A 72,089-nucleotide genomic window follows, 5' to 3' on the forward strand; every position below is an offset into this window, starting at 1 on the left:
TTTGAGATCTTCTATTTCTCTCGAGTCAATGTTGTCTAGTTTATTAGAATATTGTTGTTCATAATGTCTCCTCATTAGTTCTTTTATTTCTGTGGGGTCAGTAGTTACATTTCGTGTCACATTTGTGATTTTATTTATTTGCATACTCTCTCTTTGTCAGCCAACCTAAGGGCCCATCAATTTTACTGATTTTCTCAGTGAACTAACTTCTGGTGTTGTTGATTCTCTCTATTGTTTTCATGTTCTCAATTTCATTTATTTCTAACTCTAATCTTCCTTATTTCTTTCCTTCTGTTGCTTTGTGGGTAGTTTGCTGCCATTTCTCTTATTCCTCCAGGTGAGAAATGAAGTCCTTGATTTTTGCTCTTTCTTCTTTTTCAATATAGGCATTTAGGGCAATGCATTTCTCCCTTAGCACTGCTCTTGCTGCATCCAAAAATTTTGGATTATATTGTATCCTCATCTTCATTTGCCTGGAGATATTTACTGATTTCTCTTGTAATTTCTTCCTTGACCCACTGGTTGTTTATGATATGTTGCTTTGCCTCCATATATTTGTGAATTTCCCAGTCTTCCATCTATTATTAATTTCCAATTTCATTCTATCATGATCCAAGAAGGTGTTTTGTAAAATTTCAGTCTTTTAAAATTTATTGAGACTTACACTGTAACCCAATATTTGGTCTATCCTGAAGAATGAACCACTAGCACTTGAGAAAAATGTGTATCCTGTTAGTCTGTGGGTATAAGGCTCTATAACTGTCTTTTAAGTCTATTTCATTTATCATACAATTCAAAATCTGTTTCCTTATTGATCCTCTATGTAGATGTTCTATCCACTGATGAGTGTTCTGTATCAAAGTCTCCAAATATTATTGTAGAGGTGTTTACATCTCCTGATCTCCTCCCTAATGCAGTTTGGAGCAGGTCTGCCACACCATCGTGAGTCTGTGGACTTATTCTGGCTTGGAAAACATGTCTCAAGCATGCTGACACTCCAGAATTTGCCATCCCGATGAAAACACCTTGAGACAAGGAAATAAGAAAATGCAGAGGCAGACAGACTGAGGCAAAGGTGATGCTTGCTTTAAACACCTGCTAGAAGGAAGTCTGTCTGCTGGGAAATAGAAGGGGCATCCAAACTCCTGTAAATAGGGGAATTTCAAAACAACTGACAAGGACAAGCCAAGGAAAAAAACACATGACCAGGGAAGACAGGGAGTACCCTGCACACTGCATTTGCCATGGGCAGACCTTTCTTATAAAAGGACAGAAAGTAAAGAAAATTCATGTCTTATCACCAGCTGGTTTCAAAATCAAGAAACATACATCTCAGGTAATAAATCCCAGAAATTTACATTTTAAAATATTAAAATTTACAGTGTGAAACAAAACTTTACAAGTCAAAAGAAACAGGAAATGATGGCCCTTTCAAAGGAAAAGGATAGAAATCCAGAAATCATCAACAAAGAATACCATACTGTGGACATACCAAACAGACTTTAAAAAATGATCTTAAAAATGCTCATGAAGATGAAAAAAAAACACAGAGAAAAAACTAAAGGATAGCATGAAAATAATGAATAAGCAATATGAGAATCTTAGTAAAAAGGTATACATTTTTAAAAGGAACCATTAAAAAACTACTGGAGTTGAAGACCACAGCTACTGAAATGAAAAATTTCTAGAGGGTTCTAAAAGCATAATGGGGCTGTCAGAAGAAATAATCAGCAAACACTTGAAGACACTTGAACTGAGTCAGACTGAGAAGCAGAAAGTGAAATGAATTATAAAAAGTGAAATAGCCTAAGAGACCTCTGGGACATGGAGAGGTGTGCACACACACACACACACACACACACACACACACACACACACACACACACACATATATATATATTATAGGAGCCCCAAAGTAGAAGAAAGAAACAAAAGGGAAGAAGATATATTCAAAAAAATATTGACAGAGAACTTCCCTAACTTAGGAAACGATGTGAATATGCACATCCAAGAAGTCTGGAGAACAGCAAACAGGATAGACATGGAGAAAAGTACATTCCATCACATATTAAGCAAACTGTCAAATTAAATGGACAAGGAGAGAGTTATGAAAGCTGTAAGAGAAAGGCAATGTGGTATGTGCAAAAGAGCCCCAGTTAGATCGAAACTGATTTTGCATCAGAAACCACAGAAGCAAGAATGTAGTGGATTGAAATACTTAACATGCTGAAAGAAAACAACTATCAGTCTTTCTGTCAAAAATGAGGGAGAATTTAAGATATTCCCTAATAAACAAAACTTGAGGGAGATCATCACCACTAGACCTGATCTACAAGCAATGCTAAAGAGAGCTCCTCAGACTGAAAGAAAAAGAAAGGAGAGGAAATTAGAAAGTAGGTATTAATGGAAACATTAAGGGACAAAAAAAGAAATAAGACTTATAGAAGCCAAATAGCAAAATAGCAGAAGAAATTATTGCATTATCAGTTGTTACTTTAAGTATTAATTTAAAAGTGAAAGATTGGCAGAATGGATTAACAAGCATGCACAAACTACATACTGTTTACAAAAGACTCAAATTCAGAAACAAGGATGAAAGAATGGAAAAATATGCATACCATGACAACTGTAACCAAAAGAGAGCTGTGTACCTCTACTAATATCAGATTAAATAACAACAATCAAAACTGTTACAAAGAATGAAGAAGGTCACTGTATACTGATAAGGGGTCATTTCAACAAGAAGACATAATTATAAGCATATATGTAATTGACATTGGTTGAACCCCAAAATATATGAAAGAAATATTTACAGATTTGAAGGGAGAAACAGAAGGTTCTACCTTAATTGTAGGAGACATTCATAAACGATTTTCAATAATTGATAGAACATCTAGGCAGAAGATCAATGAGGAAATGATACTCAAATGATACTCTAAATCAACTTGCCCAGACAGACATATATAGAACACTTCACCCAATAGCAGCAAAATATAAATTTTCCTCTAGTACACATGGGTCATTCTCCCAGTTAGACCATAGGTTAGGTTACAAACAAAGCCACAATAAACTGAAAAATATGAAAATCAAGAAATATCTTTTCCAACCACATGGAATGAAGCTAGAAATCAATAAAAGTGGGAGAACTGGAAAATTCACAAATATGTGGAAGTTAAATAATGTCTCTTGAAACAACTAATTTGTCAACAAAAAATCGCAAAGGAAATTAGAACATATCTTGAGGGATATGAAAGTGGTAAAAATGACACACCGAAACTTAGGCAGTGCTGAGAGGAAAATTTGTAGCTCTAATACTTATATTTAAAAAGAAGAAAGATCCCAAATTAGAAACTTTACCTCACAATTGGAGGGCATATAAAAATAAGAGCAAACTAAACCCAAAGTGAGTATAAGGAAGGAAATAAAGATTAGAGTGGAAATAAATGAAATAGAGAATTTAAAAAATACACAATAGATTCAACAAAACCAAAATTTGTTCTTTGATAAGAACAGTAAAATTGACAAATCTTTAACTAGACTGCCAAAGAAAAAAAGAGATTCAAATAACTAAAATCATAAATGATAGAGGAGATGTGACTACTGACCTCTCAGAAACAGTTTTAAGTGGATACTGTGAACAACTGTACACCAACAAAGTGCAACAACCTGGATGAAATAGACAAATTACCAGAAACACAAAAAATACCTATTCCAACTCAAAAATAAATAAGAAATCTCAACAGATGAAAAACAAGTAAAGAGATTGAATAAGTAATCAGAAGCTTCCAATGAAAAGCCTAGGGCCAGATAGCTTAATTATTGAATTTTACCAAACATTCCAAAAAAAATTAAAATCAACCCTGCTCAACTCTTCCAAAAAGAATTGAAGAGAAGGAAGCATTCCCTAATCCAACCTATAAGACAATCTTCACCCTACTGTCAAAGCAAAGTAAAGATACCATGAGGAAAGAAAATTTAAAATATTTGATAAATATAGATGCAAAAATCCTCAACACAATACCATCACACTAAATCCAACAGCACAAATAAAGGAATAATACATGACAATTAAGTGAGATTTATCACAAGTATACAAACGTTGTTCAACAAGCTCTAAATAAATTAAGGCATTACACCACAGTAATAGAACAAAGGGAAAAAATGTGTAAAAGTCTCAATTGATGCAGTACAGGCATTTGACAAAATCCAGCACACCTTCTTAATAAAAACTCTTAGAAAACTAAGAATGGAAGGAAAATTTCTCAGTATCATAAAGGCCTTTGTGAAAAACCCACCACTAACATCATATTCAAAGGTGAAAGACTGAACACTTTCCCTCTAATATCAAGAATGAGACAAGGATGCCCACTGTTTCCACTGTTATTCAACGCTGTATATATAGCTTTCAAATTTTTGGCATGTTATCACAGCATCCACTTACCTTCGGCTAAGCAATTTGCTTAACACTAATCTTTGGCTTAGTTAATAAGTCACTTCCAGCTTTGGGCATTAACTCCCTCAGAGCCCAAACACACACCTGTAGCCACCATCTGCACTACTATACATATCATCCAAATCCTACAGCTGGTCTCAAGTGATTAGCCACTTTTCTGGGAGCCTCAGTCTCTTTCCCTTTCCACACATATTTGCTTTAAAATTAACAAATCCTCTACTCCCAAAGGAAATTTACTGAACTCCATCACTGGGCCACAATAAAGTCATAAGCCCATGGGTCCCTCTTTCTCTCTGCTTGTGTGCTCCCCACTCACTGGATGAGCCACCCAAACTGTTTGTGCTTCTCATCAATCCTGCATGGCTCCTGTTTTTGTTTGATAAGGTTTCTGAAATGCACTATCGCAGAAATGGGCTGGGTTTTAAACAATGGAGAATTATTAGTCCACAAACTTACAGTTCTAAGGCTGTGAAAATGTCAAAACCAAGGCATCAACAGGTGGTCCAATGGTCCTGGACTCTTCACTCACATGGCAAGGAATATGAACATGGCAGTATCTGCTATTCCATGTCTCCTGGGTTTTGTTGCTTTGAGTTTCTGACTGCTCTGTGTGTGCTTTCTTTCTGAGATTCCATTCATATCCTTTTCTCTCAGCTTCTGTGCTTTCTCTCTATTTTGTGCTCTTATAAAGGGCCTCAACTGAAATAACCTAATCAAAGTTCCCACCAACAATAGATTTACAACAATTGGAATGGATTAGCTTTAAGAACATGATCTTCTCTGAGATCTACACAGCTTCCAAACCATCACAGCACCCTCCCATCTCTCTGTGACCTGTGAGGAAAAACTATCTTTTCTCCTGCATTATAGTCTGTTTCCCATTGTTGCACCTGACCTCCACCTGGACCCAAATTTAAATCCAACTTAATTAATGTGAAACAAATGGTGTGGTTGGCAGGGTATGTTGGTCACAACCACAGAAAATGAAGTACAAGGCATTTTGGCTGCTGTTAGCTTACTAACTGGCTCTCTCTGATACCTAATACTACTCAAATTGGTGGTTGTTTTAGTTTGCTAAAGCTACTGGAATATAAGACACCAGAAATGGATCTTCTCATAAAGGGGATTTATTAAGTTACATGTTTACAGTTCTAAGGCTTAAAAATGTCCAAACTAGGACATACAGAGAAATATAACTTGACATCAAAGAAAGGCTGATGTCTGCCATGTGAGAAGACACATGTCTAGCATCTGCTGGTTCTTGTTCCCAGTTCTGTTGCTTCCAGCTTCTGATTCCAATGTCTTCCTTTCTAAGCATTTGTGGGTCCTGGCTTAACTGCTCTGGGGAAAAACACTGGGTTTCATCTATTAGCTTAGCATCTCATGGAAAGGCACATGGCAAATGTCTCACCCATGCCCCTGGCAGGGAAAGGCTGCTGAAATTAAAGGCACCATTATCACTTTACACTGGTGGGAAGCTGCAGGCAGAAAAGCACCTACATGTTCGACAGAATAAGAAAAGCACAGAATCTAGTGGCTTCAAAGGAAAAGGTGAAAACCTGATGTGTCTCACCCTCAAGGAAACTTGATACTGGCTACCCTCTCCTCCTGAGATGTGGGTCTGTCTGGTCTGGGAAAATCTGACTGGGGTCAATCATATCTAGGAGACCCTCATCAAAAAAAATGCTCCATATAGGCAAGGTAAGGAACAGAAAAACAAGAACTGAAAAATTCTGTCAAAAAGAAACTATGCTAGAGGTCTGAATAACCAAAGAACAGATTGAGAACCAAGTCACCCAACAAGAAAACCTTAGATAAAAGAGTGAAAACCTCCAGAATAAACTAATTAAAGAAATCAAATGCCTAGATGCCATCAAAAAATAATGAGTCATACTAGGAAAATCAAAGGTATGGTCCAAAGAACAGACCAACAGTTCAAATGAGATACAGGAGTTGAAACAACTAATTCAGGGTGTTTGAACAGACATGCAAAGTCTCATCAAAAATCAAATCAAAGAGTTGAGAGAGGATAGAGGGAAGACATTGGGTAAACATGAAGAACTCAAAAGTTTGAAATAAAAATTGCAAACTTATGGGAATGAAAGGCACAAGTGAAGAGATGGAAAAAAAACAACGGAGACCTACAAAAGATTTGAGGGGACAGATGAAAGGATTACTGAATTAAGGACAGGACATCTGAAATCCAATACAAAATATATATAGGGAAAAGAATTGAAAAATATGTTCAAGGTCTCAAGGAATTGGATGACAACATGAGGCATATGAATATTCATGGTATGGGTGTCCCAGAAGGAGAAGAGAAGAGAAATAGAGGAGAAAGACTAATGGAGGAAATAATCACTGAAAATTTCCCATCTCATATGAAAGACATAAAATTACACATCCAAGAAGTGCAGCACACCCAAAACAGAATAGATCTAAATATAACTACTCCAAGAAACTTACTAATCAGATTGCCAGAAAGACAATTGACAGAGAGAAATGTGAAAGCAGCAAGAAAAAAGCAACTTATCACATAAAAGGGAAGCTCAATAAGATCATGTGTGGATTTCCTGGCAGAAACCATGGGAATGAGAAGGCAGTGGTATGAGATATGTAAGATTCTGAAAGAGGAAAACTTCCAGACAAGAATTCTATAATCAGCAAAGCAGTTCTTCAAAAATGAAGGGGAGATCAAAATATTTTCAGGCAGTCACTGAGAGAATTTGTGTTGAAGAGACTGGCTCTACAAGAAATACTAAAGGGAACACTATGGTCAGATTGAAAAAGACAGGAGAGAGAAGTCTGAAGAAGAGTGTAGAAATTAAGACTCTCAGTAAAGGTAAAAAGATACAAAAAATTAGACATGACATATAAAATCCAAAAGACAAAATGGTAGAAGAAAGTACTACTTTTACAGTAATAACATTAAATGTTAATGGATTAAACTTGCCAATCAAAAGACAGACTGGCAGAATGGATTTAAAAACATGAACCATCTATATGCTGTATACAAGAGACTCACTTTAGACCCAAGGACAAGAATATGTTGAAAGTGAAAGGTTGGGAAAAGATATTTCATGCAAACAACAAGCAGAAATATCAGGGGTAGCTCTACTAATATATGTCAAATCACACAGTGAATGCAAAACAATTAAAAGAGACAAAGTTGGACACTATGTATTATATAAAAGGAACAATTCAACAGGACATAACAATAATAAATATTTATGCACCAAGGCAAAGTCTTCCAAAATATATGAAGCAAACACTGACAACACTGAACATAGAAGTAGACACCTGTACCATGATAGTTGGAGACTTCAATTCCTTGCTTTCATCAATGGATAGAACATCTAGATAGAGGATCAATAAGGAAATAGAGATTTTGAATAATACAATAAATGAACTAGACTTAACAGACATTTACAGAACATTACATTCCACAACAGGAAGATAGACATATTTCTAAAGTGCTCATAGATCATTCTTAAGACTAGACCATATGCTGGGTCACAAAGCAATTCTCAATAAATAAAGACTGAAATTATACAAAATATTCCCTCAGATCATAAGGAAATGAAGTTGGAAATCAATAACAGGCAGAAGGCCAGAAAATTCACAAATATGTGGATGCTAAACAACACAGTCTTAAAGAACCAATAAAGCAAGGAAGAAATTACAAAAGAAATTGGTAAATATCTCAAAGCAATGAGAATGAAAGCAACATATCGAAATTTTTGAGATGCAGCAAAGGCGGTGCTGAGAAGGATATTTATTGCCTTAAATGTCTATATTAAAAAAGAAGAAACAGCAAAAATCAAGAAATTAACTCTTCACTTGTAAGAACTAAAGAAAGAACAGCAAACTAACCACAAAGCACATGAATCAAAAGAAATAACAAAGATTAGAGAAGAGATAAATAAAATTGAGAATATTAAAGAATAGAGAAAATCAACAAAATCAGAAGTTGGTTCTTTGAAAAAATCAATAAAATTGATGGACCCTCAAATAACCTGACAGAGAGAGAGAGAGAGAGAGAGAGAGAGAGAGAGAGAGGATGCAAATAAATAAAATCAGGAATGGAAGAGGGGACATAATCATAGACCCCACAGAAATAAAAGAGGTAATGAGAGCATACTATGAGCAACCATATGCAAATAAACTAGACAATGTGGACGAAATGGACAATTTCCTAGAAAGGCATGGACAACCAACATTGACTTGAAAAGATAAAGACAACCTCAACAAACCCATCACAAGTAAAGAAATTGAAACAGTCATCAAGAAGTGCCCAAAAGAAAGTCCAGGAGCAGATGGCTTCACATGTGAATTCCACTAGGAATTTAAGAAAGAATTGTTGCCAATCTTAGTCAAAATTTTCAAAAAAATTGGAGAAGAGAGAAAGCTACCTAACTCATTCTATGAAGCAAACAACACCCTCATACCAAAGCCAGAAAAAGAGAATACAGGAAAAGAAAATTACAGATCAATCTCTTTAACAAAGATAGATGCAAAAATCCTGAACAAAATATTTGCAAATCTAATCCAGCAGCCCATTAAAATAATTATACACCATGATGAAGTGGCATATATTCCAGTTTGCAAGGCTGGTACAACACAAGAAAATAAATTAACGTAACACAGCATATCGATGAGTCAAAGCAGAAAAACTACATGATCATCTTGATTCAGGCAGAATAGGCATTTGACAAAATTTAACATATTTTGGGATGAAAACACTTCAAAGGACAGGAATAGAAGGGAACATCCTCAACACGATAAAGGAAATATATGAAAAAACCCACAGCTAACATCACCTCAATGGGGAAAAGAGTGAAAGCTTTCTCTCTAAGATAAGGAAGAAGACAAGGATCTCCATTGTCACCATTGTTATTAGACATGGTGCTGCAGGTTCTAACCAGAGCAACTGTACAAGGAAAAGAAATAAATGCAACCAACTAGGGAAAGAAGATGTAAAACTCTCACTGTTTGCAGGTGATACGATACTATATGTTGAAAATCCCAAAAAAATCTACAGCAAAGCTACTGGAGCTAATAAGTGAATATAGCGAAGTTGTAGGGTAGAAGATTAACACCCAAAAATCAGTAGTAATTCTCTACACTAGTAATGAGAAATCTGAGTAGGAAATCAAGAAATACATTCCATTTATAATAGCAACCAAAAGAATAAAATATTTAAGAATAAATTTAACTAATGATATAAAAGACCTATACACAGAAAACTATAAGAAATTCCTAAAAGTAATCACAGAAGCCCTAAATAAATGCAAGGCCATATCATGTTCATGGACTGGAAGACTAAATATAGTTAATATGTCAATTATACCCAAATTTATTTATAGATACAATGTAATACCAATTAAAACCACAACTTACCCTGCAGAAATAGAAAAGCTAATAAGCAAATTTATTTGGAAAGGCAGGGAGCCCCGAATGACTAAAAATATCTTGAGAAAGAAAAATGAAATTGGAGGTCTCACATTACCTTACTTTAAAGCATATTACAAAATTACAGTGGTCAAAACAGCATGGTACTAGCATAAAGATAGATATAATGACCAATGGAATTGAATTGAGAGTTCAGAAATAGACCCTCTCATCTATGAACAATTGATCTTTGATAAGGTTGTGAACATCAGCTTCTTCAGTAATTGGTGTTTGGAGAGCTGGATATCCCAATGCACTAATATGAACTAAGATTGATGAGGAACTTTGAGAGCTAAAGTTAAGGATATAGGTTATTAGGAGATAGAAAGAGAGTAGAGATTGGGTATTTTGTGTGGAAGGAGTGCAGAATGTGCAACAAGACTGATTATAAAAATTCAGAAATAGATACCACAATGCTATCTGTTGTTATTACATTAATACAAGTACACCAAATGAAGCTGAATGTAAGCATGTTTGAGTGAGAAGGGTTGGGGACACATATGACACCAGAATGAAAGAGAGGATAAAGACTGAGCCAGTATAACTTAAGAATACCTAGAGTGGGCAATGATGGGCACTAAATATACAAATATGAAGACATTTTTACATGGGACAGAACAAATGCCAACATTGCAAGGTTTTGAAAATGGGATGGTATACAGGAAAAAAATGCAATCAATGCACACTGGGGTCTACAGTCAACAGTAAAATTGTAATATGCTTCCACTGAATGTAACAAAGGAATTATGCCAAAACTAAATGTCAACAAGTTCAGGCTATCATGGAAGGGTATGGACTCTGGAAGAAAAGGAGATGTTTTCATATAGATTATGGTGGTGAAGCCATGACTGTTTACTTAGATTGGATTGTATGCTGTGCAAATAGAACTCTTTAAAAATTAACAGAGAGAAACAGGTGCTAGAGAAAATGTGGAGAAAGAGTTGTACCTATTCACTGTTTGTAAGAAAGCTGAGAGTGACAGCCCCTCTGCAGAACAATGTGGTGGTTCCATAGAAGGCTGGGGTAGGGTTGCCGTATGATCCTGTAACCCCACTGCTAGGTATAGAACTGGAGGAACTGAGAGTGGAGACAATAATGTACACTTGTACACTGGTGTTTAGTGCGGCAGTGTTTGTGATTTGCAATGGATCAAGGTGGCCTAAGGGTACAATAACTAAGGAATGGAAGGGAGAACAGTGGTGTATATATACAATAGACCAGTGAGCAGCTGCAAGAAGGAATGAAGTTGTCAAGCATGCAACTATAAAATGAAACTTGAGGACAGTGTTCTGAATAAAATGTCATAAACAAAAATATAAACATTATCATGCCTCACTTATATAGATAATTATAATATACAAACTCAGAAAATTGAAATTGAGAGCATGGGGTATCAGGCTGGGCCTGTTTTAGTTTGTAAACTGCCAGAATGAAATATACCAGAAACAGAATGACTTTTTAAAAAGGGAAATTTAATAAGTTGCAAGTTTACAGTTCTAAGGCCATGAAAATGTCCAAAGTAAGGCATCCAGGGAAAGATACCTTGATTCAAGGAAATCCAATGATGTTCAGGGCTTCTCATTCAGTTGGAAGGGCATGTGGTGATGTGTGCTAGATTCCTCTCCAGGCTTCTTTATCAGCTTTCTCAGAGGCATTTTCATTATGCATCTCCAAAGGTCTCTGGCTGTGTGGGCAATGTAAGTTCTGGTGGCTCTGTAGCTTTTCCCAAAATGGTTCCTTCTTAATGGGCTGTGGTAAGCAAAGCAACCTCACTTTGAATGGGTCAAGACACATCTCCATGGAAACCATCTAAGCAAAAGTTACCACCCACAATTGGATAGGTCACATCTCCATGGAAACAGAAATATCCCACCCAGCAATACTGAATGATTATTAAAGGATGTGGCTTTTCTGGGGTACATAATAGCTTCAAACCAGCACATTCTGCCCTCTGAACCCCCAAAAGACATGTTCCGTCCAAATTCACTCATTCCATAAAAATGTAAGGACATCTTAAACCATTTCTGTAACAATACATGTACAATTCAAAGTCAGAAACAGTACAAAATCTCATCAAAGTCAGCTACAGGCATGGTCTGTCCTAAAACAAAATTCTCCTCTGGCTTGGGACATGTAAAACACAAAACATGTCATCTGTTGGAAATATACAAGGGAGGAACAGTTATAGGATAGATGTTCCCATTTCTATAGGGAGAAACTGGAAAGAACACAGTGGTCACCTGACCCAAAGAGTTCCAAAAACCTGCAGGGCAAACTCCATCAGATTTCAAAGTCTAAGAGTCATTTTTACACAGAGCTCTAGAAAGCAGCAGTCCCACCCTTTCCAAGGGCCTGGCTAACTCCAAATACAACCTTGGGATACCCTGGGGAGACCACTTTTTTCTTGGCTCCACCCTCTCCAAACCACAGGGCTGCACCTGTGCTCTCTGCCATCTCTGGGGCAAATACTCAACCCATGCAAAACAATGTCATGGCAGCCATGCTCCTCCAAAACTCCAAGGAATGTGCTTCACCTTCTCCAAGGCCTGAGGTGGCAGAACTCTTCCTAAGCAATGTGGTGGAAGGCCCATCCTCTGCCTTCGGGGCAAACTCACCCTCACCAAGTGCTTGAGTGAGTCCACTCACCTGGCCAAGTTTTCTTGACTTCAGACTTTAGATCCCATGATTCTGTCTCTGAAGTTATTTTTCCCCCAATGTGTTCATTTTCTGTCCCTTTTAGTCCACACTGGCAGTGGTTCTGTTTATACAGATTCCACAACACTCTTGTTGGTTTTCTATACAATATGCTGGGATTGTGCCCATCGGACAAAAGGACTTTCCACATATCTTTTCTGAATAAGTCCATCTCATCACATGGGACACTATTCTCTGGGGTCTCACTTTCTGGAAGTCCAGAATTTTCCAGACCACAAATTTATGGTTTCTTTTGTACCCAAGATTTCAGTTCTTATATTTCTTTCCTGTCACATTTTGCTGTAAGCTGCAAGGAGAAACCAGGCTTCATTTTTCCCACATTTAATTTGGAAATCTGCAAAATATCAAAGTTCATGGCTTTTCAAATCTATCTTCCATCTAAAACAGGCAATCAATTTTGCCAGATTCTTTGCCACTTTAATACAAGGATTATCTTCCTTCCAGTTTGCAATAACACATGCATCATTTCTGTCTAAGGCATTATCTGCAGTATCTTTAGATTCCACATTTCTACCAACAGTGTCTTCAAAGTTTTCTAAGCCTTCTCTATCAAGCTGCTCACAACTCTGCCAAAATCTTCCCCTTATCCATTTAAAAAGCCATTGCAATATGTTTGGTATTTGCAAACCACAGCAGCACCCCACTCTCAGTATCAAAATCTGTTTTCATTTAAAAGTTTGTAAACTGCCAAAATGCAACATACCAGAAATGGAATGGTATTTAAAAAGGGAAATTTATTACTTTGCAAGTTTACAGTTCTAAGGTCATGAAAATGTGCAAACTAAAGCATTCAGGGAAATATACTTTGATTCAAGAAAGGCCAATAATGTTTGGGGGTTTTCTCTTAGCTGGAAAGGCACATGGTGATGTGTGCTTGCTTCTTCTCCAGGCTTCTTCATCAGTGTCCCCAGGGCCATTTTCTTCATGCATCTCCAACATCTCTGGCTTGTGGGCTCTGTGGGTGCTGGTTGTTGGCCACAGCTATGACCCTAAGGAATGTTAAAGTAAAACGAGAGAGAGACTGGGATCAGGGGATCTGGAGACATCTGTCTTCAGACAAGTTTATTTTCAGCCAAGTACAAAATTATATACTAGCAAGAAAGGTGATAAAGTTTGTTTGCACGCAAAAGCTAAACAATGCAAAAACAAGTTCCAGGAAGTAAATACTTCTAAGGCTAGGATGTTAATTTCCCTTAAGCAAGTCTCTTCTACACCTCATGGTGCTTTATCTGCATATCTCAGTTTCTATTGAAGTTCCAGATCCTGAAAACTCAAGTCTGCATTTCCTCATAGACTTGTAATTTGCAAGCTTTAGGTTAAACAACAACCTTTTAATGCCTACATTTCCCCCTTTTTTGTAAAGCTATGGTGACTGTGCCTGTCTTAGGTTGCCCTTATTCTCTGAAGTAAGGTTCTTACCCATCATTGACTACCAGCCAAGTGCTATAGCTTATTTAGTGGAGGAGTTCAAAGCTTTTACAAACATTACGTTGAGAGCTTGTGTTTGTTTATGATTAGAAGATATGACAGATAGCAAACGGTGCTTCAGGACACTTAAGAGGAAAAGAAGTAGTATAAAAAATAAAATTCCTATTCCCAATGTTGTCAGAAAATGAGAAGATATCCACCAATAAATAGGATTAAGAGTTTTTTAGCTCTTGAGTAATTGATTGTATAACATCACCTCCATAGACTACATGTAAGTTATTCTGAAATAATTCTAATATGCTTTTTTGTAATTCTAAGATATCAAGATTTAAACTATCTGAAAGCCCCAAAAGATGCCTCTTTTATCTTTTCCCATTCTATTTCAGAAAGGGGTAATACAAAAATTGCTCTTATTCCAGTCGCATTTCAAACTTCCTAAGAAATTTAAATTATACATTTGATCTCCAATATGACCCAATGTCATCTCTATATCATATATTCTATTATTAATTTGCTCATTAATATGAGATTATCTATGCCAAAGTTCACTGGTGTCTTTCTAACTATGCTGTGTCTGTACAGTTTGATGCAATGCAGTTCCAGCGACCACAGCCACTGTGATAATTCCAATGATTTCAATAACAGCTGCAATAATGAGTCCAATTAGTCTCTTAGTCCTTTTCAGATATTCTTTTGTCAAATGGATCAGGATTTGTGTTTCTGGAGAGGATTACCAGGATCTTGACATCTGCACCAGCAGCATACCTCTTCTTCTCCTTGCTGCTACAACCGTCTCACTTTTCTGCAACATAAATGCTTGGATACAAGTGAAAAGAGAACAATTCTCACAATTAAAAGTTTGATTCCTTATATGCATATGACTTTTAACAAATACATATGGATCTTTAGTACATATTTGCATATAGTGTTTATGGTTGTTATTTAAAGAGAAGTTATAGTTACTAGAATTCACTATAAAAATTGATCCCAGTCCTAGGAAAATTTTCTATAGATTTCTCTGAATAATGTATTTATCATCCCAAAATTTCGGTACAAATCATCCTCTATGTAATAAACTCTGATTTAGCTTGCCTGTCCATATAGTCTCAGTTATCTTTAAGTTAGAGATGGGAGAACCCACAGAGGCCGCATCTCTTACAATTCCATAGTAATCATTAATTATGATAACTGCTCAATCCATATGACATAACTGCCATCATCCCAACTTTCTTTCCCATCTAACAGGCAAATATCATTTGTTTCCATAGAGTTATGCATATGGGTCTTCCTAAAAATAGAAGAGTTAAATTTGATACCATTTTTCTTCTTCTTTAAGTAGTTTTGGAAGTCTTGAATCTACTGGACCTGTGAATCCTAAACTTGTATTCAGATATTTTGGTAAAGTTTGATCTGCCCATGTTAGGGCCCACAGCAGAGGTGGGTTAGGAATATAAACCCAATAAGTATAATTATGTCCCTGTCCTTCAGCAATTAAAGTTATATGTCCTATAATATACATTACCCATTTAGTTATTATTTTCATCTGGGTTTTATTCTCTTAGAAGGAATCCAAACCAAGTTTCTGTCATCTGCAATGACAAGAGCAAAACCCCTACCCCATACCTTTATCATGCCTGGTTTCCATAACTCATCTTTAACATCTTTCCAATAGATTGGCTACCGCTGTAGTTCTGTTTGGGTTGTATCATTTTTCTTTTCCCAATTACTAAAATGTTGTTCTGCAGGAGTCTGTGATGAATTATAATAAATGTTTTTTAAAAAATTTAAAGTAAACAGTGTTTTTGCTAATTGATCTTTTGGTGTACTTATTTTCACAACATCATCCTCCTGATCTCCCCCTTTTTGTTTTATGAGCATAGACTTTAGCGTCTGGTTTGTTCATTCAATAATTTATTGCCCAGAGGGATTATGTGGAATTCCTGATATGAATATTATGGAAAGTAGTATAAAATTTATGAAATTGCTTTCCTGTATAAGCAGGACCATTCTCCATTTTAATAGATTGAGGGCATCCCATAACAACAAAAGCATTAAATAAATGTAATCAAACATGACAGAAACGTTCTCCAGATTGTGCGGTAGCCCAGATGAAATGAGAACAAGTGTCTATGATAACATGTACATACTGCATTTTACCAAAATGTGAAATATGAGTAACATCTTTTTGCCATAATTCATCTGCTTTTTGCCTTCGAGGATTAACCCCTGATGCAAATGGGAGTGCATTTAAAGGTCCACAGGTTTGACAAATCCTAACAATGACCTGAGCTTGCTGTTTAGATAAAGATGGAAATTTCTTTTGAAGCCCTTTGCTATTGATATGAGTCAATTTGTGAAATGCTGTGGGATCTTGAATTACCCTCACAAGAGTATCTGCTTGCTGATTTTTTAAGATTTTTTAAGATTAAGACCTTTAAGATTAGTATGAGCTCTTATATGCATGATAAAAAGAGGATTAATTCAACTTCTGACTAATGTTTGTAAATGTAAAAACATTTGGGACAGTTCATCTCCTTCAAATAAAGAAGCTTTCTCAATGTAACTGTTTGGCAGACATACATAGAATTAGAAACAATATTAAGAGATTGTGGGAAATTTTGCAATATTTGTATTACAGCTGCTAATTTAGTGCACTGGGCTGAGGTATAAGGTGTTTTCTAACTTGTTTTTCCCTGGGGTGACATATGCAGCCTGCCCATTACTATTATCATTAGTAAAGATGATAATAGCTAGTGGGGAAGCCCGATTTATTTTAGGCAAAATCCATTATGTTCTTTTTAGAAATTGTAAAAGTTTGTTTATTTATTTTTTAAAAATTTAACAACAAATGAACAAAAACATTTTCAACATATTGTTATTTCATTTTATATATCTAATCAGTAATTTATGATATTATTACATAGTTGCATATTTATTATCATGATTAAGAAATAGTAAAAGTTTTGGTATAGGCAAATGATTATTGATTTGGCCTTTAAAATTACTTAATGCTATTTGTTAAGAGGTATTAAAGATAGATTTCACACACTATGCGATTAGGATCATGACCTCTTAATTGATAATATTTTTGGCGACCTTTGACTATAAAAGAAACAATTTTTTGCAAATATGTATTTAAATATTTTTGTCAATTGTTTGGTAAAAGAATCCATTTTAAAACATTATTTTGCCAAAATAGGCCTGTGGGAGATAAAAATAGGCCTGTTGCAAGGTAAAGAAAATAATAAAATCAACAGGCTTTTCTAGATCTATTTGAACAAACTGTCCTTGAATGCATTGTTCAATTGTAACTCTTGTTCAGCCACAGCTGTTAATTGTCTTTTGCTTAATAAATCAGAGTCTCCTTGTAAAATATCAAACAGGTTTTGTAACATGAAGTGTCAATAGTGACATGTACCCATAGTGAATGACCAGATTTTGTAAAATGAATTCATTGGATTGATTGAAAAAGAATGCAGGGATGAGGATTCTTTATAATTGGTTGTGCATTTTTGCTAATTTTAAATTTATTGCATGCAGTTTTTATGATATTTTCTCACAATAGTGGCCAAATTCCAATTTGCTTACATGACCGGGCCCAGTTGGGTCCTCTGGGAACTGGCTAGGGACCAAGAAGAGCTTCCTGGGACTTAGATATCTTTATCAAAGTACACCTCCTTCTGGGAGGATAGCCAGTCCTCCCAGCTAGAGTGCACATTTTAACTATTTCTTACCAAGGTCATGTGATAGCAACAGCAGTTGCATGTAATGGCAACATCAGGTGAATAGAATAGATTTCACAAGTATATTTTTTCCTTGCATTCAGCCCTCAACTGCAAGGAAAAAATATACTTGTGAAATTGATCTTGATCAATTGATCAATTGATCTAGAATTTGATCTGCTCCCAATATAAGCCATGGTTATTTTGGGATAAATTTCATTTATATATATGTAGTTTATATAAACACTAGACAAAGCATTAAATATTTTGGCTTAAAGGAATTTAGGCATTTATATGATTTGAATATTATTTAGCCAGTAACAGAGTCATTTACAGCAATATTATTTAGATTAATAGATTAAGCTACCTGGTTTAGGGCAAGAAAAGAAACAATTTTTTGCTAGTATCATGATACTTAGGAGAAAATCAGTATTTCTTATACAGATAATGACATGATAAAAGTTAACATAAGTTATTTTGATAAAACACAGACTCTTTACTTTTTACGCTGATTATTTAGAAAAAGTTCAGAGTCCAAGAACATGTTGTCATTTTAGACTCATTAAATCTTTCTTGATTTTGACTATAATTTTCATTTTTACAAACTCTTAGTAGTTATTATATTAGTTTAGGCTTTGTCCTGCATTTTTCTCATTTTGTAACAGTTATTCATTTCATTTTAGGATAAACTATTCTGTTTTTCCTATTAATAAAAATACATCTTTCATATTTTTCATGCTTAAGTCATTATTTTAAACAAATATTTTACCACACACAATTACCATCAAAATTAGATTTGTTAGAATAATCTTAAATACTTAAAATACTTTAGTTAATGCATATTTGAAACATCAATATATAGTTTTTAAGAAGAATTTTCAGTTTCAAAATTCTTGAAATATATTTCCTTTTCAAATATGAATAGGAGCTAAACTCATGGCCAGTTTCCAAACTGCTATTTGTCGAGGATCTAAACTAACAAAAGGAGATGGGGCTGCCATTCCCATTTCTTGTCACAAGATTTTATTTGTAGCATTGGTATAGATTTCAGTAGAATAATTATTTAGATTAAACCAAGGTAACTTAACAGAACACTTTGAGTCAGAACTACAATCCTGAATTGCATACCCCTTAGGGGACCAATCTGTTACAATTCCATAGGAAACATTAATGAGTACTGACTCTTGTTCTGCATTGTTCCTATTGAATATTTTTTGATTCAGGTGTATATGAATTTTTATATAAAGGCAGCTCATTAAGAACAAGCTCAGAAATTAATTTTTTTCTTGCTCTGCTAAAGGTATGGTAAAGAAGCAATCTTTTAAATCTATCATAATAATAGAAAACATTACAGCCTGAAGCTGAAACCAATAACAATACTTCTATACTAAATAAAAGAGCTCTAGTGACCCTGAAGTCTTCATTGAGACCCCTGTAGTTTCTAGCAATGTTTTCAACACACAAATAGACTCATCCATTCGCCCGCTATGATTTGCCATTACCCTGATGCTACAAGGAAATTAAAATTACTTTAAACTTCAAAAGACTTACAACAATGACCTAGGTCTGTTCTTATGGTGAATCCTCAGCATCCAGAGACACTCAATTTCCTTGGATACTTTAACATGAAAGAGGAGTAATCCCTTCTTAGAGTCCCTTCGTGGTCGCCATCTGTTGGCTGCATCTATGACCCTAAGGAATATTAAAGTAAAAATGAGAGAGAGACTGGGATCAGGGAATCCAGAGATATCAGTCTTCAGACAAGTTTATTTTCAGCCAAGTACAAAATTATATACTAGCAAGAAAGGTGATAAAGGTTGTTTGCATGCAAAAGCTAAACAATGCAAAAACAAGTTCCAGGAAGTAAATACTTCTAAGGCTAGGATGTTAATTTCCCTCAAGCAAGTCTCTTCCACCCCTCATTGTGCTTTATCTGCATATCTCAACTTCTATTGAAGTTCCAGATCCTGAAAACTCAAGTCTGCATTTCCTCATAGACTTGTAGTTTGCAAGCTTTAGGTTAAACAATAACCTTTTAACTCCTACAGCTGGTGGCTCAGTAGTTTTTTCTAAAATGTTTCCCTATTAATGGGCTCCAGTAAGCAACCCACCTTGAATGGGTGGAGACACATCTTCACAGAAATCATCTCACCAAAAGTTATAACCCACAATCGGGTCATCACATCTCCATGGAAATAATAAAAAAGATCCCACCCAGCAATACTGAATGAGGATTAAAGGACATGGTTTTTCTGGGGTACATAATTCCTTCAAACCAGCACAGGGTCTATAGTAAAGCATCCTAGATTGTAAGATCTCAGAGCATTCACATATATTCAGGAGTTGTAATTTTTATTTCTAAATTCTGAAGTGCTGAGCTCTGCATATAACAAGGTAATTCCCTGAAACTTCGGTTATGTATGTACCATCTGAGATTCAGAGTTAGAGCCCTGAAGCTATGAATGTCAGCATGACCGCATGCAGCAACTGTCAAATAAGTTGAAAAAGTAATTAGACTTTGACTAGAGATATGAATGAAGCTCATGTGACCTTAGGATGAAGGTAAATCAGAATACAGGGTAAAAGATGATATGGTCCATATTTTAAAACTAACTTCTGTGTGACACCAAAAGAAGAGACATTTATTTGCTGCAAAATTTTATTTTGGGTGGCACATTATCTAATTTAACTTGTATGGTCAGTTTATTTGAACACCATAATTATATGGAACTGTGAATAAGGCATGAGATCTTTTTGGTTTGTATAGGTTAATGTGATGCCCCAATATATCCCAGAGTGATCTGGACAGAGAATAAATAAGTATTTGCAAAGTTCCCTTGGAGAGAAAGGAGGAAATATTAAACTTCCCTGTCTGAGGAATTCCTGATACACTCGCAAGCAGTGGGAACATCCAATTCAATAGGCTGAGCACTAGATCATGGGATTTGAGCCTATGAAACTTATTCTTAAACAAGAGAAGCTAAGTCTATTTATAATTATGCCTAAGAGTCACCCCCAAAGAACCTCCTATGTTGCTTAGATGTAGCTTCTCTCTCTCAGCCAACTCAGCAGGTGAATTCACTGCCTTCCCCACTATGTGGGACATGACTCCTAGGGGTATAAATCTCCCTGGCAATATGCAACAGGACTCCTGGGATGAGCCAGAACCTGATGAAATGGGACTGAGAAAGACTTCTTGAACAAGAAGGGGAAGAGAAAAATGAGACGAAATAAAATTTCAGTGGCTGAGAGATTTCAAACAGTTGACAGATTACCCTGGAGGTTATTTTTATGCATTATATAGATATTCCTTTTTAGCTTATGGTGCATTGGAGTGGCTAAAGGGAAGTATCGGAAATTGTTGAACTATGTTCCAGTAGCCTTGATTTTTGAAGATTATTGTATAACTATACAGCTTTTAATAATGTGATTGTGAAAACTTTGTGTCTGATGCTCCTTTTATTCAAGGTATGAAGAGATAAATACAAAAAATAAGGAAAAAGAAACAAATAAATAATAGGGGGATAAGCAGTAAAAAAAATGGGGTAGATTGAACTACTAGTGGTCAATGAAAGGGATGGGTAAGGGATATGGGATGTATGAGATTGTTATTTTTATTTTTTTTTCTGCAGTGATGCAAATGTTCTAAAAATTGATCATAGTGATGAGTACACAACTATCTGATGATATTGTGAGCCACTGATTGTATAGTATTGATGAACTGTATGTGCTTGGAGATTTCTCAATAAAAGCATTTTAAAAAAAGAAATTAAAAAAATTATTAAGACCTGTTATGTGCCCCAGCTGCGGTCTACCCTGGAGAATTTTCCATGCATACCTGAGAAGAATATATATCCTACTGTTTTGAGGCAAAATGTTATATATATATATATATATATATATATATATATATATATATATATGTATGTATATGTTAATTCTAGTTTATTTATCACATTATTTATGTTTTCTGTTTCCTTATTGATTCTGTATTTAGATGTTCTACCGACTAAAGAATCTGATGTGTTGAAGTCTCCTGCTATTATAGAGATGTTTATCACTCCCTTCAGTTTTGACTGTTTGTCTCGTGTACTTTGGGGCACCTTAATTAGGTGCATAAATATTTATGATTGTTATTTCTTCTTGGTGAATTGCTCTTTTATGAATATATAGTGTCCTTCTTTGTCTCATATCATTTTTGTATTTAAATTTTATATTGTCTCATATTAGTGTAGCTACCCCAGCATTTCTTGTTTTTTGGTTTGTTTTTGGTTACTGCTTGTATGTAAAATCTTTTTCCATCCTTTCACTTTCAACCTATTTGTATCTTTGGGTCTAAAATGAGTGTTTTATAAACATAATATAGATAGATCATTTTTATGCATTTTGAAAATCTGTGTCTTTTGATTGGCAAATTTAATCTGTTAGCATTCAATGTTATTACTGTAAATGCAGTACTTACTTCAACAGTTTTATCCTTTGACATTTATTTGTCAGATCTGTTTTCTCCTATATTTTTATCCTTTTAGTTACCCTTACTAATACTCTTCATTTATGTACCCTCTCCCAGGCCTCTCTCTCCTGTCTTTACTTTTCAGCTGGCAGAACTTCCTTCAGTAGTTCTCATAGGAAAAGTCTCTTGTCAATGATCTCTCTCAGCTTCTGTTTATTTGTGAATATTTTAAACTCTCGCTCATATTTGAAGGACAGCTTTGCTAGATGGAGAATTCTTGCTGGTAATTTTTCTCTTTCAGTACCTTCAACATATCCTACCATTGTCTTCTTACCTCCATGATGTCTGATGAGAAATAGCACTTAGTCCTATTTGGATTCCATTATGTATGGTGAATCACTTGTCTCTTGCTCTTTTTAAAATTTTCTCCTTTTCTTTGGTATTTGACAGTCTGATTAGTACTTTTCTTGGAGTGGGTCTATTAGAATTTATTCTGTTTGCAGTATGTTGGGATTCTTGGATTTGCATATTCATGTCTTTTATAAGAGTTAGAAATTTTTCAGACATTATTTCCTCAGATAGTCTTCCTGGCCCTTTTCCCTTCTCTTCTCATTCTGGGATACATATGAGACAAATGCTTTTGTGATCATGTTGTCAATCATTTTTCAGAGACTCTGTTCAATTATTTTCCATTTGTTATTTTGTTTGTTTGATTTTGGTTGCTGTGTCTACTAGTTCACTGATCCTCCTGCCTTTCCAAATCTGCTCTTGTGTGTCTCTAGTATATTTTTAATTTTATATACAGTGCCTTTCATTTCCATAAGTTGTTATTTTTCTGTGTGTTCTTTCAAATTCTTCTTTAGCATTTCCTAGTATCTTCTTAATATATTTTATCTCCTTATAAATTGTACTTCATCTCCTTGAATTGATGTAGGAGATTCGTTTTGAACATCTTAAATTAGTTGCTCCAAATTCTGTCTCCTCTAGCTTTTTGTTTCTTTGATTAGGCCATATCTTCCTTTATTTTAGTATGCCTTGTGATTATTTGCTGATATCTGGCCAACTGATTATCTAATTGGGTCTATTCTGAATTTCAATTTCTCTCTCTTGCTTAGGATTTAGATGTTGCTTGGGTTTGTATTTAGGCACTGCTTTGACAGTTTGATCATTAGTATTTCCCAGCTCAGCCAAAATAGGGCCAGGTATCTAAGCAGGGGGCATAGACAAACTCCAATCATCCTGGAACAGTGTCTGGAGAGACTCCAAAAGACCCTGCTTTTTTCCCCTGCATTTTCTAGCCTGCCCAGCAGATGGTACTCTTTGGGTACTTATTCATTCTCAGAAGCTGTAACACATGGAGCCCAGCAGTTTTTGACCAGGCAGGGCTGAAACTGTAGAGTTCCTGTGCTCTCACTCTGCAAGCTAATATCTGATTCAGGGTTGGGCTTTGTTCCTCTCATTACTTGGGCCAGAGAACTCCTGCAGCCACCCCAATCAACAGTCATTCCCCAAGCAAGGATTGGGCTACCTAATGCTGCTAACCTCAACATTGGGTAAAGGCACCTGGAGCTGCAGCTAGAATTACAGTTTTTACCCATATTTTCTAAGTCTATTTGACCCACACTGACCTGGGCATTGAAATGTCCTCCACTGTCTCCCACATCCCCAGTTGATTTGGATAGTTTCTTCCTGATTACTTGCTGTTTTGGGGAAAGAAGTAAATTTTTACCATTCTCTCTCAAATTCTCCATTTTGGAAGTTCCTCCTTGGTGCCTTTTTGTACTCTGTGCTCCTCAGTGGCTTATGTACTGCCGTGGGTCTCTAGGCACTTGGGTCTCTGTGTGTGGATATGCCTGGGAATCTGTCTCACTGCTGTGAGAGATTCTATAGTCTGTGTGGGAGGTGGGAGGGATCCTGGTTGCTGCCTCTGGGCACTTCTCAAGCTGTGTGGGCCTGAGTGATGTGGAGGGATGTGGATTAATCAGTCTTGGGTAGACATTTCATACTTGAAATTTTCCTCTTTGATTCAGTGATTGTGGGATAGTTCTACAGTCTTTACCTTCCTCTGGAGTTCTGAGCAAGTGAGATTTGTCCTATTTTTTGCTGAATCTCTGGGGAAAAGTTTTCAGTAGATGTCTTACATCATCACATTGATGACATCTTGCCCATTTTAATATTTTAAAGTGTTAGCCCTAGGGATAAGTCTCTGAGGTTTCTCTTCCTTATGCTTGTATCTAGCTAGTGATATGATAGGAATTTATTTGAGTGCCAAGAGCTACGAAAGACAAACCATTGCAAAATAATACCTTTCACAGCCTGCAAATTGACTCTGCATGGGTTGGTGCTCTCCTTCAGAATTTAGACTTCTATGAAGATCAGTCCAAGGCAAATGTGAAGTGCAGGTCTTCTTAATTGTGGTAGTTAGATTCAGTTGTCAACTAGGCCAGGTGAAGGTACCTAGTTCTATTGCTGTAGACATGAACCAATGATACGTGAATCTCATCTGTTGCTCATTTTATCTGCAGTAAGCAAAGAGGCATGCCTGCTGTAATGAATGATGTTTGATTTACTTGGCTGGTGCTTAAATGAGAGAGTTCAATGTAGCATAGCCCAGGCAGCTCAGTATACCTCATCTCAGCACTCGCAGCTCAGCCCAGGCCTTTGAAGATGCAGAAAGGAATTACCCCAGGGAAAGTTGTTGGAACCCAGAGACCTAGAGAGAAGGCCAGCAGAGATTGTCCTGTGCCTTCCCACATAAGAAAGAACCTCAGTTGAAAGCTGCCTTTCCTCTGAAGAACTAATGAAATAAATCATTTTATTGAAAGCCAATCTGTCTGTGGTGTGTTGCATTCTGGCAGCTAGCAAACTAGAACAGATTTTGGTACCAGGAGTGGGGTGTTGCTGGGGTTTGCAAATACCAGATATGTTGGAATGGTTTTTTGGATGGCTAAGGGGAAGATTTTTGAGGAACTTTGAAGAGAATAACGGAGAAGTCCTGGAGTGCTTGAAGAGACTGTTGGTGTAAACGAAATCACTGCCAATCTGGACAAAGGGGGACACAAAAGGGACAACTTGGACTTTGCAGAGTGAGAAACATGGAATCTTGGGTCTGAAGCCCAGAAACTTCATCCAGGAGAGTGGAACCACCCATATACATGGAGAGGATAAGCCTCCCACCTTGTTGCATGGAAGAGTTGTGCCATCTCAGGTCTTGGAAAAGGTACAGCATGCTCCCTGGGGACTGGGGAGAGCCTGGTTGCTACTACATGGAGGGGTTGAGCGTGTGTCCTGGAAATGGCAGAGAGCCCAGGTGTGGTCCCGATGCCTGGAGAGAGTAGAGCCGAGAGAAAGGTAGTCTCCTCAATGTTCTCTGAGGTTGATTTGGAAAGAGGCAGGCCACTGCATAGGCCCTTGGAAAGGGTAGAACTGACACTTTCATAAGTTGAAGGATAAATGACTCCCAGACTTTGAAATCCAATAGTGTTTGACCTGCATATTTTCCTTCCAATTTCTCCCTATGGATCCTGTGACTCCTCCTTTGCATATTGACTCCAGATAACTTGTTTTGAGATTCATAGGCCCACAGCCAGAAGAGAATTTTGTTTTGTACCTTAATATTGTTTAAGGTGATGTGTGTAGTTGCCAAGTTGACAAGGGGTGGGCATGTGGTAGTTAGATTCAGTTGTCAACTTGGCCAGGTGAAGGTACTTAGTTGTATTGCTGTATACATGAACCAATGATTCGTGACCCTCTGCTGTATACATGAACCAATGATTGGTGACCCTCATCTGTTGCTCATTACATCTGCAGTCAGAAAAGTGGTTGCCTGCTGTAATGAATCATGTTTGATTTACTTGGCTAGTGCTTAAATGAGAGAGTTTACCGTAGCACAGCCCAAGTATCTCAGTATACCTCATCTCAGCACTCACAGCTCAGCCCAGGCCTTTGGAGATGCAGAAAGGAATCACCCCAGGGAAAGTTGTTGGAACCCAGGGGCCTGGAGAGAAGGCCAGCAGAGATCATCCTGGGCCTTCCCACATAAGAAAGAAAATTAGCTGCCTTTCCTCTGAAGAACTAATGAAATAAATCCCCTTTTATTAAAAGCCAGTCCATCTCTGATGTGTTGCATTTTGGCAGCTAGCAAATTAGAACATTCATCTATTCTGAGACTGAGTTTCTCTTGGGCTTATGCTTGCGCATGGCCTTGGGACTTCCCATGTGTTCTAGTTTACTAGCTGCTGGAATGCAATGTACCAGAAATAGAATTGCTTTTAAAAAGGGAAATTTAATAAGTTGCTAGTTTACAGTTCTAAGACTGAGAAAATGTCCCAATTAAAGCAAGTCTAAAGCAATGTCCAATCTAAGGCATCCAGGGAAAGACACCTTGGTTCAAAAGGCCAATGAAGTTCAGGGTTTCTTTCTCAAGTGGAAGGGCACACGGTGAACACAGAGTTTCTCTCTTATCTGGAAGGACACATGGTGAACACGGTCAGGGTTGCTCTCTCAACTGGAAGGGCACATGGCAAGCATAGCATCATCTGCTAGCTTTTTCTCCTGGCTTCCTGTTTCATGAAGGTCCCCAGGAGGCACTTTCCTTCTTCATCTCCAAAGGTTGCTGGCTGGTGGACTCTGCTTCTTGCAGCTATATTGTTCTGTTATGCTATCTCTAAATTGTCTCATTCTCCAAAATGTTTCCTCTTTTATAGTACTTCAGAAACTAATCAAGACCCTCCCAAATGGGTGGAGACATGTCATCATCTAACCCAGCTTAACAACCACTCTTGATTAAATCTCATCTCCAGGAACATGATCTAATTACAATTTCAAATATACAGTATTGAATTAGAAGAAATGGCTGCCTTTTCTTTAATTTGCATGGTTTATCTAGGGTACATACATCATTTCAAACCAGCACACCATGTTTATAGGAATTCAAATGCCCCGTCTAGTCCTTGTGAATTAGACTTCCTCCCTCTCCTGAGTACTCTATTGGATGTCAATGTATATTATCCTTTGCTCCAGGATTCTTTGACTTAATTGTTTCTTGTACTATTTTTGCTCTTCCCAAGCTGCTTCTGCCTATAAAACAAGGTTTGGGAAGGTGAGCCAGAGATGAGTTTCCTGTTTCAGCCTTTCAGGCTGCCATCTGATAGGTTGTCATATATATTACTGGTACCCCAGAATATACAGAAGTGTTACTCAACTCCCTCACAAATGGGAGCACAGGCTGTTTCTACAGCAAGCCAGTGGGAGCATGGGGTAGCAGCCAGCAAGGGCTCCATGAGCTTCTTCTACCATGTTTAAAGCTGCATTTTCTTGATTCAGCACTTGCTCAGTTACTGCCATCTTTTAACTATTTTCTGGAGTTTTGAATAGGATGACTCTGCAAGCTTTTGCTATTTTTTCAAAGATTCTGTTGAGGGAAAGCACCCTGGAACATCTAATCCCACCATCTCGGTCAACCAGAAGCTTCTCTTCTACTTTTGAAAGATAATTTCATCGGACACAGAAATCTAGGTTGGTGTTTTTTGTTTTCCTTTGGACACTTTAAAGATTTTATTCCACTTTGTGCTTGCTTGTATACTTTCTAAGGAGAAAACTTATGCAATTTTTGTCCTGGTGCCTCCATGAGTTTTATTTTTCCCCTCTGGCTTCTTCCAAATTTTCTCTTTGAATCTGATTTTCTGCAATTTGCATATGATAGGCTTATGTGTAAAATTTTTAGTATTTATCCTGATTGGTGATCTGTGAGATTGCTGGATCTTCAGTTTTGTGTGTGTCAATAGTTTTGGAAAATTCTCAGGCATTATTACTTCAAACATGTCTTCTGTTCCTGTTCCCATTTCTTCTCTGGTGCTCTGAGTAAGCATTTACACCTTTTTAATTTACCCCACAGTTCTGGAGTGTTCTGAAGATTAATGGTTGCCAGAGGGTAGGAGGAAGCAATGGGAATGACAGTTTAATGGTCACAGAGTTTCCTTTTGGGGTGACAAAAATTTTCTGGAACTAGATGGAAATGATGGTTGCAAAACATTGTGAATGTACTAAACGCTGCTGAAGTGTACACATTAAGCTGGTCAAAATTCTGAATTTCATATCAATTTTTGAAAAAAATTAATTTAAATGTTGTGGTAGACTGATTTTTAAGATAGACACACACACACTAATACACATACGAGACACCCTGGTTATTCAAACATGAATCTAAGGCACTGCTGTGAAGTGATCATGCAGATGAATTAAAGTCCCAAATCAACTGATCTTAAGAAAGAGAGATTATCTGGGTGGATTTGACCTTATCATATGCCCTGTAAAGCAGACAGTTTTCTACAGATGTTAGCAGGAGGAAAAGCCAGAGAAATTGAAAATGTGAGAGTAATTTAAAGTGAGGAAGTTTCTCTGCTGTTGAAATTGAGAGAGCCATGTGACAAGCATCTAAGAAAGACCTTTAGGATTTGTATGACAGTTAGCAATAAAATGAGGACCAGAGTCCTACAGTTGAATTCTGCCAATAATAACGTGCAACTTTTCCCTAGTTGAGCCGTTAAATGAGTACACAACCAACCCACATCATGATTTCAGCCTGGGGATACAGTGAACAAAGAATACAGCAATGCTGTGCCTGACTTCTAACCCACAGAAATTATGAAATAATTAAATTTGTGCTGTTTATACCTTCAAGTTTGTGGTAATTTGTTACACAGAAATAGAAAACTAACACTGGTCTTACTATATTTATGACATGGAAAAATGTCCAATGTACTGTTAGGTAAAAAAAAAAGTTTCAGAATAGAATATATTGCTCAAATAAAATATGTTCATATATATCATGTGTAATTTCAGTAATTTTTAACAAACCAAATGAGTTTTTGTGATGTGTTTAATATTTAAGAAAGCCATTACTATCACCTTTGTATTATGGCAGAAGGGAGATTGATCTTAAGCCATTCTTAACATTTTCAAGAAAAATTGTGATTTTATATAATTTGAATACAATGATTTCTTTAAGAAAATTTTAGTAATTATAAAAAGGTGGTAGTGTACAGTACTTGATAGAATTTTTTAAACAGCAATAACTTTTCCACTGGTCATTGTTATATGACTCATGTTATATTATGTTGTATTAAAGCATTTGTAATAACTAAAGGACACTATCTTTTATTACTATGAAATGTTTACAACCATTGGCATTAAAAATAAGTTATCCAATTAAAAAAAGATTTGAGAGGTAAACAATAAGTTCTTCTACAGAAGAAATGGAAAATATTATGACAGAAGTTTATTTTCCTTCACACTTTAATCTTGCTGCTAAGCAATATGCAGTAAAACCCTTACAGGAGAATACATTTATGATATAATTCTTCCTGGAGTTAATAAAGTTATCCTTTACATAATACATGCATGGAAATCAATTTCTAATTATATACACCAAACTTGATAAGTACATTGTGTGATTTTTGGAAAACAATCATTAAAATAATAAGGTATTTTAAAAGAATAGACTCTAATAAAAACTGAAGAAGGCTAAATTACAGATCAATGAGATGTGTATTAGCGTGTGTCTTTTAACCATTTGTAATTTACAAAAATAGATTATTTGCTTATACAGAGGACTTGGGAAAATGTATATACTTTGAAACTGTTCCTTTCAAACTCCATTTTTTTCTTGACTGTTATTCTGTCTAGAAGCTATTTGCAATCTTAAATATTAAAGAAAAATTATAAGTATTGATTTATCTTTGCTCAAGCAAAAGTATTCCTTTACATAAAGTGTACGAAAAATAAAATTTCTGTAAGAACATACAATAAACTCATTTACAGTCTATATTATACATATCTGTATTCATTTAATTTTAAAATGATCATTAAAGATAATAAAGATACCTAAAAGTAGAAAATTGAACTATGCTAAGAATTAAAGGCAATAAAAATCCAACAATCTATTGAGGTGATAATTTTTTAATCCATCAAAGTGTTTTCCAAACTTACCAGGTCTTACTAATTACCTGGGGTACTTCTTAAAAGTACAAACTCCCTTGTTCTATCCCAAAACTACAGAGGATGAACTTGTGAACCTATGTGTTATTTATATACCTAGGATGTCAACCAAGAAAGTGCAGATTTGGGAAGTCCTGTTAGGTCAGGCTTACAAACAAACAAACAAACAAAAAAAAACTAAAGTCAAACAAAATGAAACAAAGTTTTGTATTCAAGTGAAGGAAATGCAAAAGTGTCATGTTCAAGGATGTTCACTCAACTATACTAACAATATTAAAAATAGAGGAAACATATACAAATGATCAAATGTTGTGCTGCTACAAAAAGGAACAAAGTCGTGAGGCATGCAATGATGCAAATGAACATGTGGGACATTTGATGAGGAAAAATAAGCCAGAATGAAAGAACAATTATGGTATGGTCTCTTTTATAAAATGCTTGTAAGAAAACAGGGGCCTAGATTGTACGTTTTTATAGCAGACATACTTAGTCCAGAGTGGCAATTATTATTTCTGGATTTTGAGAGGCTGTATATATATAAAACCTGATATTTAGAAATAAGAATGAAGCCAATCATGTCGGGGTTAAAGTAATTCAGAACATAGGGGTAAGGAAGACAATGTCTATATTTTAGAACCACACATATTCTTTGAGACCAAAGGAAGAAAGGCTTATCTGATATGGAACCTAAATTTTCTATAGCACATACTCTAACTCAATCTATTTGTATAGCTCATTTGAACAATTGAAACACAGGGAGCCCAGAATAAGAGGTCCTTTAATCCTTTATAGACTAATGTAATGCCTGGATACATCCTAGAGTATGTTAAGCAGATAATCAAAAAGTATTGGCAAAGTCCCTTGATGGATGAAAGAAAAAGTATGGAACTATTAAATTTTTACATCTGGAAATCCCTGATACTGTGTCAAACTTTAGGGACACCCAAATCAATAAGCCAATCCCTTGATGTTGAAGCTTTCTCTTGTAAAGTTTATGTAGGTAGCGAAGTAGCTTCGCCTACCTATAGGTACGTCTCAGAGTTACTTCTGGAGAACCTCTTTTGTTGCTCAGATGTGGCCTTACTCTCTCTAAGCCCAACTCTGAAAATGAAATCATTCTTTTCCCCCCTACATGGGAGATGACATCCAGGGGTGAAAGTCTCCCTGGCAGCATGGGAGATGACTCTCAGGGATGAGCCCAGCCCTGGCACTGTGGGATCAACAATTCCATCCTGACCAAAAGGGGGGGGAAGTGGAAAAGTGTAACTAATAAAGTATCAATGGCAGAGAGAGTGCAAATACAGTCAAGAGGCTACTCTGGAGGTTGTTCATAGGCAAGCTTTAGTTAGACAATTAGATAGGTAGATAGCTTTTAGCTATCATAACCTGCCAAATCCCAACTAGGACCATTCCAGCCAATCCTAAAGTGCACCTAGGGCAACGTATAAGATTACACAAGGGTTCCATGCTCTAGAGTAACTTTCCAGAAACCTACAACCTCCAGATGGGTCCCTGGATCAGATAAGCACTGAAACCTAGAGGGTCCAGTTGAAAGGGAAAATTAAGTTTGTAGAATCTGTTCTGCTCAACTGATGTGGCCATTACCTGACTTTGGTAATAAATTTGTAGAGTGTATTATACTCAACTAATGCTGCCGTTGGGTGACTTTGGCAATAAATTGTTGTAGAGTTTGTTATGCTTAACTGAGGTGGCTATTACATGTCCTTGGTAATAAATTATTGAAATGTGCACTCTAGCTGGGAGGACTGGCTATCTTTCCAGAAAGAGATGTATTTTGATAAAAAGAGTTATCTAGGTCCCAGGAAACTCTTCTCGGTCCCTAGCCAAATCCCAGAGGACCACCTGGGCCTGGTTACATAAGCTAATTGGAATTTGGCCACTATTGTGTAAAGATACCATATAAACTGCATACAAGCAGTTAGACTGGAGAATCTCATCAGGGAGGGAGAGAGAGAGAGAGAGAGAGAGAGAGAGAGAGAGAGAGAATGCTATGCTGTGGATTCTTACCAGTCAGGCCCTACATGCTGTCTCTGAGATTCCCCAGGACTACTCTTCAGGTGTTGGTGCTGTCCTGCCTGGTGATATAACTATGTCTCATTTCTAATAATCTTTTCATTACTTTTCTAATAAATTCTATTTTTATACCACTGAGGTCTGTGTTGTCCATGAATCTGAGACTATAAATTAAGTGGCCACAAATATCACATTGCCTTCTGTGCAACAAAATTGGCATTATGGACAGAATTTGCATTTCAGCAGGGCTTCATAGTGGTCAAGATCAGTAAGACAAGCTTTAGAAAATCTGTGCAGAAAATATGGACTATGTGCTTCTGAGAATTGTAATACTTTGTTAGAGTCATCCTTGATCAATTTAAATTTGCCAGTTTCTTGTCCTTTTTCTGTTCAGAATGTTGCTTTGAATTTGAATATTTTATCTCCTTAGTTTTTACTTTCTACTACTATGAGACATTTTGTAATTTGTAATTTTCAAACCTTTTTTCAAGATTTACTTGAGATCAGTGTGGTTCAAAAAACTCTGTAAGAATCAAAAGGTGCCATCGCCTTTATTTTATTTTATTTTATTTTGTTTTTCTCAGCATGCATTCACTGTTACAGACATTAGTGAAAAGCCTGTTCAGGAGTTAGGAGAGCCATTTAGCAATATCTTACGCAAGAGCTCACAGCCTCCATCCAAATAGCACTAAGAGATTAATAGTGGGCCATAAGCTTTCGACATCAACTAAGAGACAATGCCATTTTTGAAAAAGGCTTTTTTGAAAAAGTCCTCTAAGCCCAAGGCAAAAAATAAGAAATCCCATGATGGGGTGATTTACCTTACTACTTGCTTGCAAAGGAATGGGCAAAATGCATAGGACCCTGTGAAGATTGGGGGAATAGAATTAAACAGGGAGAGCCTGTTCAAGTTACTCTTTGTCTAGAAAGCATTCCATTAGAAAAAAAGGAAGAAATGGTTGAGTGTGTCAAAAAGGATGGGCTTTGTTAACAGCCTATACAAAAATGTGTGAGCAGAGAGACCAAGCAATTTCTGAAAAGATTAATTGTGAAAAGAAATTGGCAGAGCTGCAGGGAAGACTGCCAATGCTGCAGAATCAAAATTTTATTTTGGAAAATCAAATTTATAATTATCAGTCAGTAGCTGAAAAAGCCACAGTTCATGTGGCCCAATATAAATATAAGAAGAGATGAGGTAAAAATAAACAAAAAGAAAATACATACAGTAACAGCCACTGCTACTGCTGATTGGGACCCTGATAAGTGGGATGGTGATGTGCGGGATGAGACAGATGATGATGATGATGATGATAAAAAAGATCAGAATATTTTAGATGAGAAGGTTTGTCAGAAAGGAAAGAATAAATATCCTCCAGAAATAGGAACTCCAATACAAAGGCAAAAAGAAGAGAACCAGGGCAATCAGATTACTTTTAAAACCACTATAGAAGATTTTACTCAACAAGAAATAACTGACATTCTTAGCTGTTTTACTCAGAACACTAGTGAGTCATTAATTTCCTGGATGATCAGAATTACTGATGCAGGGGCTGGAGAAGTAGTATCAAACTATGCTGATTGCATGAAATTTGTAGGAACTACCACTAATTCCTTCATACAGACTGCTTTTTGTGAGTTTAGTCAGCTGACAGGAGAAAGTTCTAACTTGTTGGTACTGGCTGCACAAGGGTGTAATAAACAATTCCCTACTGACACTATGTGGCTGCGAAATGATCGACCCTGATACACTTTGCGAGATGCTATGCAGAGATTGAAAGAGGAAGTTATGAAATTAGCAATTATGTTAGGAGAAGCTGACACATATCATCTCCTCCCTGTGAATGCTTCACAGGGAAATGTCATTGTCAAAACAGCACCTCCTGCATATAAACATTTAATAGTGATTTATTATTAGGTGAAACAGGCCATCCACTCAACAGGGTTCTGGATAAACTAGCAGAGCTGGGGGACATGGGAGACTGGAATACAAGGGAAGGAAAGACCAAAAAACATCATGGGAGTCAGTTCCCCAATACCAGTAATAGGATTTCCTGCAGAGACATGTTCCAAGCCCTGCTGGAAGCTGGGAGCAACCAAGAAAGTATTAACGGTTTGCCAAATAATGAAATAAAGAGAATGTATGAAGAAAAATGTAAACCAAGTTATAATCGTAAAGTGAATACTAATAATGCTCCTACTCCTGGCAAGGCAGAAGACCTGCATCCATCTCCTTCAGCACCTCTGTACCCTAATTTAGCCCCTTTCTTTTAGGCAAAGGGATTAAGCCAAACCCCATTATCTGTGACCCCAAATCTGCGGCTTCCCTTTGGTCTTATATTTCATATATTTGAATTTGGGATGTTGTTTAATATTGAGAAGCTCCTTGCTTGCAAGTTTTATGCTCACAGCTTTTCTTTACTTTTAAGTTGAAAAATCTGTTAACTTTCCATTGTATAAATTAGACATCAGCGAAAAGTAGCCTAAGAATGAAACTTTAAATTTCAATACCATCTTGTAATTAGATTTGTTTCGCAAAAGAAATATAATAAAAAAACTTTGAAAAAGTGAAAATTCTTGTTAAAAAATTATAAAATTACTTTTCAAAAATGCATTGATTAAAATGTTTTAAGTATTTGACATTATTCTGACAAGTTTAATTTTGATGGCAATTATATATGGTGAGATGCTTGTCTGAGGAGTTTCCAAAATCATTTTAGTAACTTAAATAGGAAGGATATAAAAAAAGTATTTTTTTTTACTTTTTTTATTGTATAGTATAACATATATACAAAGCAAAGAAAAAAAAAGTTTCCAAAGCACTCTTTAACAAGTAGTTACAGGACAGATCCCAGAGTTTGTCATGGGCTACTAAATGATCCTCTCAGATTTTTCCTTGTAGCTGCTCCAGAATATAGGATGCTTGAGAGCTTAAATATTTTCTTATCATCACAATCGACTTTTTTTCCTTCTTTTTTTGTGAAAAATAACATATATACAAAAAAGCTATAAATTTCAAAGCACAACACCACAATTAGTTGTACAACATATTTCAGAGTTTGACAATGGGTTACAATTTCACAATTTTAGGATTTTACTTCTAGCTGCTCTAAATTACTGGAGACTAAAAGAGGTATCAATTTAATGGTTCAGCATTCATATTCATTTTTTAAGTCCTATCTTCTATGTATAATTCCACCATCAACTTTGATCTTTCCATACCTCTGATTGGGGTTGTTTGGGCTATGACAATTCTAAATTTTTGATATTGGAAGGGTCTGTCACTAATATGGGATAGAGAGATGGAACTATCTGATGTTCTGGAGAGGCTGGGCCAAGTTTCAGGACTTATCTGGAACAGGCACCCATCTGAAGGTTGTAGGTTTCTGGAAAGTTACTCTAGTGCGTGGAAACCTTATGGAATTTTATATATTGCCCTAGGTGTTCTTTAGGATTGGCTGGAATGGTCCCAGTTGGGGGTTGGCAGGTTATGATAGGTAGCAAGGTCTACCTGAAGGTTGTGTAAGAGCAACCTCCAGAGTAGCCTCTCAACTCTTTTTGAACTCTCTCTGCCACTGACACTTTATTAATTACAAAATTGTGTTTTTATTACAAAAAAAAGGAGGATAGTTTTGTCCAAAGATAAAATGAATGGCTATTACAGAGTGGGGAAGGGATAAGACAAAGCTGGTATAGATACAGTAAAGCTGCCAATGGTTTGTGGAAGAGGAAATTATGGTCAAAGTTAAAAAAAAAGATTTAATAGGTCTATCTACAAAATTTTTGAAAGCTTTAATATCAAATAATATACTGATGCGGGATGAAAATTTAGTTTTCCTCTGTTAAAGTGACAAAATTTTCTTGGACTGTTAGCCTGTTTTAGTGAAAAGTTATAAAAGTCTTTTATAACTGTTATAACTGTTATTCACCTGGAAAGTCCTTCAGCTGTATCAGTAGGGAGTTCAGCACAGATCCAGCAGTGAGAGACATTATGCACTCAGGCCTAGGTATGGGCCCACAATGCCAGGCTATTATTCAGTCATTCAGTTGGAGATGATGAACACTGTAACATACTCATTCATAAAGAAAATTTGATTAGTGGGCAATGTTTTTAATTTATTCTTTCCAGCATAGGTCACTATCATTCTATTTTTATTTCCCTCTGCTATTATTTCAGTGGCCCTTGGCCTGTCTTGGTTATGATTCTTTATTCAGACTTTACAGCTAATTTTGATATCAGTAGATCCAAATCTTCCCACACAAGTGTAAAAAGCAAAGAGTATGTCTTATCAGAATAACTTCTTGTACTTTATGTTGATGTTATCATGTCCTCAGCTGTGTAAGAAAAATAAATCATCACACTGTTTGAAAAGGATTTTATGATTCATAAACAGTGGCTAATGAATTAACTATTTGAATGTCTATCTGGAAACAGAGTAATTGAGAAATCACGGAAGGGAACTATGGGGAAAAACATTATGAAAAAATATGGAAAATTGTTCAATGTATTAATGATTCTGTTTTTCATGTAGATGCCCACTTAACCTTAAATTCACCTGAATGTGAGTATATTGCTACTGCAAATGACTTGGCCAAAATTGCTGTGAATGCCATTCCTGAAGAAGACTCTGCTCTTACACAATGGGTGCACTGGCAACCAGGGCATTTAAGCACACAAACTATGCATAAGTGGGCACAAGCCAAAGAGACTGGTTTACCTTTTCCCATTTTAAATACAAACAATATCAAAAATAATAATAGGGGAATTGGCAAGAGGAACACTCCCTGCTCACATATGGCAAATTGATTTTATTGGATCATTGCCTTGTAATAGATGTGTCAATACATATGCACCTGTGTAGAGACCTAATCTGGAGTGCTTACTATTGTGCACACCAATGTGCAACCCAAAGAAATATGTGTAAAAGTTCAGATATTACTACAGATCCCCTTTTACAAATCCAAAATGACAATGGTTCCATTTTAAGGGCAATGAATAATTATTCCTTATAAAAAGAAAACTGGGAAAACCTAAATCATGTTCCTAATGTAACAACTTGTGTGGGAAGATTTGGATCTACTGATATCAAAATTAGCTGTAAAGTCTGAATAAAGAATCATAACCAAGACAGGCCAAGGGCCACTGAAATAATAGCAGAGGGAAATAAAAATAGAATGATAGTGACCTATGCTGGAAAGAATAAATTAAAAACATTGCCCACTAATCAAATTTTCTTTATGAATGAGTATGTTACAGTGTTCATCATCTCCAACTGAATGACTGAATAATAGCCTGGCATTGTGGGCCCATACCTAGGCCTGAGTGCATAATGTCTCTCACTGCTGGATCTGTGCTGAACTCCCTACTGATACAGCTGAAGGACTTTCCAGGTGAATAACACCAGCCACTGAACAGACCTGAACTTAGCTAAATCTAACAACTGCTAAAGAATTTGTGCTGTTATATATATAAAATACTTTGTGTATATATACATATATAATCCCTAATAATCAAGATTCTGTTAAACATGCTTTACAAGAAACAGATGAAGAGGTAAATGTCATACACACCCTTGCAGTTATGATGGACCCCTCTCACTGGTACTTGATGTTTGATATTAATAACATTAGCCAGTATAAGATGATCTTTAATTCTACTCTGTTGCTTGTTCTCCTGCTGTTGTCTTTTTGTGTTTGTTCCAGAACAGGATAGCGAGTATAAAAATGTACTGTACTGGCTGGGTAATGTGTTTGTTTGTCCAAGAATATTGTACTGGTCGGGTGATGTTTCTTTTCTTGCCCCAGACCAGGTAGACCTATTACTAATATACTGTTGCTATAGGTGAACTGGTTCCTAATATATAGTATTGCTGTAGGTGAATCTGTTTCTAATAGACACTATTGCTGTACCAGCAAAGTGATGCCCAGATGTGAATGATGTGTCTTTATCCCAAATTCCTTTGTCTTTATCTGTTTAAATTTGCTTCAAAGATGAGCATGGCCTACATTGTGAACAGACCAGACTCTAAGGGTCGAATGAAAGGGAAAACTAAATTTGTAGAGTCTGTTCTGCTCAACTGACGTGGCCATTACGTGACTTTGGTAATAAATTTGTAGCTTGTTACACTCAACTAATGTTGCCATTATGTGACTTTGGTAATAAATTGCTGTCGAGTTTGTTATGCTTAAGAGAGGTGGCCATAATTTGATCTTGGTAATAAATTGTTGAAATGTGCACTCTAGCTGGGATGACTGGCCATCCTCCCAGAAAGAGATGTACTTTGATAAAACAAGTTATCTAGGTCCCAGGAAACTCCTCTCGGTCCCTAGCCAGTTCCCAGAGGACCACCTGGGCCCAGTCATGTAAGCTAGTTGTACTCCGACTACTATTGTGCAAAGATATCATATAAACTGCATGCAAGCAGTTAGAAAGAGAGAGAGAATCTCATGAGAGAGAGAGAGATAATGCTATGCTGTGGATTCTTACCAGGCAGACGCTGAGTGCTGTCTCTGAGATTTCCCAGCACTCCTCTTCTGGTGTTGGTGCTGTCCTGCCTGGTGATGTAACTATGGCTCATTTTTAATAATCTTTTCATTACTTTCCTAAAAAATTCTATTTTTATATCACTGAAGTCTGTGTTGTCCACGAATCCGAGCCTATAAATTAAGTGGCCACAAATGTCACGTTGCCTTTCATGCAATACCAGGTTCTCCAGAACATCAGACAGTTCCATCCCCCTACCCTATATTAGTGACAGGTCTTTCCAACATGAAAACGTTAGAATGGCCATAGCCCAAACACACCTAAAGAGAGTGATAAAAGATCAAAGGTGATGGTGGAGTTATACAGGAAAGATAGGATTTAACAAATGAATATGACTGCTGAATCATTAAATTGATATCTCTTTTAGTCTCCATTATCTTAGGGCAGCTAGAAGTAAAAACCTAAAATTGTGGAATTGTAACCCATGTCAAACTCTGAAATATGCTCTACAACTAACTGTGGTGCTATGCTTTAACATTTATTGCTTTTTTTTGTATATATGTTATTTTTCAAAAAAAGAAAAAAAAGTTGATCGTGATGATAAAAAAAAATTTATACCTTCTAGCCTCCTACATTCTGGAGCAGCTAGAAGGAAAAATCTGAGAGGATCATACGGTAGCCCTATCAAACTCTGGGATCTGTCCTGTAACTACTTGTTGAAAAGTATTTTGAAAACTATTGCTTTTTTCTTTCTTGTTTTATATATATGTTATATCATACGATAAAAAAGTTAAAAAAAGAGGAAATAGAAATGTGAATAAATGAGAAATGAAGTGAATTATGATGCAATTATATGATGGAATACTATACTGTTGCAAAAATAAATGGCTTACATGCATTTATCTATGCATACATCAACATAGATGAATTTCAAAAACATGCCTTGTAAGAAAAGTAGGTTACTCTATCTCTATATATCTATATATTTAGATATATCCATTGAGGTACATTTAAATCACATAAAAATAACTCATATATGTATATATTTTTATATATGTGTATTTATACATATGTACATATGCTATATTCTCTAAACTGTTTTGTATGATTCAAATATTTCATAAAGTAATATGGTTGATTACAACTTGTGTTGGTGAATGTGTGACCGAACGGTTTGACTTTTTCAAGGGCAATATGTATATATGTGTCTATTCAAACAATACAGATAAGTATGAAAATATGGAAAGAAAACCAATATAAATCAATTAAGGATTGATTAAATCAATTATGAATCAGCTATGATAATTTAAATACTCTTGATTCATTAAGTAAAGGTAGAGTAGTTTCATTTTTTTCTAAACTGGAAATATATAGAAGACATTTTTAAGCAAAAAGTAAGCAAGTGGTAGAGCAGTTTATGGTATGTGATCTCATTAACATAAATGCATAAATAAATGATGCGAGTATGAGTAGTAGACAGAGAGCATTTAGTATGACTATGATCAAATATATTTATACTCCTACGTTACAGCTTATATATTTTTTATTTTTTCATTTTATTCTACAGCTTATATATTTTTAAATTTTAATGTAAGATATATTTGAAGATCAAAAACAGCCTAATATTCAAGAAAAATTTATATGAAATGAATTGAACTAAATTTTTTAAATGTCCATTTAGTCTTCATTTTTGAACATTTAAAATGTTCAAAAAAATAATAATGTGTCCATCTGTATAAAGAAAGAATGACAAAATTACATAGCAAAATGTTAACAATGGGGAATATGATGAAGGACATGTGGGAGTTCTTTGTGCTATTCTGGCAACCGTTCTGTAAGCTTGAAATTATTTCATAATAATATAGTTTTTAAATGCCATTTACACAATAGTGGGAGACCTTTTGTTTTGCTGCTATCACACAGTTTGCCACCTGTACTTAATAATAACAATTGCTTAGGAAACTTCTCAAATGTAGGTTCCCAGGATCAACTCCAACCTACTAAATTAGCATCCTTAGGGAAGGACTCTCAGAATCTTAATCTCAGGTAAAACATTACCTGATGAACTTGGCAACAAATTTTTTAAAATAAGATAAAATATATTAATAAAAATACAAAGAACAAAACAAAACACAACATAAAATAAAACAAAAACTTAAAAACAAACTAAAATATACCAAGTAATACCCACTTCTGGTGGACTTATTAGAAAACAGTAATGCTCATACTACAGATAACAAATTGGGACAACATTTTTCAAGGCCAATTTCTATGACAGTTAAAAACATCTATATTCTTTTATACAATAATGACAGTTCTATGAATTTAAAACCCTCAGGTTGATATTTTAAAATCTATGTACAAAGAAGTCCAGTCATCATTGTCTCAAATAGTGAAAACTACATACAGCCCAAATGTCCATCAGTACAGAAATGGATGTATGCGTATTATGTTTATTTTTAAGGGAAATATTTGGACTGATTTAGAGTAAAATGTAAATAATATATTTCTTGGGGTGGAAATAAAGCTGATATTGTTCTACTTTATCTGTATTTTCTAAATTTGCTGAGTGCTTTCTCTGGCATCTTGGGAACTTGTTTAGCCCAGGCTATATCCCTAGGGCAATACACACCAGTAAAGGACACAACAAAGTGAATAAATATTCTAGCTTTCCTTGACTAATTGGGACAATTCTGATGCACATTGTCCATGGTTCCTTAGACTTAGAGGGGTCCCATCAGGATGGAGTCACACTTGCTTTTTGGCCATATCAGTCTCTGGTGCTATATTTTTAAAAAACTTTCCCAACCTAAAACTATATACAAAATGATGTTTGTTATGTTTTATGTTTAATGGCTTTATATCTTTCATTGAAACCTTTTATGTCTATATTTTAGCATATGACAGGAATATGGCATTTTTTCCCAAAATAGTTAACTAACTATCCCAGCACCGTTTCTTCAATAATTCAACCCTTTGCCACTCATTCAAGATGTTTCAATCAGCTTGCTAATATTTCTGCATACTTGGGTGGACAATTGGCTTTCTCTTCTGTTTCATTCCTTCTAAATTTATTTTGGTAAAATATTGTTTTAATATTGTACCTTCATAATATTCTTTATCTATCAGCCTAACTTCCCCAAGTTACTGTTCTCAATTGTTGAAAGATCTCAGTATTGCTCTATTTTAGAAGGGAGTCTAGAGAGTCCTTGGTAAACTGAAGTTGCACTAATACAAATTTTGGGGAGACCATCAATTTTTGCCAGTCTCTTAAGATCCGATAATCCACCAGAAGGCTCAGTGAATCCCTTCATAGAAGCACTGAACATACACTGACCGTTCATAAAGGGAACCGCCAGCTTAGGTTTATGTTCAAAGGTCTTAAAAGGGGGGAGGACAGACTGGAGGGTCTATATCTATAATATGATTCAGCAGCAGAAACAGGTTGCTATGATTTTGCAACTCGAATTCTATTTTTCCAATTGAAAATTTTATTATCTAATTAGAACAAACAAAAAAGAAAGCACACTAATGCAAGATTTTAAATAATAGGGAAAACTGTGTGCGTGTGTGTAAAGTATAGGAACTTTCTGTGCAATTTTTCTGTAAACGTAAAACTGCTCTAAAATCAAGTTTTTTTTTTTAAGTGCCTGCTGATGGAGAACAAAATAAAAACAATCACCCACCCTCTAGACACAAACAGAAAAGAAGATAAAATGAAAGTTAAACAAAAATGCCACTTCCTATTTTCCAGACTTTCTAGACGTGCGCTCCCCGACTCCGCCCCTCTTCCACCGCTTTCCCGCCCTGCCTTGCCAGTTCCATTCTGGTATTAGGCTGTTAGGGGATACGCTGGATTTTACCAGCTGTGAAGTACGGGGGAGAGAATTGGACGTTTAGGTAACTAGAAGAAGAAGAAATGAATCTTCAGAGGCTCCAGCAGAAGTCAGGAAAAGACAAATATAAAGTATAAAATATTATGATCCCTTTGGTCTCGGAGATTGCTAAACAGGAAAAAAAAAATAGAGCAGGACTAGCCTGTGGTAGCGGCCGGGAAGGCTCGAATGAGAAAAAGGTGGCCCCGCCCACCTTCAACTGCCAACCTCCTGCCGCACTGCAGGTATGAACCATAATTGGGGATCTGAGCTCACAGTGACGTGGCCCTTACGAGACCCAGAGCTGACGTTCGGAAAAGTTTCTCCTCCCAGTTGCGGTCTGCTAGCCTTTTGCGACGGTGGGCGGGCTAGCTGTAGTCCTGAGGGCGGGCGAGCCTGTAGCCCAGGGAAAGAGGAAGTCTTAGAAGCTAACCCCGATCCGTGGCAGGTTGGTGGGCACTGACCCGGGTGGGGTGGTGGAGGGCAAAGACCAGAGCGGCTCCAGGATAGATTCTCCCTCCCCCTTCCCCGACACTGACCCGTTTCTTGCGAGCAATGAAGGGCTTAGGGGTAGGAGATCAGGAGAGAGAGGCCAGAGGTTGAGAACCCATACCAGATCAGATCTCCAGGAGGCGGGCGAGCAGGCGTTGTCTGATGAAGGGGGAGTGCCGGGGTAGGGGATGGCGAGGAATCAGCTAGATTCTCGCCGGGCGGCTTAAGCGGGGGCGCAGTCGACGACCCCAGGTTTTGGGAAAGCGGATGCCGCAGCGGGTCGAGGCCTATACGTTCGCAGCATCTCTTCAGCCTTAATCCGCTTTGGAGCCGGAAATGGTGGGCTGCGGGGACCTGAAGGGGCGGTGCCGCAAAGGAGGCGGACAAGGTTTTGGTCCGGGGACCAGCTCTCTATTGCTAGGCAGACTTTTGAGCCAGCAGGCTTCTGACCCAGCGAAAGAGGCGGGGAGAGAGAACCTGTTTCTGGCCCCTGCAGGTTGGTGTAAGCATGGGTGCAGCTTGCGAATCTTGGGGTAAGAATGACAAAGCACCGAGATCACAGCGGGTCCTGATTTGCATTGCCCACACTACCACTCCGCCCTTCGTCCATCTTGGTGCCTAAGATGGTCGGCAGTGGAAGAGGGGAGAGCTCGAGAGGACAGTGCGATCCAGAGCTGCTTGGCAGATAGCCAGCTTGGATTTCTTTATAATTAAACTCAGCAATCTCTCCTGACTCCCCCGTCCCATTTACGAGAGAAAAAAAAAGGTAATTAGGTGGTGGGTGGTATGAGACAGTGGAGATAGGAGGCCTAAAGAAGAGATTTAAAATGGTTTGGAAATAATTATCTTAATTACGATGGATATTTAAGGGGAGGGGACAGGGTTGTGCGTCACAGGACAGGAAAGGAAGCCATGAGACCAGGTGAAGGAAAACCAAAAGGTGGCACAATTTGACTAGCAGAGTCCTAAATCAATAACGGAACTGGTGCCCCCGATACTTCGATCAACTGTTCAGTCCCGGTCATTGTTGTATTTCTGTCTGCAGGTCTTTAGGTCCGTTGGAGCGGCAGATCTCAAGTCTAAAAGAGGAGTACTGCCTCTGATCCCAGCAGGTAGGGGACTGCCAGGGTCCCTCTTGGGTGGGATTATCAAGAATCAGAATAGAATCTGGGAAACCAACACCAACCCTTCTGCCTGTGTTAAGTGCAGGAGAAACGTGGCAGAGATAGTAGATGAAAACGGTGGGCCTAAAGCTGGTGAGGAAAAAAAAGGAGTAGAAGGACAAGGTCTGGAGCGCCCCTGGTAGCTCAGCCTCAGCCTCAGCCCCAGCCCCGCCCACCGCCGGTCCTCCATTTTGGCGTCTCGAGGGGCCTGGGGAAGGATTTGCAGGGAAAATGGTGGGATTGAGGGGAGGGAAGGACTGGGGCTGGGGAGCCCCCTAGAGGGCACACGAAGTCTCTCCGATGGGAAAACCTTTGCCTGCCAGAACTCTTAATCTTGTTGTTACAAGCCTCCAATCCCTGCTCGTACGTTTTGTTTCCTAGGAAGAAGAAACAAGGAAAAAAAAAAAAAACTCAACATGGAAAACGTCCCCCAGGAAAATGAAGGAGGAGAGCAGGTTCCCGTGCAGAATGGAGAGGAAGCCCTCCCTTTGGGAGGTGGTGAAGGGCAGGAGCCTGGAGGAAATAATAGAGGGGGTTGGGCTCCACCTGTCCAGGATTTTGAAGGGGATGAACCTAATAGATTTGTCAATAACATTGATATGATAGATGGAGATGCAGATGATATGGAGCGTTTCATGGAGGAGATGAGAGAGCTAAGGAGGAAAATTAGGGAGCTGCAGCTAAGATACAGTCTGCGCATTCTTATAGGGGACCCCCCTCACCATGACCATCATGATGAGTTTTGCCTTATGCCTTGAATCCTAAGGTTAATAATCGAAACCCCCTGCTTTCCAAACTTGCATTTTCCTGATGTACCTTTTATTGTAAATCTTTTTGTGTTCTATATTGTTTGCTAATTTGAGATTTTGTTTTGACCTGGTCTGTTGTAAGTTTTCCTGTCAGCAGGGGAGTTTCACCAGTTTGCATGAAAGAGTTTATTGCATATTGTAAAGTTAATAAAGCAATTTAAAAAGCTGTCTATAGATACTATAATCTCATTTAAAGGCATGCATATTTATGCTATCTATATGAATAGAAAAAAGTTATGAAAATATAAAAATCAGAATGTGTTTATTTCTATGTAGTAGAGTCCTTGGTGCTTTTTATTTTCTTTAATTTGCTTCTTAATTACCTGTTTTTTCTCATTTTTCTGAAATGAATACATATATGTGTCAGAAAAAAAGTAAAAAGCAAAAACCTTGCCAGTCAGCTTATAAAGGGAATGGGGACAATTAATAAATACTTGAGACACAATTGAAAGACATAAAAATCGTGTGTTGCTTCTGGATATCTTATTTAGAAGTACAAACTTGGTAATTATTACAGATACGTTTCTTTAAAGTTAGCCTATTCATCTATAAAATGAAGATAATGCATAACTTACAAGGCTGCTGTGGGAATCAAATGAGTAATAACGGAACTCTAACCAAGTCTATGCATGTGGAAAGCCCCAACCTTCTAGGTGCCCTTCATGTTTAGGGAAGAAGCCAAGGAATATGTAATATGTGCCTACCAGCAAGTCCAATGACCTGCTGCTTTGTCTCTCCCTTTCTTAGATAATGCCGTGACTACTGGGCATTTTCCCCTTGTGTTGGGTTTTGCTTCTCCCACTGGCCCCCATCACTGCAGATGTGCTTAGAGACCTAACGGTAATAAAGACCAACTTATTTCTCTGAAACCTCAGTGGTCTGAATCCCCATTTTGCCCTTTATAGAAGTGTGGAGAATGGTCATTCCTATTCAGAGTTGCACTTAATCCAAGTGGGTACTACTCCAATACTGCTTAGGCATCCAAACAGCCCTTTCTGGTTTTACTTAGACTTCCTCACCCCCTTTCCAGTAGTCAAATCTGATACTTCGTATCGTGTCTTCAGAATTGGACTTTCTCTTCACCTGATGAGTATGGCCTAGTCTCCCTGATTCTATTTCCCGTGCTGACACTGATGCGGGTTTCACTCTGCACTTAAGCAGGTGTGTTGCAGAGGTGGCTTTATGCCTCTAAGACTGTTGCTGGTCCACACCACTGTCACCCAAGGAGTTCTCACACTAACCTACATGAATCCAGAGGACTTTCTTCCTTTGCTTTGAGATTTGTGGTGGGCAATAAACGTACAATCACAGATCATCGGGAAATAACGTTGGGGACTGGGAACTTGGTGGATGGATCCTTTTTTCAAATATTTTCTACCTCCCAGTCATCAGTGCTCCCCTCTAAGCTGTGTGCCTCTATTTTGTCTCATTTATTCTAGTACCCTTAGTGCTAGGCACAGGGTCTGGCAAATTGTAAGACATGACAGTTGATTACAGCCGAATCAAGAGTCCTATAATCTGGGCCTGATATGTCTCTGACTATTTATGGAAACTAACTTCTTTTCCCTAGAGACTTATAATTAAAAAATTGAACACAACCCAGGAATCATCATACCCCAGTGTTGACACATGGACTAATTATTATGCCAGTGCTTATCAACATGTGCTATACAGACCAGCTATATCAGAATGGCCTCAGAAACTGGTTGAAAATTTTGAAAATTGGCTTTTGTCCCACACTCACTTCATCCTACAAGTTCATCAGACATATCTTGGGCTTGCGTAAAAAAAGACTCCAGCTATAGTGCAAGTTTGAACATTCCCTCCCCCCATTCCATATCACATATATCTGAAAAGCACTTTTTAAGGCCATAATATGTATATAGTCAGATATTATTTCCCCACTGAGCTGCGCCCTTCTTAATGAGACAACTGTCTTTTTCATGCCGATGTCTTTAGTGCATTAGTTTTCAACCTTGACTTCAGATTTGAATTAACTGAGGAGATACTTAACGGAGCTCAGGCCACACTCCAGATCAATTGAATCCGACTCTCTATAGGTGAGGCCAAGGGATCATTATATTGTGAAAGCTCCTACAATGATTCTGGTGTACATGAAGATTTGACAAATGAGTGTGGTATATGACTACAGTATCTTTATTTTCTCAGCACTGCTCCTGATTGACTTTGTGATCCTAAGCAAGTCTTTTCATTTATCTAGGATAAATATCTTGTGAAAGATATTCCACAGGTGAATAAATTGTACCCCAAAATCAACAAATGAAATCATTTTAAGATAGTATATGCCAGTGTTTCTCCAAGTGTGCTAGTTTACCAAATGCTTCTGTAATGCTTGCTTAAAATACAGAATCCTCACCCCACAACCAAGAACCATTCTTTGTCAATGAGGCCCATTGTTGACAGTCTCCCCAGGGTGATTCTGATGGATACAATAGTTTGACAATTAGTCATGTATATATTTTTATCTCAAACATATTAAGAAAAAATCATAAAGCAACTAAAAGAAAATATAGAGGTATGTTCATCTGAATACTGGGAAAGAAGCTGTGGTAGGTTGAATTATGTAACCGAACAAACTGTTATTAATTCTAATCCATGTCTCTGTGAGTATGAGCCCACAATAAATAGACCTTTTGAAAATATTATTTTTAGTTTAGGTGTGGTCCAATGAAATGAGGGTGATTCTTAATCCATATTACTGGAGGACATATAAGGAGAAGAAATCAGAAGCCAGAAGTTGGGGAAGGCCACACCAGAAGCCGCAAGTCAGCAGAAACCAGTGACCAAGATTGCCTTCACTTTCCTTTAGTTTGAGTCAGCTTCTGAAAGGGTTTTCCTTGGACTCCAGACCTCTAGTCTCCCTCTCACCCTGGCCTAAGCTTACACTACCCAGATACCTGAAAACTAAGGAGTAGACAGAAAGCTAGCTTTAATAAAAACTAGTGAGCTTTGTATATTGGTGTTAATATGTGACTCATGGCTGAAATTTTAAAATTAAAACCATAAGTTTCCTATTTGTGTCTCTATGTTTCTATGTTATATGTATGATATTTTCCTACCTAAGATGGTATTACCAAATTAACTTGCAAAATTAATTAAAGGAGGTCCATTCAAATTGGTTTAAAGATAAATAAGCACTTACATAAATTAAATACTCATAAAATCTCAGAAATGAAAGAAACTGAACTTGTAATACTTCCAAGTTAGAAAAGAGTATTCTTACAAATAGTAAGTCCAAATATTTTAAAAATTCAATTTCAAGTAATTTGGGCAAATCTTTTGCAAATGAGGTTATCTTGTTGATGTAATAAAAACAGCCACATATTCTGGGTTAGCATTAGGTACAATGTAAACATACATTTTCATTCCACTTGTGTGTTTTATTCCTTACCGATAGAGTTTTACTGAACAAATATGCTAGCATTACATCTACTAGATGTTTAAGTTGATGAAAAAGGTAAGTTTGCATTTAAACAAATTGAGTCATTATTCTGACATTCTTTATTTTCATAGTAATTGTGTTTTGTAGGAAGTCAGCTTGAAGATCGTTTCCAAGATCTTTTGATAATTTAAAAATCTTAGGGTTATGCAAAGCCATGTATGCAAGATATGAAGCATGTGTCATTTTGTTAAGGAAAAAGGATTGTTGTCCTAATATAAAATGACTGATGATTGCAGAATGAGAAAGAAGAAAGTGTAGGGTAAAGCCTAAATGAAAAGAAAAAAACCTAAGTGATATGAAAAGGTATAGAAGATTTGTGGAGAAAAAGGTATTTCTTGTGATCAAAGCTGGGTATGATGTAATGGATTTATTAATAAGATTTTCTAAGGGCTTTAGTATCAAATAATATATTGACGAAAAATCAGAATTTGGTTTTTTTCTCAGTTAAAATGACATAACTTTCTTAGATTAATGGTTTCTTTTCTGTTTTTTATAAGCTTTTTATTGTATAATATAACACATATACAAAGCAAAGAAAGAATAAAGCAATAGTTTTCAAAGCACTCTTCAACAAGTAGTTACAGGACAGATCCCAGAATTTGTCATGGGCTACCATACAATCCTCTCAGATTTTTCCTTCTAGCTGCTCCCAAATATAGGAGGCTAGAAGGCATAAATATTTTTTTTTTACCATCACAACCGATTTTTTTTCCTTTTTTGTGAAAAATAACATATATACAAAATAGCAATAAATATTAAAGCACAGCACCACAATTAGTTTTAGAATGTATTTCAGAGTTTGACATGGGTTACAATTTCACAATTTTAGGTTTTTACTTCTAGCTGCTCTAAGATACTGGAGACTAAAAGAGATCAACTTAATGATTCAGCAATGATATTCATTTGTTAAATCCTATCTTCTTTGCATAACTTCACCATCATTTTTGATATTTCTATCCCTCTCTTTAGGTGTGTTTGGGCTATGGCATGTCTAAATTTTCATATTGGAAGGGGCTGTCAATAATATGGGGTAGGATGATGAAACTATCTGATGTTCTGGGAAGGCTCGGCCCTCTAGGTTTCAGGACTTATCTGGTCCAGGGACCCATCTGGATAATGGTTTGTTCTTAAGAAGTTGTTAAAGGTTTTCTGTACATTCTGAAAAATTGGCCTAGAAAACAGAGATTAGGTGTCTTATCAAAATAATTTCTTGTGCTTTATGTTGACTTTACCATGTTTTTGACTGTTTAAGAAAGCCATCTTTTCATTTTGTTTTTTTTGTTTGTTTCCTTTTTAATTATCATGTTACCTACTATATTTATTTTCAATATATTTTATTGTCACTCTAGTTTGTCTTGTATCTGGACTGTTCCCCAGAATCTAAAGGAGCACTATGAACTAAAGCTGGACAATTTGATATATACCTGAAAGGATTCATCCCTGCAGCAGACTGTGCATTGGCTTGATTTCTCCCTGAAAAAGTCACTTCTGTGTCACTAAAGAAGCCTGATAAAATGCTCAAGTCATACATTCCTTTATATGACATATAGTCATGATGGGAACAACACCACCAAGAAAATTTATATCTAAGTTTCAACAAACTCAAGGAGCAAGGCTACATAACAGTAAGATTTTCATCCACTGACCGCTTAGACTTTAATACAACATTATATTAATATTTCTCTTTTTCCTTTTAGACATCTCTCTTTTAAGTTGCCTGATCTTAAAACTACTGACCTTACCACCACCTCTTAACAAATGCTTACAAGAACGATGTCAATAACAGTCTTTAACATTTCAGGCTCTGTGGAGCTTGTGATCCTCTTCTTCTATGGAACAAATAGTGAGAACTGCCTGTCCTCTTGACCTGTTTTCTCTGGTAGCTACTTCTACTACCTACCATGTATGGTGGGAGCATCTCCACTTGCTTTTTAAATTTTTTTAATGAATTATTTTGAGATATATTATATATTCACATACCATATAATCATCCAAAGTTTACAATCAATGGTTCACATTATCATCATATAGCTGAGTATTCATCATCACAATCAATTTTTGAATATTTTCATTACTCCAAAAAAAAGTAAAATTAAGAGGGTGGGCCACGGTGGCTCAGCAGGTAAGAATGCTTGCCTGCCATGCCCGAGGACCCGGGTTCGATTCCCGGTGCCTGCCCATGTTAAAAAAAAAAAGTAAAATTAAGAATAAAAATTAAAGCAGAAAAAAACACCCAAAACATCCCATATGCCACATTCCCCCCTGTTATTTATTTGCTTTTGTCTTTATTTCTTACTCATCTGTTCATACACTGGATAAAGGGAATGTTTGTTACAAGGTTTTTGCAATGACACAGTCACACCATGCAAGCTGTATATTTATAGAATCATCTCAAGAACCAAGGTTCCCTTCAGTTTTGCCAGTGCTTACCTCATTGCACTTTCAGGCAATTGATTAGGTGCTGTGATAGTTAGGTTCAGGTGTCAACTTGGCCAGGTGATAATGCTACTTGTTATGTTGCTGTGGACTTAAATCATCAGCATGTGAAATTCATCTAGGGCTGATTACATCTGCAGTCACCTAAGGGGAATGCCTTCTGCAACGAGTGATATTTAATTTAATTAGCTGTAGGCTTAAAAGAGAAAGGTCTGAAGAGAGCTAAGTAGCTCAGCATACTTCATCTCAGCACTTGGTACTCAGACCATGACATTTGGAGATGCAGAAAGGAATCACTCCAGGGAGAGCCATTTGAACCCAGAAGCTGCGGGGGGGGAGGCTCAGAGGACGTCCATTGCATGCCTTCTCACGTGACAGAGAAAGAGGAAAGCCAGTTGTCCCTCCTCTGAAGAACTGTGAATTTGAGACTGGATAAATCCCCTTATTAAAAGCCAAAAAAACAAAGTAGTCTTTAAGAGACTATTTCTTGGACCCTACTTCACCCCACTCATATCTATAATTCCTTTGAGTTGTTCAGAGATGAATTATTATCATTAGCCTGGAATGAAAGTGACATCAACCAAGACGGCCTTAACTTCCCTTTAGTGTGACTAAATTTTAGACAGGGTTCTCATTGACTTCAGGCCTCTGAACTTCCTCTCACTCTAGCCATTACACTAACCAGGTGCCTGAAAGGATCCTAACTAGGTAGTCTTTATCTACCTCTTCCTGCCTCCCAGCTTTTATAGACTCAAAATAGTCTAATTACTGCAAAGAAAAACATTCCAAACCAAGTGGCACTGATCACAACTTCATTAAATCATTCACCATTTTCATTGGAACCAAACATTCTAATTGCAATGACACTAAATCACTCACCTATCCCAGTGATTCCATCCCTCTTACTAGTTTCCTCTGACCCACTCTCAGCACCTAACAAGCTTTCTATCCTTTGTTTTTACAGAATTGAATTCTACTCTCTCTTCCCTGTCATAGCAGCCCCTTCAAAAGTTACCCTTGTTCATTTAACATTGTCTGGTGCAGGTTTTTTTGAGCCTGGAAGAACAGAAGAAAAAAAGTCATTGCCATGTGATGGGAGGCAGAGATATAAGGCAAGGAACACCAGGCATTTCTAGAAGCTACCACAAGAAATCTACAGAATCTTGGAAAAAGCAAACCTTGCTGATGTCTTGGTTTTGGATTTCTTCTGGCCTCAGAACTGTGAACCAATAAATTCCTGTTATTGAGCCAAAACAGTTTGTAGTATTTGTGTTAGCAATTCTGGCAAACTAAAACAGAAGTGAGGAGAAGGCCTGTTTGAGTATTAAAATACAAGGAGATGAAACCATGAAGGGAAATATTGATATTCACTATGTATAGAAATAAAATATCCTGTACTATAAAGCAAGACTGTAAATAAAAGTTCAAGGAGGAAGGTTTATAAGTCTTAATAAGATGTATTTCCCTGACTAAAGACCACGTATTGGAGAAGTAGATTGGTGAATGACAGTGTATACTTATGAACGAAGGTTGTGCTGCTACAAAAAGGAACAAAGTCGTGAGGTATGCAACGACGTGAATGAACGTGTGGGACTTTTGGTAAGATGAAATAAGCCAGAAGCAAAAGAACAGCAATGGTATAGTCACCTTTAGAAAATGCTTGTAAGAAAACAGGGGCCTAGATTTTGGTTTTAGAGCAGACCCATGAAGTACAGAGCGGTGAGCAGTGATTATTATTTCTAGATTTTGAGAGGCTGTTTTACATGTGTAACCTGATATTTTGAGATAAGAACGAAGCTGAACAGGTTGGGGTTAAAGTAACTCAGAAGACAGGGGTAAGGAAGACAGTGTCTATATTTTCTGTAGTGCATAATCTAAAAAAAAAAAAGACCATGTACTGCTGCTCACAGTCTCATTCCAATTTGGGCAAGGTATAAGCAATAAAATAAATTAAATCAAAATCCTCTCACATATCCGAAACCTTGATTATGAGAGTGTGTCCTAGCCATGTTCATTTTGGATTTATCCAATAACCTAGAAGTGTTCATCTGCTTGTCACAGAGAAAAGATGGTGAGGTGAAACTAGAGATGAATACTGTAGTTTTCTACAGAGCCTGTCATTCACTATTTGTGTTAGTTCCTCTGGCTGCTGTAACAAATTACCACAAATTTGATGACTTAAAGTAACAGAAGCTTATTCTTTCACATTTCTAGAGGATAGAAGTCTGAAATCAAGGTGTCAGCAGGGCCAAATTCCCACTGAAAGATCCAGATAAAATCTGTTCCTCACCTCTGCAAACTACTGGTGGTTACTGGCATTCTTTGGCTTAGATTGTAGTACAACACTTCAGTCTCTGCCTTCATCTTCACATCAACTTATCTTCTGTGTTTCATGTGTGATTGTCTTTTCTCCCTCTGCTTTTCTTTTATAAGGATATATGTTATGGCATTTAGGGCCCACTCAGATAATCTAAATAAAGTATAACATTTACAGGTTCCTGGGATTAATAAATGTGCATACATATTATGGGGAGCCATTATCAGTCCATAACACAATTGTAGCACAACATATAGTTTCAAGTATTCTCTTATCTGGCTGACTCCTGAAGATACCAGAATTTTCAATCCTTCGGGTGTCCCTAATTAATATGTTACACTTAACTGAACACAATTGCAGAACCAAAGTGAAAAAATGTTTCTTTCTATAATGTTGCTGTTTGTTGCTATTGTGTAAATAACAATAATTCATTTCAACATTATTTTGAATCTATAATTGTAATGTTAAATCACAAGTGTGCTTTTGGTCAGCAGCCTGTGTTCAGCAAACATAGAAATTAAAATTTTACCTGCAGGACGTCTGGCACAGGCAAGATGATACAGATAAGATTTGCTTCTCCTTAATCCTTCACAGTAAGTACAACTATGAACCCTGAAAATAATGCAAGAACTAAGAAAAGTGGTGAGAGGAAGGCAAACTGGTTTGAAGCCCAAGACTGGAGTAAAAACATAGCAGTAGGACATCTTAAACAGTGCCAACCAAGAGAAGAAGGTGTCCCAGGCCTTGTATTTCCTGACCCCTTAACCTAGCATCAGATTGCAGCAAACCTAGACTCATTCTTCACTTGGATTGAAGGGGAATCCTTACAGCTGAGGACCTTACAAATAGAAACTCTGCTATATTAGGTAGTTCAGCCTGGAAATCATCTTTGTTTACACCGACCTGAGACACCCCCTCACCACTGGGAGGCACAAAGGCAACCAATTAACAGCAGCAAGGGAGAATGCCACTGAAACAAATTGCCTAATCAGGGATATTGCTTGCCCCCACAGACTCCACTCCCAGGCCCAGAGACAGTTCAGCCTGGCCTAAGGAAATCCCTTCTACTCCTTTAGACATACCAGCAAGGACTATTGACATCCCTAGTGGCAGCAGATAACCCAAGCACATAAAAAACCTAGAAATCCTCTAAAAATTAAACTGTCAGTGGAATCACAGCCCATGAAAGCAGCTCAAAAATGTGTGTTAAGATTAGCAGGGTGACTACCTGCTAAAATAAAAGATCTGCATAGGACTCAAACTGTCCTAGACCAAATGTCGAATATGCAATAAATCACCCATCATACCTGAGAGCACCAAGAAAAATCACAACTTCAATAAGGAAAGAATCAACTGACACCAACATTGAGATGAAGCAGATGTTGGAATTATCTAACAAAGATTTTAAAGCAGCTGTACAAAAAGTGCTTCAATAATCAAATGCAAATTCTATTGATACAAATAAAAATATAACATCTCAGGAAATAAATAGAAGTAATGAAAGAACCAAATGAAAATTATAGAAAGGAGAAACTGCAATAACATAAATAGAAACTTGTAGGATAGGCAAAATAGTACCATGGAGGTGACAGAGGATGGAATAAGTGAATTTAAGAATAGAGAAACACAATTCACCCAATCTGAACAGCAGAAAGAAAGTATATTGACAAAAAAAAAATGAGTAAAAATCAAGTACAAGACAAAGAGTGAGTGCTAATGTAAACTGTGGACTTTAGTTAACAATAATGTAAAAATATTGATTCATCAACTGTAACAATTGTGCCACACTAATGCTACATATTAATAATAAGGGAAACTATGTTGGAGGGATAGAGGTAGCAAAAACTTTCACACAATTTTTCTGTAGGCCTAAAACTGCTCTAAAAAATAAATATTATTAAATTTCAAATAAAAATGATAGAGTCTCTGGAATCTTAAGGATAATTTGATTAGAGTCCCAGAAGGATGGGAGAAAGATAATAGGACTGAAAGAGTATTCAAAGAAATACTGCAGATTAAAAAAGTTGCACAAACTCTGAACAGGATAAATTCAAAAAAAATAAATATCCATCATAATTAAATGGCCAAAGCTAAAAACAAGGAAATAACCTCGAAAGCAACCTGAGAATATAATTCATTACCTAAAAAGGAAGGCCAATTTGATTGAGAGCAGATTTCTCATTTGAAAACATTGAGCCCAAGAGGAGGGACCATAATATTTTTCGAGTGCTGAAAGAAAAGGAATGTTGAATTTGAATTCTCTATCTGGTGAAACTATCCTTTGGGAATGGGAGGAGACTTTCTCAGAAGAAGGAAAAACTAAAAGAATTTGCCACTTGTAGACTGACCCTTAAAGATTGGCCAAAGGAATCTCTTCAAACAGAAAGGATAGGATTTAAATCCTGCAGCAACAAGAAGGATGAAATCAAAGGGAAAGGAGATATATATGGATACATAAAAGAGACTATCCTTTTCCCCATGATTTTTATAAATTATGTTTGATAGGGAAAACAAAAACTGCAGATCATTTGTGTTCTAGTTTGCTAGTTGCTGGAATGAAATATACCAGAAATGGAATGGCTTTTAAAAAGGGGAATTTAATATGTTTCTAGTTTACGGTTCTGAGACCAAGAAAATGTCCCAATTAAAACAAATCTATAGAAATGTCCAATCTAAGGCACCCAGGGAAATATACCTTGGTTCAAGAAGGCCGATGAAATTCAGAGTTTTGCTCTCAAGTGAGAAGGCACATGGTGAACACAGTCAGGTTTTCTCTCTCATCTGGAAAGGCACATGGTGAACACAGAGTCAACTGCTAGCTTTCTCTCCTGGCTTCCTATTTCATGACATTTCCCAGGAGACATTTTCTTTCTTCAACTCCAGAGGTTGCTGACTGATGGGGTCTCTGCTTCTCGTAGCTGTATCATTCTGCTCTGCTCTCTCTGAGTCTCCTTCTTTCTCCAAAATGTTTCCTATTTTATAAGATTCCAGTGAACTAATCAAGACACACTTGGAATGGTTGGAGACATGTCTCTATCTAATCAAGTTTAATACCCACATTGATTGTGTCACATCTCCGTGGAGATAACCCAATCAATTTTCCAACATATAGTACTGAAAAGGGATTAAGAGAAACGGTTGCTCCCACAAGATTGCTTAGGATTAAATCATGGCTTTTCTACATTACATAAATCCTTTCAAACCAGCACAATCTGTTATTCAGGAAAATTATTGTAAAAGAGTGGAAGATAGACCTAAATGGAAACAGTGTTTCTACATACCACTCTAAATAATAAAATGTTGATATCTGTAAACTCTTATGTCACATATGTATATTTTTTCTTTTTTATTTTAATAACATGTGTATATAAACATCTAAAGCAATTGCTATGAAAACTATGCAAAAAAAAAACTAGGACTAAAGATGAAATATTAAAATATGCCCAATTAACCCATAGGAATACATGAAAATATAAACAAATGAATGTGAACTAGAGGGGAGAAAACAGATAATAAAATCACAAAATTAATTCCTAACATGACAGCTATTGCATTAAATGCTTCCAAGAAAAAGAAATTTAAAAAATGGATAAAAATTCATTACCCAACTGTACGCTGACTACAAGAAACTGACTTTGAATTGAACAATATAGGTAGGTTAAAAATAAAATAATAATAAAAGATATACCATGGAAAACATTATTTCAAAAAGGGAGCCAAGTCTATATTAAAACCTGACAAAATAGCCTTCAGAGATAAATAGATTACTAGAGAAAAGGGAGACATTGCATAATATTAAAAGGTTAAATCAATCAGAAGACAACTATCTTAAATGTGTATGCATCAAACGACAGAGCCACAAATTACATGATGCAAAACTAATAGAGATGGAAAGAGAAATAGCTAAATTCACAATTATAACAAGGATTCAACAGTCCCCTCTCACCATCTGAAATAACTGCCATACAGAAAATCAACAAGGATAAAGAAGATCTGAGTAACAATAAACTAACAGAATCTAAATGACACAAACAGAACACTACACCAACAGTAGAGAACACATTTTTTTTTAAGTGTCCATGTAAAATTCTGTAAGATAGAACATCTCCAGGGTCACCAAGCAAACCTCAACATATTCAAGAGGATTAAAATCATAAGGGGCATATTCTCTAACAATATGGAATTAAACTAAAAATCAATAATAGAAGGTTAAAAAGGAATATCTCAAAACACATGGAGATTAAATTATATCTTTCTAAATAACCCTCAAGCCAAAAAGGAATTCTTAAAATAAAAAAACAAATACATTGTACACAAAAGAATAAAATGTTAAAATATTTCAGCTGAAATTCAAGCAGTGCTCAGAGGAAAATTTATAGAAATAAATGCTTTCATTAGAAATAAGGAACTGTTTCACAACAATAGCCTAACTTCCAAATTCAATAAGCTAGAGATTTAAAGGCAAAATAAATTAAAGCAAGCAAAAGGAAGGAAATGATAATGATGAATAGATGAAATTGAAAACAGGAAAAGAATAGAAAAATAAATAAAACAAAAAGGAGTTTCTTTTAAAAAATAAAGTTAATAAGGATTTAGGAAGGCTGACACAAAAAGACACTGACAAAAGTCACCAATATCAGGAATGAAACAGAGGATATAAAACTATAAACAAGGGCTACTGTGAATAACTTTATGCTTATAAATTCAACAACTTGGAAGTCTTAACCAATTCTTCAAAAAGCGAAAACTACCAAAACTCAAACAATGTCACAATCTAAATAATCTTATTGTCATTAAAGAATTAGGATTTCTAAATAAAAAATTTCCCCAGAAAAGAAATCTTCAGGCCCATGTTTTCACTGAAAAATTCTACCAAACATTCAAGGAAAATTAATGTAAATTTTACACACTCTTTTCCATAAAATCAAAGAGGTTGGGACACTTTGCTGGTTCCTTTATGAAGGCATCATTACATGGCTTACTAAAAACAGCAAGGACTCAAAAGTTTGAAAAATATCAGAAATCATGGGAATAAAAGACACAATAGAAGAGGTGAAAAACACAATAGAGACCAAAAAGAGCAGAGTAGAAGACACAGAAGAAAGGCTCAGTGAAATAGAGGACAGGATGTCTAAAATCCTACACACAAAAGAACAGATAGGGAAAACGACAGAAAATATTAGCAGGGTCTCAGATAACTGAATGGCAAAATGAAGCACATGAATATATATGTTATGGATGTCCCAGAAGAAGAAGAGAAGAGAAAAGGGACAGAAAGAATAATGGAAGAAATAATCACTGAAAATTTCCCATCTCTTATGAAAGACATAAAATTATAGATCCAAGAAGCATAGCATACCCCCAAAAGAACAGATCTGAATAGACCTACTTCAATATAATTATTACTCAGATGGGATCAGCAGAAGTGTCAAAGACAAAGAGAGAATTCTGAAGGCAGCAAGAGAAAAGAGACCCATCACATACAAGGAAAGCTCGATTAAACAATGTGTGGATTTCTCAGCAGAAACCATGGTGGCAAGAAGGTGGTGGTATGATACGTTGAAGATACTGAAAAAGAAAAACTGCCAGCCAAGAACAATGTCTCTGTCAAAACTGTCCTTGAAAAATGAGGGAGAATTTAAAATATTATCAGACAAACAAGTGGGAATGGAAGGGTATAGGAAAAAGTATGTTTATGTTGTTGAAGTCAACTTGATATCAAATTAAATATGACTGCTAGATAGTTAGAATGTTAAATTTTAACCCCATTATAACCACAGGGAAAACATATGAAGACTATATCCAGATTGAAAAAAGAAGGCACTCAGTACGGTACGCACAAAAAACCAAATAAATATGAATTTATGCATTAATGGAAGAATTGGCAACAGAAAAGGTATAAGACTTACAAAGACTAAATGGCAATATGGAAAAAAAAAAGTCCTGCAGTATGTAATGTAAATGAATGAAACTGTCAAGTCAAGTCAAAAGGCAGATATTTAACAATGAATTAAAAACTTGAACCAAATGTTGTCTGCAAGAGATGCATGTTAAATTCAAAGATACATATAGGTTGAAAGTGGGAAAAAACACCAGGCAACTAGAAACAAAAAGAAAGCTGTAGTTGCTGTATCAATATCAGATAAAATAGAATTTAAGCCAAAAACAGTTGCAAAGAACAGGAATGGTCATTATATACTGATAATGGGGTCAATTCAACAAGAAGGTATGTAAATATATATGTACCTAACAGCAGAACATCAAAATATATAAAGCAAACACTGACAGATTTGAAGGAAGAAATTGATGGTTTTACATTTAATACTAAGAGATTTTAATACACCACTCTTAATAATGGAGAGAGCATCTAGTCAGAAAATCAACAACGAAGTACAGAAATTGAATAATATACTAAACCAATTATACCTAACAGTCATATGTAGAACACTGTACCCAATAAAATCAGATTTTTAATTGCACGTGTATCATTATTGAGAACAGACTATATGTTAGGTCATAAAACAAGTCTAATAAATTAAAAGAAATATTAAAATTATAGAATGTATCTGCGCCAACAGCAATGGAGTGAAGCTAGAAATCAATAGCAGAGGGAGAAATGGAAAATTAACAAATACTTGAAAATTAAACAACATACAATAACAACCAATGGGTTAAAGAGGAAATCAAAAGGGAAATTAGGAAATATCTTCAAGTTAATGAAAATTAAAATACAATATAATGCAGCTTATGGGATGTGAAAATGCTGGACGGAAAGCCAAATTATAACTTTAAATGCTTACATGAGAAAAGTAGAAAGACTTCAAATTATGAACAAAACCCCAAAATTGGAAGAATTAGAAAAATAAGAGCAAACCAAACCCAAAGTGATCAGAAGGAAGTATATAACAAAATTAGAAAGAAGATAAATGAAAAATAACAATAGAAAGACTCAACAAAAACTAAAGTTAATGACAAACTCTTAGCTAGAAGGACTAAGAAAAAATGAAAAAGGGACATTACTACTGACCATGCTGAAATGAAAAAGAACTATAGGAACATGAACAATAGTATGTCAATAAATTAGATAACCTGGATGAAATGGACAAAGTTTTAGAAACACACTAATTACCTACACTGACTCAAGAAGAAATACAAGATCTTCTAACCCAGTTACTAGAAAAGAGATGGAAACAGTAATCAAAACCTCCCAACAAAGAAAGTCCAGGACCAGATGGCTTCTCAGGGAAATTTTAACAAACGTTCAAAGAAGACTCCAATTCTGCTGAAACTTCCAAAAATTAATGAGGCAAGAAGACTCCCTAAAACCGTGTATGATGCCAACATCATCCTCACTTGAAAGCCAGATAAGGACACCACAAGAAAAGAAAGTTACAGACCAATATCTCCTTTGAATATAGGTGCAAAATTCCTCAACAAAATACTAGGAAACCAAATCCAACAGCACACTGAAAGAATTATACACTATGATCAGGTGGGATTTATCTCTGGTTTGCAAGGGTAGTTCAACTTAAGAAAGCCAATTAATATAATACACCACATTAACACAAGGAAGGGAAAAAAGCACATTATCATCACAATCAATGCAGAAAAGGCATATGACAAAATCCAGCAAAATTTCTTGCTAAAAGCACTTAGCAATATAGGAATAGGAGGAAACTTTCTTAACATGATATATGGTATATATGAATAAAACCACTGCTAGCATCATAATTAGTGGGGAAAAACTGAAAGCTTTCCCTCTAAAGTCCGGAATAAGATAAAAATGCCCACTGTCACCACCGTTATTCCTCAGTGTATTGAAAGTTTTTGCCAGAGGAATTAGGCAAGAAAAAGGAATAAAAGATATTCAAATTGGAAAAGAAGAAATAAAACTTTCCCTATTTGCAGATGACATGAAAGTATTTGCAGACAATACTGAAAATACCACAACTAAGGTCCTAAAGCTAATGAGTGAATTCAGCAAAGTGCCAAGGTAAAAAGATTAAAAACTCAGTAGTGTTTCTATACACAAGGAAAGAACTATTGGAAAAAGAAATCAAGAAAAAAATCATTTAATATAGCAACTAAAAGAATCAAAAATCTAAGAATAAATCTAAGCAAGGACTTGTACACAGAAAACTACAACCATTGTTGAAAGAAATCAAAGAATACCTAAATAAATATAAGGATATTCCATGCTCATGGATTGTAAGGCTAAATATTCTTAAAATGTCAATGCTACCCAAACAATTGACAGAGTCAATGCAATCCCAATAAAAATTCTCACAGTATAATTTGCAGAAATGGAAAAGCCAATCATCATATTTATGGAGTTAGGGTAAGTGGCTCTGAAAAGCTAAGGGTCTCTTAAAATAGGAACGAATTTGGAGGACTCAAACTTTCTTATCTTAAAATTTATTAAATTGCCACAATGACCAAAGCAGTATAGTATTGGCACAAGGACACACATATAGACTATTGGAATCTGATTGAGAACTCAGAATTCAACCCTCATATTCATAACCCACTGATTTTTGACAAGAGTACAAAGACTACTTAATTGGGAAGGAATAATTTCTTCAACATAGTGTGCTCAGAAAATTGGATCTCCACTTGCAACAAAAAAGGAGGACCCTTCCCTCACACATTATACAAAAATCAATCAAAATTGACTAAATACTTAAATATGAGAGCCAGTACTATCAAACTCCAAGAAGTAAATATAGGGAAGCATCTTTGGGACCTTGTGTTAGACAATGGTTTCTTAGACTTTACACCCAAAACACATGTGACAAAAGAAAAAATAAATGGGATCTAATCAAAATGAAAAACTTTTGTACTTCAAAGGACTTTATCATGAAAATAAAATGACAACCTACACAGTGAAAGAATATATTTTGAAATCACATATCCAATAAAGGCTTTTATATAAAAAATAAGCAGATTCTTCAATTTAACAACAAAAGTCCAACAAACCAATTTAAGAATTGGCAAAAATTTGAATAGATGTCTCTTAAAAATAGAAACACAAATGATCAGAAACACATCATCCATCAAGGGCATGCAAATGAAAACCACCATATCATTTCACAGTACTTGATGGCCATGAATTAAGAAAAAAAAAAAACAGTTATAAGTGTTGGTTCAGATGTGTTGAAATCGGGGCACTTATTCACTACTGGTGGGAATGTAAAATGGTACAACCATTGTGGAAGATGGTTTTGTAATTCCTCAGAAAGCCAAGTATAGAGCTTCCATATGATCTGGCAATCCCACTATTTGGTATATATCCAGAAAAACTGAAAAGCAGAGACGTGAACAGACATTTGCACATAGATGTTCATGTTGGTATTATTCACAATTTCCAAAGGATGGAAACAACCACAAAGTTCATCAATTGATGAATGGATAAAAAATATGTGGTATATACATATGATTGAACATTATTCAGCAGTAAGAAGGAATGAAGTCCTGAAACACGCAAAATGGATGAACCTTGAGGACACTATATTGAGTGAAATAAGTCAGACACAAAAGGACCCAGTACGATCTCCCTAATATGGACTAATTATAATATGTAAACTCATAGAAATACAATCTAGAAAATAGGTTACCAGAAGATAGAATGAGGCTAGAGAATGGGGACCATATGCTTAATACGTGCAGAATTTTTAGTTAGGTTGAATTCAAGTGTTTGAAAGTGGATAACAGTGATGGTAGCACAATATCATGAGTGTAATTAACAGCACTGAATTATGTGTGCAATTGTGGTTGAAAGGGGAAATTTAGAGTCATGTATGTTACTAGAAGGAGACCAAGAGGTTAAAAGATGGGACTGTATAAAACAGTGAATCATGTATTGGACAATGACTGTGATTGACAGTTCAAATATTAAAAAGTTCTTTCATGACCTAGAACAAATATATGTCACTATTACAAGGAGTTAATAGTAGAGTGGTATATATGGAAAATGCATCTATTGCAAGCTGTGAAAGATAAATAACAGTACTATTCTAATATTCTTTCATCAATAGTGACAAATGTACCACACCAATGCCAGGGGGCAATGATAGGGGGAGATAAGTGGTATGGAATAATTTGGGGGGTTATTTTTATTTTTTTGGAGTAATGAAAATGTTCTAAAATTGATTGTGGTGATAAATAAACAATATGTGAGGATACTGTAAGCCACTGATTGTACACTTTAGATAGATTCTACAGTGTGTAAATATATCTGAATAAAATTGCATTAAAATTTTCTGAAAGCAGTCAGAGAGAAATGACACATACGTACAAAAGAATACCAATTTCAGTGAGAGTGGAGATCTCATCTAAAACCATGGAGAGCAAAAGAAAGTATCATGTTTCTTTCAAGTGCAAAAAGAAAAGAGCTATGGAATAGGGTAGATCGAGTTCAATCCTGCTCCAAGAAAAACATAGAGAAGGCACAAGACAGCGACTAAATCAGTGATACAGGAGTGCTGCTGACCTGGGAGAGCCTTCTGCAACACATACGGTGGCCCTGGTTGCAGAGACTGAGGAACTGAGAGGCAGAAGACTGGAGCCTAACATGGAAGTGTGGAGCCCCCAGGAGTGCACAGACAGGGAGACAGGGACTAGGAAGTAAGCCAAGCTATGTTCCTTGAATGTGCCACCTTCATCAGCATAGCCCCATGACCCGTGACTCACCCCACACCACAGGCATCTGAATCCCATCACCTGCACACATAACCTGTGCTCCAAGCACCTCTGCCCCACCAACCCCAGCACACATACCCGCCCCACACCCCCACCACAAGTGCAGCCCAAACCACGTTTCCTGCACACTCCTGAGCACTACCTCCCCTCCCTGCTCCCTGCCAGCTATCACCAGCACATAAAGCCTGTGGGCATACATTTCCATACCCAGCCTCACTCCATCACACCTGAGCTCCTTGCATCAGTTTATGACACTCCTAGAGCCATGCATGCACATGGCCCTCAGACTCACTTCCCAGCTCTGAGAAAGCCCTGACTTTTGCAGCCTGGTCACATCTGCTCTGAGCCCATGAAGGCATAACATGACCTGCTGCCATAACTCTGTGCATGCACACAAAGGGCCCCATGCCCTAGACCAGCGCACACCAGGGACATGCCCCCCAGACCTGTGCACCACACAGCTACATCCTCCCTGGCCGCTGGGTTCCCATGTTCACAAGCACCAGCATAACATCCCCAACCTGCACCTACACCTGCACTGCAATGCAGAACCTCACTGCTGTGCCCCACCTGTACCCTGCATAGAGCTACACATACATTCCACAAACACAAAGCTTTAGATTATTGAAGGAAATCAACTCCCAAAGCAAATCAATCAAAGTATTTGCATGTAACAAAAACACCAGAAGATCACCAAGCATATCACAATGCAGAAAGATATAACCCAGACTAATGACCAAATTAAAACACCAAAAGAGACTCAGACATTGGAACAACCAGTCAAAGATGTTCAAATAACTCTACTAAATAAAATAAGTCGGATGGCTACTGACATAAAGGAGATCAAGAAGACACTAGAAGAGTACAAAGAAGAATTTGAAAGAATAAATAAAAAATAGCAGATATCACAGAGATTAAAGAGTTTGTTGACCAAATAAAAACATACCAGAAACACACAACATCAGATTTGAAGAGACAGAAGAAAGAATAAGTGATATAGAGGACAGGATAACGGACTTCAAAGACTCAAAACAGCAAATAGCAAAAAAGATGAAAAAATTTTAATTGGATCTCAGGGAAGTGATAGTCAAAATAAAGCATGCAAGCACAAGAATCACTGGTGTCCCAGAAGGAGAAGACAAGAGGAAAGGGTGTGGAAGTGTAGTTGAGAATATAATGGGGGAAAACTTCCCAACCCTCGTAAAGAACATAAATGTACAAGTCACAGAAGCCCAACAAACTCCAAACAGAATAAATCCAAATAGGCCTTCCCCAAGACACACACTAATCAGTCTGTCAAATGTTGAAGAGAAGCAGAAAATCCTGAAAGCAGGAAGAGAAAAACAATCTACTACATACAAGAGAAACCACACAAGACTGAGTTCAGAGTACTCAACTATCACCCTGGAGACGAGAAGGCAGTGGTATGATATGTTCAAGATCCTGAAAGAGAAAGACTTCCAGTCAAGAATTCTGTACCCATCCAAACTGTCCTTCAAAACTGAGGGAGAGATTAAAGTTCTCACAGACAAAGAAGTCCTGAAAGAATTTGACAACTAGAGGCTGGTCCTACAAGAAATACTAAAAGGAGTTCTGTCAGCTGGAAAAAAAAAGACAGGAAAGGGAGGTGTGGAAGAGGGCACAGAATTGAAGTGCACCACTAAAAGTAATTTAAAGAATACAAAGAGAAAGAGGGAAAAGAATATATACACCTGACCAAAAAAAAAAAATAAAAAGGATAAGATGGTGGAGTCAAGAAAGGCCGTTTCAGTAATAACTGAATGCATTACCAAATAAAACTTACCAATCAAAAGATACACATTGGCTGAATGGATTAAGAAACATAATGCAGCTATATGCTACTTACAAGAGACTCATCTTAGACACAAGGATGCAAATAGATTGAAAGTGAAAGGATGGAAAAAGATTTTCCATGCAGGCTGTAACCAAAAGAAAGCAGGTGTAGCTATACTAATATTGAACAAAATAGACTTTAAATTTAAAGACATCATAAGAGACAAAGTAGGACACTATATACTAATTAAAGGGTCAATTTACCAAGAAGATATAACAATCATAAATGTTTATGCTCCCAATCAAGGAGCTCCAAGTACATGAGACAGACATTGGCAAAACTGAAGGGAGTGATAGATGTTTCAACAATAACAGTAGGAAACTTCAATACATCACTTTCCTCTACAGATAGAACAACCAGACAGAAGATTAACAATGAAACAGAGAAGTTAAACTGCTTGATAAATGAATTACACCTAACAGACATATATAGTTCATTGCACCCCAAAACACAAAGATATGCATTATTCCCTAGTGCTCATGGAACATCCTCCAGGATAGAAAATATGCTGGGGTACAAAACAGACCTTCATAAATTTGGAAAGCACTTTCTCTGATCAATCTGGGATGAAGTTGAATCTCAATAACCACCAGAGAATGAGAACATTCACAAATATATGGAGAATAAATAACACACTCCTAAAAAAAATCAGTGGGTCAAAAAAGAAATTGCTAGAGAAACCAGTAGCTAACTGGTGATGAAGGAAAATGAGAATACAACTTATCAGAACTTATGGGATGTGGCAAAGACTGTGTTGAGACAAAATTTATTGTTTTAAATGCCTATATTAAAAAACAAGAAAGAGCAAAAATTGAGGACATAACAGCACACCTTGAGGAACTTGAGAAAGAACAGCAAACTAACCCCAAAGCAAATAGAAGAGAAATAACAAGGCTTAAAGCAGAGATAAATGAATGGGAGAACAAAAGGACAATAGAAAAAAAAATCTATAAAAAAAAAAACAAAAGTAGGTTCTTTGAGAAAATCAATAAAATTGATGGGCCACTAGCAAGACCAACAAAGATAAAAAGAGAGAGGATGCAAATAAACTAAATCATAAATGAAAAGGGGTGCATAACCACAGACCCTGAAGAAATAAGAGAAATCATAAGAGGATACTATGAACAACTATAAACCAGCAAACTAGACAACTTAGATGAAATGGACAAATTCCTGCAGACACACAAACAAGCTACACTGACTCAGGAAGAAATAGAAGATCTCAACAAACCAATCACAAGTAAAGAGATTCAATCAGTCATCAAAAACCTTCCTACACAGAAAAGCCCAGGGCCAGATAGCTTCACAGGGGAATTTTACCAAACATTCCAAAAAAGAACTAACATCAATCCTGCTCAAAATTTTCCATAAAAAGGAGGAAGAAGGAAATCTACCTAACTCATTTTATGTAACTAATATAATTTTAATACCAAAACTGGGTAAAGATGCTTTAAGAAAGGACAACTACAATCCAATCTCCCTAATGAACATAGATACAAAAATTCTCAATAAAATATTAGGAAATCTAATCCAACAACACATTAAAAGAATTAAACACCATGGCCAAGTGGCATTTATAGCAGGAATGCAAGGGTGGTTCAACACAAGAAAATCAATTACTGTCATACAGCACATTAACACATCAAAAGGGAAAAATCACATGATCATCTCGATTGATACTGATTAAGTATTTGACATAATTCAGCATCTTTTTCTGATAAAAACATTCCAAAAATATATATCAAAGGTAACTACCTCAATATGATAAAGGGAATATATGAAAAAACAATAACCAGCATCATACTCAATGGAGAGAGAATGAAAGTTTTCCCCCTAAGATCAGGAACAAGACAAGGATGCCCACTGTCACCATTATTGTTCAACATTGTGCTAGGAGTTCTAGCTAGAGCAATCAGTCAGGACAAAGAAATAAAAGGCATCCAAATTGGAAAGGAAGAATTGAAACTCTCATTATTTGCAGATGACATGATATTATACTTGGAAGCTCCTGAGAAAGTTGCAGCAAAGTTACTTGAGTTAATAAAGAAATTCAGCAAGCTGATGGGATATAAAATTAATGTGCAAAAATCAATAACGTTTCTATACACAAGCAACGACCTAGATGAGGAGTCAGTTAAGGAAAAAATCCATTCAAAATAGCAACTTAATGAATCAAGTACTTAGGAATGAACTTAACTAGGGATGTAAAGGAATTGGACACAGAAAACTACATAACGTTGCTAAAGAGATCAAAGGAGATCTAAATAGGTGGAAAGACATTCCCTGCTCATGGATAGGGAAGGTTAAATATTGGTAAGATGTCAATTCTCCCCAAATTGATCTACAGATTCAACAAAGAACAAATTAAAATTCTGACAACATACTTTGAAGATTTGGAAAAGCCAATTACCAAATTGATCTGGAAGGGGAAGAGACTACAAACAGCTAAAAGCATCCTGAAAAAGAACAATGTGGGGGGATTAACACTCCCTACCTTTAAAGCCTATTATAAAGCCACAGTCATCAAAGCAGCATGGCATTGGTCAAAACAGCATGGCACTGGCACAACGATAGAAGCATTGACCATTGGGATTGAATCAAGACTGCAGAAATAGACCACCAAATATGAATTTTGACAAGGCCCCCAAATACTCTGAACGGGGGCAAAATAGTCTTATCAATAATTGGGCATGGAAGAACTGGATATCAATAGCCAAAAGAAGGAATGAAGATGCCTATCTTACACCCTACACAAAAATTAACTCAAAGTGGATCAAACACCTAAATATAAGAATTCACACTATAAAGCTTCTAGAAGAAAATGTAGGTAAACATCTTCAAGACTTAGTAATAGGAGGTCGTTTCCTAAACTTTACACCCAAAGCAAAAGCAACAAAAGAAAAAATAGATAAAAAGAACTCCTCAAAAACAAATGCTTCTGCACCTCAAAAGACTTTATCAAAAAGGTGAAGAGGCAGCCAACTCAATGGGAGAAAATGTTTGGAAATCACAAATCAGACAAAGGTTTGATTTCCTGTATATACAAAGAAATCATAGAATTCAACAACAAAAGAACAAACAAAGCAATTATAAAATGGGCTAAAGATATGAATAGGCATTTTTCTGAAAAGGAAATAAAGATGACTCAAAAGCACATGAAGAGATGTTCATTTTCATTGTCTATAAAGGAAATGTAGATCAAGATTACAATAAGATATTACCTCACACCTATAAGAATGGTTGGAACTAAACAAATAGGAAACTATAAATGTTGGAGAGGATGCAAAGAAATTGGGACATTTATACAACTGCTGGTGGGAATGTATAATGGACAGGCAGTATGGAAGATTGGAGGTTTCTTAGGAAACTAAACATCAAGTTGCCCTACAACCCAGCAATAGCACCACTCGATATACACCCAGAAGAACTGAAAGCAACAATACAAAGAGACATTTGCATACCGATGTTTGTAGCAGCATTATTCACAATCGCCAAAAGATGGAAATAAAGCAAATGCCCATCAACAGATGAGTGGGTCAGCAAAATTGGTATATACATACAATGAAATAGTATGCAGCAGTAAGACAAAATGACATCCTGAAGCACATGACAAGATGGATGAGCCTTGAGGACATAATGCTGAGTGAAATAAGCCAGGCCCAAAAGGATACTGTATGATTTCACTTTTACGACCAGCATAAAGGTATAATCAGAGGCTTATAATACAGAATATAGGGGACTTAGAGATGCGTAGAAGCAAGAGATGGGTGAACCATTAGCTAATGAAGTTGAACTCCAATGTAAGGGAATAGATAGGAGTGAAGGTGTTCTCTAGTTGTTCTATAAGTAATGTTACCATATTGAAGATGAACAAGATTGAAAGGGGTTGCATAGACTATGTGTCCCTCTGATTAACACTAGAAATATGAATTAGTTCTCACAAGAAATATTTCAAAGTTATTATTCTTGTACAAAGAGTGTTTAAGTTCAGGGTTCAGGGGGAAGCTGTTATTGCATGCTATGAGCTATGTTGAAAAGGAAACCATCAGCACCACCACAGCAACAGCAGAGGTAAATAATGGAGAGAGTGACAAGAGTTGAGTGGAAGTTTTGGGTTCTTATCTGGTGAGTGTGTGTTTATTTGTTTTCCTTCTCTTGGGAACAACGAAATTATCTACAATTGAGAATGTTGATGAACTGTGAACTTCGGCCCTATACATGATGCCTAATGAATGCACATGGCTGAAGGATGCACTGACAGAGTAGATTGGTGATCAATGGTGTATACTTAAGAACAAAGGTTGTGCTGCTACAAAAAGGAACAAAGTCATGAGGCATACGACGATGTGAATGAACATGTGGGACATTTGGTGAGACAAAATAAGCCAGAAACAAAAGAACAAGAATGGAACAGTCACCTTAGAAATTGCTTATAAGAAAACAGGGGCCTAGATTGTAAGCTTTTAGAGGAGACACATTAAGTCCAGAGTGGTGATTACTGTTTCTGGATTTTAACAAGCTGTTTTATACATATAAGCTGATATTTAGAAATAAGAATGAAGCTCAACAGGTTGGGGTTAAAGTAATTCAGAACATAGGGGTAAGGAGGACAATGCTATATTTTAGAACCACATACTCTCTGAGACCAATGGAAGAAAGGTTTATTTGGTCTGTAACTGAAATTTTCTGTAGTACATAATCCAATTCAACCTATCTGTATATCTCATTTGAACAATTGAAACATGCAGCCAGAATAAGAAAGAGATCCTTTAATCCTGTATAGATTATTGTAATGTCTGGATACATCCTAGAGTATATTAAGCAGATGATCAAAAAGTATTGGCAAAGTCCCCTGAGGGATGGGAGAAATATTATGAAACTATTAAACTTTACCATCAGGGAATCCCCTGATACTGTGTCAAACCTTAGAGACACCCAAATCAATAGGCCATGCCCTCAATCATGAGGCTTACTCTTGTGACGCTTATGTAGGTAGCAGAAAAGCATAGACTATCTATAGGCATGCCTAAGAGTTACTTCTGGAGGACCTCTTTTGTTGCTCAAATGTGGCCTCACTCTCTGTAAGCCCAACACTGCAAGTGAAATCATTGCCCTCCCCCCTACATGGGACATGATGTCCAGGGGTGAAAGTCTCCCTGGTGACGTGAGAGATGACTCCCAGGGATGAGTCCAGCCTTAGCACCGTGAGATCAACAATTCCATTCTGACTAAAAGAGGGGAAAAATGTGTAACTAATAAAGTATCAGTGGCAGAGAGAGTTCAAATAGAGTTGAGAGGTTATTCTAGAGGTCGTTCTTATGCAAGTTTCAGTTAGAATTTGCTACCTATCATAACCTGCCAAACCCCAACCAGGACCATTCTAGCCATTCCTAAAGAACACCTAGGGCAATACATAGGATTTCACAAGGGCTCCATACATAGTATAGGTTTCCAGAAACCTACAACCCCCAGATGTGTTCCTAGACTAGATAAGTCCTGAAATCTAGAGGGCCCAGCCTCTCCAGAACACTAGATGGTTCCATCTTCCTACCCCATATTAATTGACAGACTCTTCCAACATGAAAAAGCCAGAATGGCCATAGTCCAAGCACCCCTATAGTGAGTGCTAGAAAGATCAAAGGTGAGACTGGAGGTATACAGAGAGGATAGGATTTAATAAATGAATGTGATTGCTGAATCACTAAATTTATATCGTTTAGTCTCCAGTATCTTAGAGCAGTTAGAAGTGAAAGCCTAAAATTGTAGAACTGTAACTCATGTCAAACTCTGAAATACATTCTACAACTAATAATGGTGCTATGTTTTGAAATTTATTGCTTTTTTGTATATACGTTATTTCAAAAAGAAAGAAAAAAAGTCGACTGTGGTGATAAAAAATTATTTAAGCTTTATAGCCCCTTATATTCTGGAGCAGCTAAAAGGGAAAATCTGAGAGGATCCTATGGTATACCATGACAAACTCTGGGATCTGTCCTGTAACTACTTGTTGTAGAGTGTTTTGAAAACTATTGCTTTTTTAGGATGTATAGTATGATACACCATATAATTAAAAATACCATTTAATTAAAAAGATATACCATATAATTAAATATATAAAATATATATATATGAAAAAAAGAGCTATGAACAGCAAATTCTATATCTAGTACAGCCAATTTTAAGGAATAAAGGGGAAATTCAAATCTCAGATGAAGGAAATCTAAAAGAATTTTTCAGTATAAAGAT

At 36.4% G+C, this 72,089-nt stretch overlaps 1 protein-coding gene and 1 long non-coding RNA gene across 6 annotated transcripts; one reads left to right on the forward strand and one right to left on the reverse strand.

Moving 5' to 3' along the window:
- Positions 1-13,653: 13,653 nt before the first annotated feature.
- Positions 13,654-43,435, reverse strand: LOC143671430 (uncharacterized). The gene is made up of 3 exons (XR_013169555.1): positions 43,224-43,435; positions 19,321-19,461; positions 13,654-14,863 (listed from the first exon to the last, which is right to left on the reverse strand). It is a non-coding gene; the product is annotated as an uncharacterized LOC143671430 (long non-coding RNA).
- LOC143671429 (protein BEX5-like) lies at positions 42,596-45,244 on the forward strand. 5 transcript variants are annotated; one of them, XM_077146581.1, is made up of 3 exons: positions 42,596-42,855; positions 44,148-44,214; positions 44,647-45,244. In XM_077146581.1, exons 1-3 carry the CDS (start codon positions 42,715-42,717, stop codon positions 45,021-45,023), a joined length of 585 nt encoding a protein of 194 aa, XP_077002696.1. In that variant the 5' UTR covers positions 42,596-42,714; the 3' UTR covers positions 45,024-45,244. The 5 variants fall into 5 exon arrangements, with proteins under 5 accessions (XP_077002696.1, XP_077002697.1, XP_077002699.1 ...); XM_077146582.1 differs by lacking the exon at positions 42,596-42,855 and adding an exon at positions 42,881-43,058; XM_077146584.1 differs by lacking the exon at positions 42,596-42,855 and adding an exon at positions 43,348-43,635.
- The last annotated feature ends 26,845 nt before the right edge of the window (positions 45,245-72,089 follow it).

The sequence above is a fragment of the Tamandua tetradactyla genome, chromosome X (genome assembly GCF_023851605.1).
Source record: "Tamandua tetradactyla isolate mTamTet1 chromosome X, mTamTet1.pri, whole genome shotgun sequence".
Classification (NCBI taxonomy): domain Eukaryota; kingdom Metazoa; phylum Chordata; class Mammalia; order Pilosa; family Myrmecophagidae; genus Tamandua; species Tamandua tetradactyla.

Excerpts from the sequence above, each read along its gene's own strand:
- LOC143671429 (XM_077146581.1), top strand. The coding sequence starts at position 42,715 with ATGATCCCTTTGGTCTCGGAGATTGCTAAACAGGAAAAAAAAAATAGA. Across the intron at positions 42,856-44,147 it reads AACCTCCTGCCGCACTGCAG|GTCTTTAGGTCCGTTGGAGC; the intron begins GTATGAACCATA and ends TTCTGTCTGCAG. Across the intron at positions 44,215-44,646 it reads ACTGCCTCTGATCCCAGCAG|GAAGAAGAAACAAGGAAAAA; the intron begins GTAGGGGACTGC and ends TTTGTTTCCTAG.